The 72,089-nt window shown below is 40.9% G+C and overlaps 2 protein-coding genes across 2 annotated transcripts in view; both read right to left on the bottom strand.

Moving 5' to 3' along the window:
- Positions 1–15,935, bottom strand: part of Slc36a3 (solute carrier family 36 member 3) — an 18,585-nt gene extending 2,650 nt beyond the window's left edge. The window contains exons 1-7 of the mRNA XM_076855749.1: positions 15,895–15,935; positions 13,715–13,810; positions 11,057–11,141; positions 9,774–9,992; positions 7,084–7,182; positions 6,339–6,505; positions 3,445–3,550 (exon numbers count right to left, since the gene is read on the bottom strand). Of these exons, the coding sequence (XP_076711864.1) occupies positions 3,445–3,550; positions 6,339–6,505; positions 7,084–7,182; positions 9,774–9,992; positions 11,057–11,141; positions 13,715–13,810; positions 15,895–15,935 (813 nt within the window). The remainder of the gene's footprint in view (positions 1–3,444; positions 3,551–6,338; positions 6,506–7,083; positions 7,183–9,773; positions 9,993–11,056; positions 11,142–13,714; positions 13,811–15,894) is intronic.
- A 12,727-nt stretch (positions 15,936–28,662) lies between these two features.
- Positions 28,663–62,213, bottom strand: Slc36a2 (solute carrier family 36 member 2). Its single transcript, XM_076856419.2, has 10 exons — positions 61,904–62,213; positions 58,616–58,706; positions 57,972–58,060; positions 57,348–57,443; positions 54,819–54,903; positions 51,551–51,769; positions 50,015–50,113; positions 33,609–33,775; positions 31,400–31,569; positions 28,663–30,209 (listed from the first exon to the last, which is right to left on the bottom strand). Exons 1-10 carry the CDS (start codon positions 62,065–62,067, stop codon positions 29,938–29,940), a joined length of 1,452 nt encoding a protein of 483 aa, XP_076712534.2. The 5' UTR covers positions 62,068–62,213; the 3' UTR covers positions 28,663–29,937.
- Positions 62,214–72,089: the final 9,876 nt, after the last annotated feature.

The raw sequence follows: 72,089 nt of genomic DNA, 5'->3' as shown, positions 1-72,089 counted from the left end.
TCACCCTGCACAAAACTCAACTCACAATGGACCAAAGACCTAGGAATTAGACCAGAAACCCTGTACCTGCTGGGAGAAAATGCAGCCCAAATCCAACATGTCGGCTTAGGAACTGACTTCCTTAACAAGATTCCTAAAGGGCCAGAAACAAAATTAAAAGTCAATAAATGGGATGGTATCAAATTAAAAGCCTTCCTCACAGCGAAGGAAACAAGAGTGTGAAGAGAGAGCCTACAGAATGGGAGAAAAATCTTTGCTACCTGCCCCTCAGTAGGATATTAATAACCAGGATTCACAAAGAACTCAAAAAATAATAACATCAAAAAAATCCCCAAATAATTCAGTCAATAAATGGGCAAAGGAACTAAATGAACACTAGTCAAAAGAAGACATAAGAACATCACTAGCAATTAGAGAAATGCAAATTAAAACTATACTGAGATTTCATCTCATTCCAATCAGAATGGCACTTAACAAAAATATAAGCAACAAGCACCAGGGTGCAGAACCAATAAAAAACAAAACAAAAACACCACAATGAGATATCACCTCACACTGGTTAGGGTGGCTATTGTTGAAAAGACAACAGATAACCAGTGTTGGTGTGGAGGTGGAGGAAAGGGAATTTCTATGTACTGTTGCAAATTAGAATAGTCACTAGGGAACTCAATACCAAGTTTCTTTAAAAAAATTTAAAGTGTTTTATAATTATATGAATATAAAAGTATAATTTTTATAAATATAAACATATAATTATATAACCCCACAATGCCAATTCTTGGCATATATATGAGTAATTGAAATCAATATGTCAAAGGAATATCTGAACTATCATGTTCATTGCAATGTTTATCACAGTCATCATGCCATGAAATAAAGAAAATACTGCATATATACACAGCAAAATACTATTCAACCTTAAAAATAAAAAAGAAAATCCTGTCATTTGTAACAACATGGATGAACCCGGGAAACAGTATGTGAAATGAAATAAGCCAAGCACAGAAAGACACATCCCTATTCTGATTTATAGGTAGAATCTAGGAAATTAAGCTCATACAAAGACAGAGTGAGATGGTAGAGGGTAGGGGTGTGAGAACTGGGGAGGTGTTGACCAAAACACACAGGACAAATTGCAATTAGAAAGGAGGATCGAGTTCAAAAGATCTGTTGTATGATGTGGTGACTATAGCTAATCACAATGTCTTGTGTACTTGAAAATTGACCAAGATAGTACTGTTTAAATATTTTCACTAATATAATGATAAATATTTGATCTAATAGGTATGTTAATTACCTTAGTTCAATTATACCACAGTTTATGCATATATGAAAATATGTTGTATACCATAAACACACATAGTTTTTTAATCTATCAATTAAAAAATAAAAATCTACAAACAACAACAAAAAAATAAAGTTTATGCTGCCTACTTGGCACACAGTAGGGGCTCATAAGTGTTTGACTCTTATCCAAACACTGAAACAAATTGTACCATCTACATCATGCAACTTCTGTATAGAACCAAGGATGGATTAAAAAAGAAAGATAGTTCTATTGTATACTAATCTCAACCACTTATTTTCCCATTCATAAAAGAATTCTGGTAATTAAGCAGAATATAAAACATGAAGACAGCATTAGCTGCCCATTCTCATCCCTCTTCTTCTATAAACATTCTTAAATCTCCATCTCTTATACATATAATAGATGCATACCATGGAGTCCAATTTTGATAATATTTGGATGAGGGAATATGAAACTTATATGATTTAATTTCATATACCCATATAATTTATCTATGAACAAATTAGAGAAAAATTGTTTTGGAAAGCATCTAACCTTGCTATATATTTCTTTTTCCTGGTGCTGGGGATAGAACCCAGGGCTTTGCCATGTGGTAGGCAAGCACTCTACCATTGAGATGAACTTCTAGACTCAGCTTGCTGGACCTTTAAGAAAACCATCACCTCTTTCTGAAATTGCTCCAACATATTGAGCATAAGAGGGACTCAGGGTCTCAGAGTTGGAAGCCCATCCCCCCTTTATAGTGGGCTTCCTGTCCATAGCTTTCCTTCATCAGATGCTTGGTAAGCTCATTGCCAGTGGAGATACAGAGAAAAATCAGCATCTTTCCCCAAGAGAGCTCACCCTGAAGGGGACAGAGGAGATGTGTTCAAAGAGAGCTACACTGCAAGGTGGACAGGGGCTGTGCTTCAAGAGGCTCAGCTCTGGTCACAGCAACCCACTGCTCAGAGTCCTCCCAGGGCTCCCTGTTGCCCAAACTCCTCAGCACTGATTTAGCAGTTGAATTCAGGATTTGGGTCCTTCCCTATGTTTGGACCTACCCTCTGACTGTGCCCAACTGCTTTTAGTTCTCCAGTGGCAAGTACTGACCTTGGGTTTGTGCACAGCCTACTCCCTATACGTGATCTACCTCCGCTCTCCTAGGTCTTAGCAAGCATATCTCCACTGGAGAGGACTGATCCCCCGACCTGCCCAGGATGAGGTACAGGATTCTGTTAAGTATACAGGGTGTCTGCTACTTAGTTTTAACTGTCATGCGGGTGCTTCATCTTGTGCCATCTTAACATGCATCACAAAGTGCTGCCATTATTTCCTTGCAGATAGCTGCAGTTCATCTTGTAAACCCTATGAGAGCTGGAGCTATATCCTCAATATTCTTTATGATGGTTAGGAGGAGGAGGAGGAGGAGGAGGAGAAGGAGGAGTGGTACTGGGTATTGAACCCAGGACTTTGTATATGCTAAGCTAAATTCCTAGTCCCATTATTAGTGATTGAGTCCCTAGTGTCCAGCACAATGTCAGGCATATAGGAGGTGCTCAACAAACAATACTTGAATGAATGAATGACGGATGGATGAATAAAAAAGGAAAAAATGGCCATTTAGTGTATGCTAGAAGCAGAACAGGTCACCAGAAGACCATATCTCTACCTGTACTTTCCCTGATCCAGAGTTGCCTGAACTCCATCTTTCTCTTCAACTTACACTCCTGAGATTGGGAACAATCTCCGAACAACACATATCCAGGTTTCTGATTCTGGGTACAGACTGGGAACTCCAAACACCTCAAACCAAGCAAGTCAGTACCAGGGACATAGGAGAGCAAGTGAATGAATGATACTTCTTTCTCCATAAAATCAGCTTATATTTTCCATAGGTAGTCAGTAGAGATTATGGTAACATTTACTATGTGATAGTTCTTTTAAGCCCATTTTTTTTTTCAGGTGGAAAAGTTGAGACCCAGGGAGATTAAATATCTTGCCCTAGGTCACAAAGAAAGCAAGTGGCAGAGCCAGTGACGGTGAGGTAGGCACCCAAGTGGCTCCTTGCCCTAGTGCCTTTCATCCTACTCACAGGTGAGACAGACCAAGGCTGTGCGGACAGACAGGTCTACAAACAGTGCCCAGTTCTCTGGCACCTGAGAGACGGCAAACGGGATGATGATCTCAGCTGGGACGTGGAACTGGAGGGCGTAGGTGAAGAAGATGCCCACGGAGTACATCAGCTTGACTGACTGGTACAACCTGCAGACAATCATCAAGAGGATGTGAAGTGCAATTTGGCCCCCAGGAAGGGCTGTTTGGGATCCACTCACTGTTCAGAAACTGGTACCTGTCATTGAGTCACAAAATTGGCTACTATCCAATGACTTGGGTCAGACTGGCTGTCAGGACCCTCCTGGCAACTCATTAAAAGTACACATTCCTGGGCTGGGGTTGTGGCTCAGAGGTAGCGCGCTCACTAGCATGTGCGAGGCCTTGAGTTCAATCCTCAGCACCACATAAAATAAATAAAATAAAGATATTGTGTCCAACTACAACTAAAATAATAAATATTTTAAAAGTGCACATTCCTGGAGATGACGAGGCAACAAGCCCACGATGCAGGAACCCCCTCCTTTTAGTTGTTTAAAATGTAGTCTGCATAGAGTGAAATTCAAGTACAACAGTCCTACAGTGAAAAGCATCCCTGCCCTTGATTCCCAGTCTCCAGTTCCCCTTTCCTTAGGCAATCATTCAGAATTGTCTTGTGCTTCCCAGAAATACTCTGCGTATATATAACCTTCCACACCATGTGGGGCCTCACACCCACCCACAGAGAAACATGCTGCACACATTTCTCTACGTGCAGTGGATCTCCTTACTTTTTCATTACCAAATATTTCTTGGAGATTGCTCCCTGTCAATACACATAGATCTGGCCCTTCCATTTAACAAAATTTGGCATTCTGATTGCCGGATATAATACTTTTTAAAACTAGTCACTAATTAATAAATATTTGAATTATTGTTTTTGAGAATACTGGTCTTTTTGCCACAATGCTGCAAAAAATATCTTTGTTTGCTTTTCTACATGAACATAATATTTAAATCCACCAATAAGGATGATGGGTAAGAGTGCCCACTTGTCCTACTGTGTTGAAGTCCCAGCTTGTCAAAAGTGTGTGTGAGTACATGACAGTCTATGACATTGTGTGTGTGTGTGTGTGTGTGTGTGTGTGTGTGTGTCTCGTTTAACTGGCATTTCTATAATCTGCTTTGAGCATCATTTCAAATATAAAATGGTCATTTTTTTATTTGCTTGTGAACTGTTTGTTCATACCCTCTGCCCATTTTTTTCTTGAGTTGTTGGTGTTTCTCCTATTGGAAATGGAAATTTGTTTAAGGCTCCCTGGAGAACATGAAGATCAGCCAGGATCACACTACAGGCACTAAGCCTTGGTGGAGGTCAAAGCCCATGTTTAGCTGTGGTCCTCGGAAGGAAAGGGTCCTGCCTACATGGTTATTAGAATTTCTTCTCCCTCACATTATTGGGGATTGAACCCAGGGCCTCACACATGCTTGATAAAGGCTCTATCACTTAGCTACAAACCTGGTCTTTAAAAAAAATTTTTTTTTTAATTTTTAGCCATGGTATCACTAAGTTCCAGGCTGACCCCAAACTTTTGATCCTTCTGTCTCAGTCTCCCAAGTACAGGATATCTTACTTACATAACATAAAGCACAATGTCAAGTAAATCACATGTTGATTATCTCATCTAGTCATTATCACAACACAAGGAAGTCTGTGGGGCTGGTGACCTTTTCCTCAGTTTACAACCCTGGCTTTGTGGGAACCCGATTCCCATCACCCTAACTTATCTCAGGGAGACCAAAGCTGTGGCGCACAGCAATGATAAGACTTAACTCTCCACAAGGACTTACTATGTGCTAAGCATTTTCTATATCAAACCAATTAATGCTCAGACTCTCCCTGTGAGAGAGTGTCGTGGTCATTTATGGTGCTCACCAAAGACTTTCAGATATGTCCCTGCCTCCTTGGAGTACCCAGAGTGGGGCGGTGTGAGCAGGAGAAATACCTGCCATTCCAGGTGAAGCTTTGCCAGTCTGGTGCACAGTGTGTGATTCCCCGTGCTCTCTGCCATGGCCACCAGCCACACTTTGTAGAGTGGCTGTTCCAGCAGCAAGAGCCTTAGCCATCCCATAATGTACATGCAGCATGAGCATGCAATTAAGCATTGGTGTGTTCAGCCACTGAGATTATTATTGGAGCAAAATTTACTCTATCCTGACTGATATTAACAGGCATAAGTATGATCCTCAGTTTACTGAGCACAGGAATTGGGAGTCAAAGATCAGGTGTCTTGCCCAAGGTCAATTAGACACCTTTAGAACATGTGCTCTTAAACACTGGCTGTCTTGACGGCTTGGCCACTATGTATCCAATACTGCCACTATAACAGCTAAGGTGGAATGTTTGCATACCATGTGCCAGCCTCCAGAATATTTTCTGGATGAATGAATGATTGAATACAAGAACTCCAGACCAAGTTCCAATTGGGACACAGCAATAGTGGTGTTCTCTGTATCTGAAACTTGGGATCTGAGTAGCAACCCCTCTGTGGGACTTCAATCTTTACTTTGAGTTACACTTTTTGTTGTTCTGTTTTGGTTTCTTTAACATTCCCAGATCATTTCTGTTCTAGAGCCTTTGCACTTTAGGGTCAGACAGATTAGATTCAAGCTTCAGCTTCTCACAATGCGAGCTAGGAAAATTACTTAGAGTCTCTCCAGATATCAAATTCCTTATCTATTAAATGGAGTTAATAATAATAATGCTAACTCATGGGGTATAAGAAATTAAATGAGATAGTGCATGGTGCCTAGATCATCAAACTTACCAATTATTACAATTAATAGTAATATTAACAGTAAATATTTGTTGCTAAAGAAAACCCAAGTGAATGCCCATCTCTTGCTAAGGCCCAGATCCCATGCTTCTCCCTATACCTGAGGCCAGCAGGGGACGTACCAGCAGTTGGGCAAGTTGAGGGTGATGCTGGCCTGGGTGTCTGACCCAAACTTCATGTAGCCCAGGATTCCCAGGCAGGAATAGAGAAAGATGACAAGGGACATCCCCACGTACAGAACAAGGGGGAAATGCTGTGGATTCTTCATCTGGTTTTTGAGAGGCAGAACCTGGAGGTGAAAAGAGTTTAGGAAAACAAAGGGTAGAAAGAGATGTGGCACTTGGTGTAGGTTCAGGCTCCCCCGCTGGCATGGCTGTCCTTCTCTGGGTGGGCCCAGAGTCAGAAGGGGTCTCTCCACATGGCCACACCACTTTTATTTTTCTCTCATTTTCTATTGCCAGGAATGCTCAATTCCATCTTTTCTCTTTTGGGGAGATACGGAGAGTCCTGGAGATTGAACTCAGGGGGAATTGACCACTGAGCCACATCCCCAGCCCTATTTTGTATTTTATTTAGAGACAGGGTCGCACTGAGTTGCTTAGTGCTTTGCTTTTGCTGAGGCTGGCTTTGAACTTGTGATCCTCCAGCCTCAGCCTCCCAAGCCACTGGGATATCAGGTCAATTCTGTCTTTTCTGATTAGGAAATTCTCAGTCTTCAAGACGTAGTGTGGTGTATGGAGCAGTTGGCACCCTGAATGCTTCACTATTCTGCACTTTTTTAAAATGCTATTCATTTAGATACACGGAATTGCAACTGGCCACCCTAAAAAACATTAGGGACCATTCATTCAAACCCAGCAGTCTTACCATACCAACGCCTTCAAATGTGAAGATGGCAGTACCAAAGAACAGCAAGAAGGTCTTCCAGTTTGCCATCAGGGGCAGGTTGCTTGGATCTGGAATGTCCTGCAAGGAAGTAGAAGAAAGACATTGGATTTGCCATGGTATCAAAGTCATCCCAAACCATCACCTGGTAGAAGCTGGGTCATGCCTGACCACAACAGAGATAATCAGTGTTAGGAGCACTCATGAGATATCTAGAGCCTGGTCCATCTTCTTATCTTTTAATGCTTGAATCACATACTTAGTGGCCCACCTTGTAATATTTGCAATCATAAAAATGTCTACTCTGATACTTTCTAACTTGAATAAAATATCTTTGTCACAGAGTACCACAGACAAAGCAAAAAAAAAAAAAGATGATTCATTCATTCATTCATTTAATTTCTATTGTGGTGAATTCACATAGCAGAATTTACCATTTTAACCATTAAGTGTCTAACTCAGTGGCATTAAGTGCATTTGCGTTGTTATATATTCCTCACTACTCCCCACCTCATACCTTTTTCATCAGCCCAAACTGAACACATGAATCTATTAAAATAGCAATTCCCCATTAACCCCTCTCCTTGTAACCCACATTCTACTCTCTGTCTCTATCAATTTGATTATTATGGCTACTTCATATAAGTGGAATCACATAGTATTTGTCTTTTGGTAGTCTGGTTTATTTCACTTAGCTCAATGTCTTTGAGGTCCATCCATGTTGTAGCATCTTTCAGAATCTCACTCCTTTTTAGGGCTAACTAATATTCTATCATGTATATTTATATAGCACATTTTCTTTGTTCATTCATCATTCAATGAACACTTGAGTTTTTCCCAACTTTTGGCTGCAAGGAGCCATTTTATCTTTACCTGTGGAAAAGGCAGGACATGCAAATCTTCTCTGCAAGTTACTGACAGCTCAGATAAGGACTCAGTCTCCTGTGTCCCAGCCCTCTATCGCCTCTCCTCATCCCTTCTCAGTGCTGTGTGGTCCACAGGCTAGCAGGGCAGCTATGGAGGGTCTAGGGGGAATGATTATTTTAATGGACTTCTGTGGTGAGCTGAACAATCACTCCCCAAAGATATTCAGGAACCTGTGGCTATGTGATGGCACATGGCAAGGGAGAATTAAGTTTTCAGATTGAATGAAGGCTGTTCATTATCTAATCTTTTATTTTAAGTATATATATATATATATATATATATATATATATACACTTAATATATATATGGTGTAGATGGACACAACACAATGCCTTTATTTTTATGTGGTGCTGAGGATAGAACCTGGGTCCCACCCATGCTAGGCGAGTGCTCCACCACTGAGCCACAATCCCAGCCCTCATCATCTAATCTTAAAATAAGATTACTCTGCCCCTTATATTTTCCCTCCTTGGGGCAGAAATGAATTACAGTAGAGGGGGTAGAGAGAGAAGAGGGGAGGGGACGGGGGAGGGGGGATAGTAGAGGATAGGAAAGGCACAGAATACAACAGACTCCAGAATGGCAATATGTAAATCAATGGTTGTGCAACTGAAGTGATTCTGCAATCTGTATATGGGGTAAAAATGGGAGCTCATATCCCACTTGAATCAAAGTGTGAAATATGATATATCAAGAACTATGTAATGTTTTGAACAACCTACAATAAAAATTAATTAAAAAAAAAAAAAAAGATTACTCTGGACTATCCGGATGAGACAAGGGTCTTAGAAAGTGGAAGAGGGAATCAAAGGAGACAGATTGCAGCATGAGAAAGACTCGGTCTGATTTTCCGGCTTTGAATTTTCTTGCTTACCAAAGCATGCAGGCAAGAAAACCAGAAAAAAAGCAAGAAATGGATTCTCCCCTACCCTCCAGCAAAGGTGCAGACTCATGGACATCTTGATTTTAGCTCAGGAGACCTCCAGAGCTGAAAAAATAAATTTGTGATATTTTAAGCCCCTGGACTTGTGGTCATTTGTTATAGCATCAATAGGAAAAGGAGACAACGCCAAAGACTCTAGACTCCAAGAAATGAGTGCAATGGTGGAGTTTCAGGACCTATGATGAGGATAGAGCACAAGAGCTCCAGAGGCAAACTGATTGGAGGTAGTGGAAAAACTACTTTCTGGATGCCAGTTTCCTCGTCTGGAAATGGAATAAAGACAGTACTTCCAAAACCGTAGTATTGTGAAATCCAGTAAGTTAGATAGGTAAAGTGGGGTACTAAGTAGATCAAATTCCTTTATCACCCATGCATCCTTTGTCACCTACCACGTTTACGGTTTTTGTTGGTTATTAATCAATGTTAATCTCCCCAAATGAATGTGACTTCCATGAGAGGAGACACCCTATCTGCCTATTTTTACTTACCCCTGAGTCCCCAGCTCCTTGCACAATGCCTGGGATCACAGAAGGTAGTAAGGACCTATGAATGGTTGAATGACTCATTGTTATTCAATGTTATCCATGCTGGTACTGAGGAGGACAGGATGCTGCTAACAGAGATAATCAGCTTTTAGAGTTTGTGGGGCAGAAATGTTCCTGGATATCACTTTGGCAGGGGATGCTCAGAGCAGAGGATGGAACTTTCTCACCTCCACCTGCCCACCCTGACAATAACCCATCCCAGGTGTCTCAGAGGCCCTGGACCCTGACACCTTTCTTCCATGATTTCAGGCACAGACCTGGATGATATACTCAAAGATCAGGATCATGCTCCCCAGGGTGGTGATGTTGGCCATTGTTGAGAAGACAGACAGCACCTTGAGGTTCCGGATAAACACCAACATGATCAGGAAGGGCAGGATTGTCAGCATGTAGATACGAATGTCCAGGATGGGGGTCAGCACCAGGAACTTCCTGGGCTGGCAGGTGTTGGAGGTGACATGGACTTCTTCTACTATCTGAAAGAGAACACAGTGGAAGGTATGGCAGTTGAAGACGAAGTGCAGGATGTCCAGCTCCAGTGGAATTTCAGAAAATCACAAATAATGTTTTAGTATAAATACATTCCAAATATCGCATAAGACATATATATATATATATATATATATATATATATATATATATAGTAAAATATCTACATGAAAAAAATACATAACACTCAGTTAAACTGGAATTTCAGATAAGTAGTTAGATATATATTTATATATAAATTATTTATATATTATAATTATTTGCATATATGTTCATATATAAATGTAAATAAAATGTACATATCCCTACTTATCCAAAATTCTAGTTTAACTGGATGTCATGTATTTTTTCATGTATGTGTGTGTGTGTGTGTGTAAAATGCATTCTAGTTTTACTGGGTGTCATGTATTTTTATTTACCAAATCCATCAACATGAACCAGTAACCCTTAGAGTCATGAAACCTCAAGGTTGAAGGGTACTTTGTCAGCTAGCCCAACCTCTTCTTCCCCACCAAATGACTTTCTTTCATGCAGCCAGAGAAAGAGAATTTATCACACAAGCACATCCTCCTCAACCTTAGAGAGCCCTACAAGTCAGGAAGCTCTGGATATTGAGCAAAGCCTATCTGCTTGCAGAGTCCGTCTATAGGACTTGCCACAGTTCTTTCGGGCTGTTAGGTACGCTTCCTCTATTCCACAAGAGGCTGAGATTGACTTGCAATGTGTCTTAGGTAGGCAATAACAGGAAGTTAGCCACTGGTTTTCCTTATTTTCAGGTAGTCATTTTCTACATGACAACCTGAGATGGTACCTAATGTAAATTTTACCCATACTTTTCAGGCTAAAAATGTTTTCAAGTTGCTTTGGCTTCTTTATGATCCTTTTAGAATATGATTCTCAAGACTGAAAGAATTCCCATTTGTGATCTAATCCAGGAGTGGAAATGAAGCTGTCTCCTCCTCCCATACTTAAATACTATGCTTTTGCTAACGTAGCCCTAGCAGCAGAAGGTCTGCTTTTCTCTCCCTTTGCCCAAAAGAGGCTTCTTCACCTGTTGTAAATTGTCTGCCATAAACATAAAATAAACACTGCAGAAGCCCAGCTGGGTGATGATCAGTAAGAAGCTGACAGTGTACCTGGGAAAGAAAAAGAGGGAGATAGAGTGAGAAAACAAACATTCAAGTTATTGTTTATTTATTTTGGTATTGGTGGTTGAACCCAGGGATGTTCTACCACTAAGCCACATCCCCAGCCACACACCCCCCCTTTTTTTTAAAACAGTGTCTCACTAAGTTGTTTAGGGCCTCACTAAGTTGCTGAGGCTGGTTTTGAATTTGCAATCCTCTTGCCTCGGCCTTCTGAGCCACTGGGATTACAGGCATGCACCACTGTGCTTGGCCTAAAATTGTTTTTAAAGTGTTTATTTGGTGAAACAATTATTTTGGTGATTTAGATTTTTTTCCCCAATTTTTCTTGTTTTGAAAAATTTCAAGCCCTCAGGAAAAGTTCATATAATTAGCATCCATATATTTGTTAGCTAAATATATCAATTGTTAAGTTTTGGCCCCAAATCTTTTCATATGTGTATATATTCATCTGCATGCAGGTATGTGCATGCACACATGCGCATGTGCATGTGCGTGCGTGTGCGCACGCACACACACAGATTTTTTTTCAGAATCATTTGAAAGTCATATGCAGATGTCATAACATTTTGACCCTACATACCTCAGCATATTTTCTTTAAGACTGATATCCTGAAAATGAATTTTAATATCTTCAAATACATAGTCCCTATTTTTGATATCACAATTCTCTCCAAAATATCTTTTATGGCTGTTTTATTTTTATTTATTTATTTTTTTTCATAGTGCTGGGGATCAAACCCAGTGTCTCACACATCCTAGGCAATTGCTCTACCACTGAACTACATCCCTGGCCTCATACATTGCATTTTATTAAAACTCTTCTGAAGTTTGTAAAATTGCTCTATTCTTCCTATCCTGCTTTTCCTCTCTCCTGCAGCTGTTTATTTTTTGGTTGTTTGATGTCAGATCCTGTGTCCTGTAGTAGATCTGTCTTCTAGACTCGGCTGAGGACTTCCTCGTGACATTTATCTGGATTCTCTATCCCCTGCACTTCCTATAAACTGATACCAGATCCGGTGACTCAATCAGATGAAGCTCCTTAATTTATTTTTCTGGCAAGAATATACACAGCAGTGCCCCGTAGGCCTCACTGTGCCCCATGATGAGACACCCTGTCTGACTGTCCCACATCCACACAGGAGCTGAGTGGATCTATGCTCATACTTGGGGTAGGTGGCATCTGTGCCTTCTTCTTGTATAAAATTCCTCACTGATTTTTTACCTGAATGGCTTGAGCATCCATTAATGATTGTCTACGCAGTATGGGCAGTTTTTACTCAAGTTCCCTAGGTATCTCCTAGTACACTAAAAATTATGAATCATTGGTTGAACTAATATTTTCCCAAATGTTTCCAACTCCTTCTGGATCACTGGATTTCCAAAGAAATAGTACATGGAAACTAGATGAGTGCGAGCTAGATATTCTGGATTCTAGTCCTTGCTCTGCCTCTAATTTCCCGTGTGATCCTGAGCAACTTTATTGTCCCTCTCTGAGCTCCTTTATGCTCTATCTTTACAGGTGTGAATCTAGTGATCTCTAAGGGCCATTCCTACCCTGACTATCATTGAGGGTGTCATCAAAAAATGATCATGACCTCACCTTTCTGAAAATCAGAGTGACTATTTTGGGGGAGGTCAGTGACCTCCTGGGATGGTGGCAGCCACAATATTGACCCCACTACCTCCCAAAGGACTTTTCTGGAAAAGGTTGCAGTGTGAGGTTTTCAAGTCCCTACTCCACCATTATCCATGGTTGTGCCTTTGAATATGCTATTTTATCTCTATGAGCCTTGGTCACCTCATTTTTCTGGGACCCTGTCTACCTCACCAAGGTTGTTGGGATGATCAGAAAACCATTCTAACTTTTTATCAAGCAAGGGGACAACCTAAAAATTCACCATTAGGGGAATGATCAAATGAAACTGTGGTATACATCCACATTTGGGAGCCCTAAAAATTTATGAGGTGGGTCTATATGTTCCAATGAGAAATAAATACAGACATACTATTAGATGAAAAAGCAAATTTCCAGAAAAGATTCTAAGTAATGTGCAAAAAAAATATTAAATTAATATGCCCATTCACATACACATATTGATGTAAACCTAGAGAAAGAAAAAGTCAAAGGGAATGTTGACTAACTAGACCTCAGGGACCACCTCTTGAGTAAAGAAACGGGTAGGGAATGGAGCTATTGAAGATATTTTCTATTGGTAGTTTCCCAAAAGAACATGTTAATTTATTTTATTTTATTTTGTTTTTGTACCAGGGATTGAACCCAGGGGTGCTTAACCACTGAGTCACATCCTTAGCTCTTTTTATGTTTATTTTAAGTGAGGGTCTCACTAAGTTGCTTAGGGCTTTGCTTAGTTGCTGAGGCTGGCCTTGAACTTGTGATCCTCCTGCCTCAGCCTCCCAAGCCACTGGTTATACAGGTGTGTGCCACCATGCCCGGCTAAGGACATATTCACTTAAAACTTTAAGAGAGAAATTAAAGAATAAAGAGATGATGCTTGTGATGATTGTCATCTCACAGTTACTTCTACATCCACGACTACTACCTTCCCCACACCGAATGGGACCTCAGCCAGGGGCTGGGGCAGGTTTCCAGGCTGTACATTGTGGCCTCCCCATAGTTCACAAAGGTCGTCTGCAATCTAGGAGGAAAGGACAATGTGTAACTTAGAATGTTTCTGCTGGAGTTATGATTTGCTCCTCCAGTGCGTAATTATGATCTATTCGTATGTCAGCATAGAGCGCTCTTAATTTTCTGATAGTCATATTTTACACAAAATTTCAGGAGTTTGCTTTTTATTCTGGTTTATTTATTTATTTTTTTTGCAATTATCTTTTTAAGAACAGATCCTTAAGTGGATCTTAATGGATTTCTTTTTTTTTTTTTTTTTTAAATAAACAGTAGTTGATTTGGGTCTGCCATGCAGGAGAGGGAGGGGACATTGTCAGGGGAGGAGATGGGGAAGGAGGCAGAGCAGGTGTGGCCTGTCAGGGACGCTGTCCTTTCTCGACTATTCTGGTCCTTCTCATTGCCCAGTTATCGGACATTTGAGACGCCTACATGGACCGAGTCCCACGCACACACCACCCTCAGGTTCCTGCCCAGCAGGAGGATGTGATGGCCAGGTTCCAGCCTGTCCCTTTTCCCTGTCTCTCTCCCTTTCTCAGGGTGGGACAGGCCCTGCTGTAGGACTGTCCTGGTCCTGGAGAGGAGCAGGTGGGAGCAGCAGCAGGTTGCTGAGATCCTGGATACGCAGCAGCATTCATTTCAGGACTGCTAGGACAGAGTCAGGGCTCTAGGCTTGACAGGAAACGGGGTAAATGCCATTCCCTCATGAGCTGGAGACCTTGAGCAAGTCTAGTCTCTTCCGACTTCTGGGGCTCAGCTTTTCCACATGCAGACTAGGCTTTGAGCAGGAGACCGTGAGAGATGGCTATCAGGATGTGTTGGAAACACACTTTTATTATTTATTGTTATGATCAGATATTGTTATTTTTGATATTTAGTGAGATTGGCATTCATGCACAAATGGGGTCAGTTTGCAGAGGACTGGTAAATACGAGTCTGAAGGTTGGGGATCAGACAGGGATTAGTGATTCGGTAGGTGACACGGGACATAAAAATAGGGAGTAGTGAGGTCAGTGGCTAAACAGCAAGTGTGTGTCCAGTTCTCAACAGGGTCAACTGGGACTCCACTCCAGAAGGACAAGGAAGGAATGAAGTCCTGGAAGTACCAGGTCATCTGACTAATGAGAAGAAGGCAGAGGAGTTTCTTGTTTTATATTTTTTCTTAAATATGAAATTTCTAAATTTTTAAACATTGGCTTAGAAAAGAAAAACGGTGAAAATCCCCCAAAATACATATCTGAAGTTTACAGCTAGCACTTAGGCCACCCTCTCCTGGGGGCCTCTGCATTAGAGAAAAATGTAAGAGAGATCATCAAGGAAAAGTCAGAAGCCTGGGGACATAATGACCCAGCCAGCTCAAGACCACATGGTTAAGAATGGAGTCAGGCCTTCCATCACTGGCTCTGCTACCCCCTGGTTGTGTGGCCCTGGGCAAGGCCCTGGGCAAGCCTCAATTTACTTATCTATAAAATGAAAATAAAAATAAGACCTACTATAGAGATTTACTGTAAGAAGTGAAGCTTTGGATTTGAACACTCTGCAGATCTCAGCATTATTATTTTTTTTTTCCTGTGGCTATTGTCTTTTCTTTCTGAAGTTGTTTTTGCATTCATTTCAAACCCATACACCTTGACACACTATGTGCTTTCAATAACTGAAGTTGTACCCTATGCATTCCGTGGCTAATTAGGTCTTGGCATCTACTGGCTTGTCTTTACAGGGGTTCTCCTGGAACAAATTACCCTGATGAGTAATTTAGTATTGGGGTGAGGGGATTAAAAGGAACAGAGGGACGACTGCCTGTCTTGCCTCACATGGTCGTTGTGGAGTGCTCTACCATCTTTTATCACTTTTGATGTTCCCAGGTGAGGGGATTTGGGCTCAGAGGGGTGCAAGAAACTGACCAAGCCTTCCAGCTGGCCGGCAGCAGAGTTGGGTCTCTTCTTGGGATTCTTTCCCACCCTCCACCACTTCTGTTGGATCCAGAGCAGCTTGGTGGCCTGGAGAAGTGGCCTAATTATTGGTCAGTGGTCAAAGGAAACTCAACACCCCAATGGATGGGGTCTGGTGCTGGGGTGAGAGAGGAGCAGCACCCACCTCTGAGAGAGGTGGTGAGCGCAGTTCAGCAAGATGACCATGCAGTGCACTGTGAGGATCCCGATGGCCAGCAGGCTGATGGGCCCAACCTGAAGGGAGAGGAGAGGCCCCGGGTGGTGATTGATGGGCAAACTGGCCACCCCCACACCCTGTCCCTCTCTCAGTTTGGGCACTAGGGCTCCTTGCCAGGGTGGGAGACAGTGCATGGATGTCCTTGTCCCCTGGATGCTGTGCTTTGAATGTCCCTCCTGGCACCGCTACAAAGTGGCTGCTAGGATTCTACCTGTGACCCAGATCTCACCACTCTCCATACAACCCAGGCCTTTCTCATCTGCCTCCAGTTTCACCCTGCTGTAGTCTCTTAGGATGATTTCAACCTTTTACACAGCCTAGCCCTCACAAGTTCCTTTTGTGACTTAATTCTTTTCCTCTAGTAGAGAGGTTATCAACATGGGCCCTATTGACATTTGGGGGCAAATGACTGTTTTAAGGATCTGTCCAGTGCATTGTAGGATATTGACCTGCACGCTGAGCCTCTACCCATTAGGTGTCAGTAACAGTTACAGGTTGTAACAACCAAAAATGTCTAGGTGACAAATATGAGGGTGGGGTTCATAAAATATCCCCAATTTGAGAATTGTTGCTCTACTGTGTCTATTCCAGATGGAAGATCATAATCTTCCAGATATGATCAGAAGGGCATAAGTAATGAAGGACTCTCTCTCACCTCCTTTATTCTGGATACTCCTGCCTTTATTGATGAGATAACATTATCTGTCACAAAGAAACAAGTGAGGGGTAAAGAGCATCACTAGTCTACAGCAGAATGTAGCCTGAATGTGGCAGAAACTTTCTTGACTTGTTCATTTTTGTATTCCTGGGGCCTAAGAATACACATAGTAGGCTCTCAATAAATATTTCTCAACTGGATCCTGGTCAGGAGTTCTGGGCAGGGAGACAGAGAATAAAGAAATTATCTAACTCCTCTTAGTAGGCAAAACTCAACTATATAAAAGAGCCATCTTAAAAAGCATATACCACACTGGCTAGAACAGTTTTGCTGAAGGTTCTGTGGTCCTGCTACTCTTCTGCAGATGACTGAGAAGCCAGAGGATCCCAAGGGGGAGAGCTCCAGCTCTGGGTTGGAACCCCTACATGTCAGAAGTTATATGAGGAAGTAAGGGTCTCGCTGTGCCTTCTTTAGCCATGAGGCCACTTACCAGTCCTAGAGAGAAGGAAAATCTCCCTGAAACTAAATGGATATGACATATTTGGTATCAATTCAATTCAATAGGCATTAATTGGGGCTTCCTGTTTGACAGTCTCTACAGTGGGGACTGAGAGAAGGTCTAAAGGGAAATCAGACAGTTCTTGCCCTCAGAGCCTTCCGTTAGGTGCAGGAGATCGGTCTATTAAAAAATAAATATGTCTCACCTCCGTAAGTGGTTTAAAAATTCCAGGTGAGGCAGATACAAGTGTAGCAGAAAAGGAGGTAAGGCAGCATTGATATTCAGGAGGGCATCATTAATATTCATGATGACAGTATTAATATTCATGAGGACAGTATTAATATTCATGTAAACAGGACAGTTTTAGAAAGAAGGCAAATTTCCAAAGACAGAAACAAGAGGTCAAGGAGGGCAAGGTAGTGTGGGCAGTGGGAGACATCCTTGCCCTCATGGCCAAGCCACTTTCTCCTATACCATTCAAATGGTTTGAAACAGAAGTCACACACTCAGATGCCTACAGGACCCTGGCTGCTGGTGAGATATACTCCTGAGGACTGGGAAGACAGGGGCAATGTGGGGTCTGACTGAGTGTGGCAGCACCTTATGAGGAGCGTCCCTTCCCCTTCAGGGATGCTCAGTTTGGCTCCAGGAGATTGATAGGTGCATTTCCTATCATAGAGCACACCCCCAGATCACTCACTGATGAACTGTGCAATAGCCCCCAAGGACCAACCAGTTCACAACCCAAAGTTGTCTCTTACCAGTAAGCCGGCATTTTTTATGGCCAGGGGAAGCCCCAGGAGCCCAGTGCCAACGTTGCATTTCAACAGGTGGACCAAGGTTTGCAACAGCCTGTAGGGGGAAAGGAGGGAGAAAAGAGAGAATGTCAGGGGAAGGGAAGGGTGGCCCAGCTCAGCCTCTTCCCAGCATTCCCGGGGTGCTGGTTGAGAAGAGGATAAGAGAGATTATGGTCTCTGGTGCAACCCACAGCTCAGTGGCATCTCAGATCCAGAGCTGGTGCTAGTTCAGGTGGCTCAACACACACTAGGCTTTAAAGAAAAAAAATGACCCCAAATTGCTGTCATTCTGGAGAACATTCTATTATTGAGATCTACTACACATCTAGCACTAGACAGACAAGAATTCGTAAAAACGGCCCCTATTTACAGAATATTTATTGCACCAGGTAATTTTTAACTCACTTACCAGAAAAAAAGCACAATAATTCTCTAGCACATATGGAGTGCTTACTGATTCTAGTTTGTTCATTCCTTGATCCATTGAGTCAACCAATATTCACTGTTAAAATTAATTGAAATTTATATATCCACAGATTGCTACATAATACATCCATGCTACGTATTGGATATGGATAATTTTGGTTTTGTGGTGCTAGGAATCAAACCCAGGGCCTTGCAGTTGGTAGGCGAGCTCTTAACCACTGAGCTCCCAGTACAGATGTGGATACATTTTAATATCAATTACTACTGTGCTTACAGAGTATTTACCAGGTGCCAGCAAGGCGCCAAGGTTGTAAATGTTCTTTACATCTGAGCTCAGGGCTCCTGCCCAGGCAGCTCCAATCCTAATATGGATCAGGGTAGAGGGGTGGGAAGAGGAACATGAGAACGGAATCAAAACCAAACTTAAGTAGGACGTGAGTGCCAGGTATGATGGCACATTCTTGTAATCCCAGAGACTGGGGAGGCTGAGGCAGAAGGATCAGAAGTTTGAGACCAGCTTTAGCAACTTAGCAAGGCCCCAGGCAACTCAGGGAAACCCTGTCTCAAAATAAAACATAAAAAGGGCTGTGTATGTGTCTCAATGATGAAGAGCCTCAGAGTTTAATCCTTGATGCCCCCCCCCAAAAAAAAAAAAGTGGGAAATGAGTTCAAGAGCATTGAATTGAGAGGCAGGAGCCCTGGGCTCTGAGTTCTGCTGTGACGTCCACCTACTGTGTTTAGTTACTAGTTTGGAAGCCCCTTAGCTGCAGAAATCCCCGGTTTCCTTATCTGCCTATGTGCCAGGAGCGCTGTAAGAACCAGAAGAGTGACCTGATGGATCTTGGAATCCTGAAGCGCTTTACAGGGGTGACCGCCACCGCCCTGGACAGTGCTTACTTGTCAGCAAGGGCCTCCTTCAAGAGGAAGCAGAGCTGGGCTAATAGGAAAAAGAAAACAGGCCTGTTTTAAGCAGAGGTGTCCCTTCGACCTGGTATGAGAGGGCACCTGGAGGAGGCCATCAGAAGAGCAGAGAGGAACCACCCAAGGTCACACAGTGCTCATGACGCCTGGATTCTGTCCCGTCTATTAGGGAGCCCAGGCAAAGGGCTACGAGGTCTCTGTACAGGTTTGGGATACCAACCTGGGAGGGGGTGGGGTGAGAACAGAGCCTCTCTGACTTCCTGCATTTTTTGTTAATCAGATTGTGTCCCTAAGAACAGGGTCATCTCTCATCCCTTCACTCCAAGAGGTAACTTTTATTTCTCCATAGCAGTGATTATTGGAAAATATGTCAAAGCTGTATACAGTTTTTTCTCTTTTGTCAATTCCGTTGTAATTTTTCCAAAATATGTGCACTTTCTCCCAGTTCCTGCCCTTCTCCCTCCATCTCTTCCCTGTTCCGGTGACAGATGGCATCTTGCCCCACTTAAACCTGGGAAAGGTGAGTCATTTTGGAGAAACCATTGCACCTTAGCCAACAGCAGTACACATCAAGACCTTGGAGAGTAAACATGGGTTGGGTTGGAAGCTTCCCTGGAACATTTTTTTAAAAATACACTTTGTTTTCTTGAAAAATAATGTCTTGCCATTATAAAAGGAACTTCCCAAATCCCACCAATTGAAAATAACCATACATAATGATGAGCCTTCCTCTAGGCACCCCTACTTGCTTCAAAGTACACAGATTTTTACAAGGAGAACTTACTGGATACTAAAATACTTTTCTCTGTGAATATTACATGCTACACATTTTTTCATGTCTGGAGATCTCCTCCATAACTTGTAATGACTGTATTATATTCTACTATATGTTTACACCATACTTCAATCATTTATTTTTTTTGATACCGGGGTTTTAACTCGGGGGCACTCTAACACTGAGCCCCCCTCCCCAGTCCTATTTTTGTACTTTTTATTTAGAGACAGGGTCTCACTGAGTTGCTTAGTACCTCGCTGTTGCTGAGGCTGGATTTGAACTCATGATTCTCCTGCCCCTGCCTCCCAAGGCGCTGGGATTTTAGGCATGCACCACCTTGCCTGGCATTTTAACCATTCTTATTTTTTCTGGGTTTTCAATATTGTAATCATTGCTTCAATAAAAATGGTCATAAATACTGTCTGTGATTTCATTAGAAAAAATTCTAGAAATGATATTGTTGACTAATTATATTTATGAAAAAGCTAGGTAGTAACCCAAAAAGTAATTCAAAAGCTAAAACAAAATAAATTACAATAAAAACCTGTATAATAAATATGAAGCTCTCTCTTATCTCTGTCTCTCAGTCTCCCGATTTTCTTCCCCAGAGATAGCTACTGCTGCCAGTTATGTGTGTACAAGTGTGTAGTCACATGTGTGCACTTTCAAAGACAGGATAAGTCAAGAAAGTCTTGAGTATTTTATACAAATAGCATTTTAAAATCTAACATAAAACATTTTCATCTAAAAAAGCACCAATTTAATTCTCCCTAAAAGACATGGTATTCTACTCAATGCTGGTTCTTATCACTTAACAGTATCATTATTGCTCATGGTTATTATCTGATCTGGTTACAAGATAATAGTCTGATTAGCAATAAAAGTCTTAGAGAAAAATTCCCTGTGTCTGAGTTTGAGGTAATAAAAGTAGGACATATTTACTGTGAGATCTAGGGGGCAGGGGAGAGAGAGAGAGAGAGAGAGAGAGAGAGAGAGAGAGAGAGAGAGTAGGGATTTTGAGGAGAGGAAAGCAACCTTGAACTGTAAAAGAAAAAAGAGCCTCCAGCCCAAGACAGGAATTTGTTCCTGGAATACAGCAGTTCACCTCGGGGATAGCTCTTCTATCTGGATTCTTTTGCAAAGACTGGGAAGTTGGCGTGATCCCCAGAACCAGGGGGTCAGCTTTCTTAGGTTCTACAGGTTTCCTCTTTCCCCTAGACACCCCTGTCCCAGGAGCATGGGTGCGTAAAGGAGAGAAAAGTAGGAGAATTTGGTCCAGAGCTGCCAAAGCAGCACTTGCCCTAAGGTCTGGAAGGGGATGTGGCCACTTACGAGAGAGCGTTGTCTTCCTCAGCAGGAGGGGCGTTTTCTGGGGTCGAGCTGCTGCTGTGGCTGCTGCTGCTGCTGCTCTTCGAGGGGGACTTAGACCCATTGTCCAAGTTCAGCTCATTGTTGTAGTCCTTTCCAAGCAGTGACTTCTTCAACATGGTGGCTAGGTGGCAGAGCCTCAGGGGGTCTAGTCCTAGAACAGTCTTGAATAGGCCTCTGATGGGTTTTTCTCTGGAGAAGCCATAGCTACAGACCTGAGATGCTGGCTCCCAATTCCCGAGGGAGCCTGGCCCTGGCTGAAGACTGAGCGTGGGAGTCAGGGAAGCAGTGGCGGAGAAGCCCCACCTGGCTCTGGGGAGATTTATAAGAGCCCCATCTCGGGATGATGCTCAGTCCTCTTGCAGTTGCTTGGATACCTGCCAGGAATCTTGCCTGGGCTTTTGGCCTCTCCCAGTTTAGCCCTCACGGCTGTCGGGGAAAGTGAACAAGGTGACAAAGAGGAAGAAGGTACCATTTGACTGGAGGTTCTGGTGCCTGGATGTGGACCCAGACTCAGTGCATAGCTCTCTGGCTAGGAAAAAAAAACAGAGTTACCTCACAATGGAGGCTGTCTGGCCAATAAGCTGCTGCAGAATCCCAGGATGCAGGATGGCCCTGTATAGCATCATCTAGGACCACCTTCTCCTGGTAAAAATGAAGAGTGGCTTATAAGGTTCAGTCAAATGACAGTTGCTCGGAATTTCTATACAGGAGAAGTGCATGGACTTCCACCTATCTGGAAGGAAGAGTGAATCAACTTTTTAAAAAATCATTTATTCCAAAAATATTTATTGAGCACCTAATATATACTAGGAACTGGGTAGAAAACCTACAACAGTCTTTTCACATGGAACTCCCCATCTTCTGAGACTAGGGGAGACAGTCAATAAACAGAAAAGCATGTCGAGAATATGTTAGCTGCTAAAAGAAAAATTATGCAGAAAAGATGAATGAGGAGTAGAGGGAGGGTTTCAAATTTAGACTGGGTAGTGGTATGGTTCAAATCTTAAATGTCCCCCAAAGCCTGGTCCCCAGCTGATGGTTCCATTAGGAGCTAGTGGAGCCTTTAAAAGATTGGGCCTGGTAAAAGAAACTGAGGTCACAGGGGCACCTTTGAAAGGGAAGGTGTGCCCTCCCCCTCTCTTTCTGCCCCAAGGAGAGCAGCTTTGCTGTACCATGTGCTCCTATCACAGGCCCCCAAATCGTGCCTTACCTCAGGCCCAAAATGACAGAGCCAACTAACCATGGCGCTCTGAAACGGTGAGCTAAAATAAAATCTTTCCTCTTTTTAGGTTGATTATCTCAGGTATTTTTGTCACAGCAATGAAATGCTAACACAGAAAAAATGCGTACTGAGCGGCAGGGTTGTTGCTGTGACTATACCTGACAGTGAGCTTCAGAAACCTTTGGAAATGGTTTGGAGAAGTCTGGAATAGTTTGGAGAAGCAGACTAGAGAAAGCCTAGACTGTTGTAAGTGGACACTAATGGGCGATTCTGGTGGAAGCTCAGAAGACATACTGTGTTGACATAAAATAATGACTCTATGTTAACAGGAATAAGAAAATAGTATGTTCCAAACCACACATGAGTGGCCATGTCCCTCAAAACATAGATTCAAGTTAATCTGAATGACATGTCCCACTGTGGAACAAGTTACATGAGCTTTCATAGTCACAGAATGAAAGTAAGTCATAAATCAATACATTTACCAGTTACATTGATGAGAAAATCAGGTCGGTGGGTTATAGCAAGGCGGGGAAGCCTCTTCTATAGGTTTCAGATGTTACAGCATTCTAACTTTAGGGTAGGTGGAGGCTAGAGGTCTCCCAGGCCATTCTGAGAAGCTATTGTGACCTATTAGTCACAAGAATGTTAGGTCAGATACAGAGTTAATGTAATTGACTATAAAGGGCCTGAGATAGCCCCAGATAATTTTGGCTCTTGACTTCCAACTTTCCAGTTCTCCACAATCATGATGATCTTGTCATCCAAGGTCAGGCAGTGGTAAAATAAACAAAATTTATCATCCTAACCATTTTGAAAAATTTTAAAAAATCTTATTTTTATTGTATTATTATCATTATTATTTGCAGCACTGGGTATTAAATCCAGGAGAGTTCTACCACTGACCTACATTGCCAGCTCTTTTATTATATTTTGAGATAAGGTCTTGCTAAGTTGTTGAGGCTGGCCCTGAACTTGTGATCCTTCTGCCTCAGCCTCCCAAGTTCCAGGCATGCGCTAACACACTTTTGCATTGTAAGCAGTTTTAAGTATGCCGTTCAGTAGTGTGCAGTATACACTCACAATTCTGGGCAACCAGTCTCCAGATTTCTTTTCATCCTGCAAAGCTGAAACCTATACTCAGACAAATTCCCCATTCTCCTCTCTTCCTATGCCTGGAAGATTATAAATCCTATGTCTCTAGGTACCTCAGTAAGGGGAATTATATAGTGTATTTCCATTTGTGACTGGCTTCTTTCATACTATAATGTCCTTAAGGTTTATCCATGAGGCACCCTTTGTCAGAATTTCCATGATTTTTAAGACTGAATAATATTCTATTGTGTATGTATATACCCATTTTGTTTTTGTATTTATCTGTTCATAGACATCTGGGTTTTTATCCACTTATAGGCTACTATGAATCATGCTGCTATAAATATAAAGGATCAATATTTCTTCAACATTACATAACTGTCCCACTTAAAATATACTACAAAAATCTTCATGTCACTAAATTAAGAAATAATTTTTAATGGTTGGAGAATGTTTTGTTCATAAAGTTGGATTGATTGAGGTATAATCTTTATCCAGAAAAACTCACTTTATTTAAAGTGTGCAGTTCAATAAGATCTGACTAAGTGCACAGTCTTGTAACTAACACCACAATCTACAGAACACTCCTAAAATCTTTCTTTTATTTCCAGTGCTCCTACAACATCTGGCCCCTGGCAACCATCACTGTGTTCCATCCTGACAGTTTATTTTTTTATGTTTTTTATTATTTTTTTAACACATGACAGTGGGATACATTACAATTCTTATTACACATATAAAGCACAATTTTTCATTTCTCTGTTTGTACATAAAATATGTTCACAACAATTCATGTCTTCATACATGTACTTTGGATAGTGATGTCCCTCACATTCCACCATCCTTGCTAACCTACCCTGTCCCCTCCCACCCCTCTGCCCTATCCAGAGTTCGTCTATTCCTCCCATGCTCTCCCTCCCTACCCCATTATCAGTCACCTTATATCAGAGAAAACATTCAGCATTTGTTTTGGGGGGATTGGATAACTTCACTTACCATTATTTTCTCCAACTGCATCCATTTACCTGCAAATGCCGTGATTTTATTCTCTTTTATTGCTGAGTAATATTCCATTGTGTATATATGCCACATTTTTAAAATTCATTCATCTACTGAGGGGCATCTAGGTTGGTCCCACAGTTTAGCTATTGTGAATTGTGCTGCTATAAACATTGATGTGGCTGTGTCCCTATAGTATTCTGTTTTTAAGGCCTTTGGATATGGACCTAGGAGAGGGAGAGCTGGGTCAATGGTGGTTCCGATCCCAGTTTTCCAAGGAATCTCTATACTGCTTTCCATATTGGCTGCACCAATTTGCAGTCTGACAGTTTAAACTTTTCCAGAATTTTCTGTAAATGAAATCATATAATATGTAAGCTTTTAAGTGTGGCATCTTTCATTTGGCCTAATGCTTTTGAGATTTATCCATGTTGCTGAGAACATCAATATTTTTATTGCTTCTTATAGCTGAGTAATATCCCATTGTATGGATGTGCCACCATGTGCTTATTTGTTCACTTATTGGACATTTGGAGTATTTGTAGATTTGAGTGATTATGAATAAAGCTTCTAAAACATTCACATATAGGACTTTGTGTGGTCAAAACCTCTCTTATCTGGTGAAGATTTAGGAGTGGTCATGCTTGGTCATATATATGCATTTTAAGTTTTTTACAAACTGCCAAAGTGGCTATACCATTCTGCATTGCTATTATCAGTTTTTAAGAGTTCCAGTTGTTCCTTCCATAGTCTTTTCTTTTTAATAAATCCCTTACTATTGAATATGTAAGACATTTCCAGTTTTTTGATTGTAGAGAAATGTATGATGCCTTATAAATATGCCTTTGAGCATGTATCTGATTATTGCTTCGGGTGAAATATTAGTAGTTAAGTCCAATAATATTCTCATTTTCAATCCTGATTCATATTTCCCTCCATAAAAGCTTGGTGCCAAATATACTATTATCAAAGGAAAAGAGTGTCAATTTTTCCACATCCTTGAAAATAATAGTTTTTATTAATGTTTTAAATATTTAGAAATAGGATAAGTAAAAATGGCTCATTGTTGCTGTAATTTTTAATTCTATGGTTACTACTGAAGGTACATCCTTATGTAACCTGGACATCTCTATGTTTTCTCTTATAAATTGCCTGCTTGTGTTTTTTGTCCCTTTTTCTATTTTTAAAGAGGGAGGTTATGAAGGGGTGTGTGTGTGTGTGTGTGTGTGTGTGTGTTTGCATTTGGATATTTGTCTTCATATAGTCTGAAACTATTTATTTATTTATATTAGAAATAATCATTTATCATTGTCTATGCTTTTTCTTAAAATTTTAAATGTGTTGAGTCTAATTTCTTAATCTTTTTCACTTTGGTTTCATATTGAAAGGATTTACTACATCAAAATTGTAAAATGTTTTCAGTTTTGTCATTTAAAATTATTATTAAAAATTTTATTTTAAATAAGCATTGCCTGCTTATCCACAGTTTCAGTTACTCGTGGTCAACTGTGATCTGAAAATATGAATAGAAAATTCCAGAAATAATTCATAAGTTTTAAATTGCCAATCTGAGTAATTGGATGAAATCTTGAGCCATCCTGCCCAGGACATTAATCATCCCTTTGTTAAGTATAGCCACATTCTATTGGTACCTGCTCCATGTCAGTTGAGGAAGACAGAGAAAGAGAGTGCTTGTAACCGTAAGAGCAAACACATTTACATGACTTCTATTGCAATATATTATAATCATTCTATTTTATTGTTAGCTATTATTGTTAACCTCTTACTGTGTCTAATTCATAAATTGAACTTTATCATAGATATGTATGGGGTAATCCAGTATATATAGGGTTCAGTACTATTTGAGGTTTCAGGCATAACTGGGGGTCTTGGAACATCTTCCCCACAAGTAAGGGAAGAGTATTATATTTAACTTTTAACTATTATTAGAATTCTGGTTCTGACACTTATGGTTTGTCCAAATCTCTTAATCTCTTGGTGTCTTTCCTCATCTATGAAATGACTATAACAGTAAAACCAATATCAGATAATTTTTTGGAAGACTGAATGAGTTAATAATACACATATAGCATTTCAATAGAACTTAGCTTTCAATAAGTGTTATTATTATCGCCGTTAATCCATTTTCCAGATGGCTAACTAGTTTTCCCCCATGCCATTTATTGAATTATCTATATTTCCTATTTTATTGAAAGCTTTTACTTGTGATTTCTTGCTAGTTGGTCTTGAGGGGTCTCTGCTGAGTGGTTGAAATCCAAGATGGCTACCATTCCCTAGGTGAGCCCTGATGCAGGACAGGTAGGTTCAGGTGTGTCTGTCAGGTGAAACACAGATTCATCAGTATGTCCCCTTTAGTAAACATCACTTATCACAGGAGACAGCAAAACGAAACAGAAACAGTTTTTAATTTGCCTACAAATTCCAAAGAGAAGAAGACAGCATGCCTCACCGAGCCAATGGGAATGGAGGAGCCATTTGGAACACGCACACTTGACCTGTGAGTGGAGAGCAGGAATGAGAGAGAAACAGAGGGCTGGGAAGTTCTAATTGGTGGGTTTAAAGCAAGCAGACAGGAGCTCTAGGATGATGGCTAGTATGTGGGAAAGAGAATGATTTGCTTTGTTCTCACCCTTCATGGATTCCTTTTGTATCTAACACCTTTGCAGGGAGAAAAAAATCTCTGTGACCCTTGTCCCAACAGCATGCTTCAAAAGTTAAATAATCTGAGGTAAAATGAGGTGAGGGGAAAGTCATGCAGGAAGTCACACAAACATTACCAAAAAACTTTAATACAATGCTCCCACTTAAATACAATGCCCCCATTGTTTGGTGTTACTGACAATTACTAAGGAGTCTCCCTAGCTTGCTTTTATAAGTTATATTAATGTAGCTCAGTTCATTTTTGTTTTTCAAGGTTTAACTGTAGTCGGTTTGGTCTAAATACCAACAGTGACCTGATCTTCTTACTAAGTAGGGGCTGGTCCTGGGCAGAACAAAGGTGAACTTGAGAGGTGGGGTAATAGTGAAGCAGGGTGGGAGAAAAAATGTTTAAGGAGAGGAAAACCATGTTGCTGAGACTCTGAACTAAGTCGTGGAAGTCCTTTGGGTTTGCTAATGAGATTGAGAGCCCAGAGTGGAAATGATGACCCCAGACTGAAAAAGTGGAGTGTGGACCACTGTGCAGCCTATGAGTATCCCATCTCCCAGCAAGGACCCTGCAGATTCTGCATATGGATGGCCACAGCCTTTCCTTCTTCTGAGTGGGACTTGTGTTTCTGAAGTACCTTCTAGAAGTCCAGCAGGTAGAAAGTAACACACAAAAACAGCAGACCAGGTCTTGGGAATTGGGGTAACCCCTCTTTTCCTCCCCTTCACATCTTCCCTGTGCTGCATAGAGATGATGGAAGGAAATAAGGGGGAAGGGTTCTTCAAATGTTATTTTAATACCAAGGCTGAAAAAAGCATGGATCACCCCACAAACCAAAGAGTATGCCGAGAATCCCCAGGACTGCCTTCCACATCTGCTCAGCTACCTAAGAGCATTTCCCCAAGTTCAGTAATGGGAGTGGGGAGCAGTCACCACCAGGAAGGTTGAGTGGTATCTCAGGTTGACTAGTCTCTGCCAGCCAAGGACAGACTGGAGAACAGACTCTGTTATGGCAAGTGACAAGTGACAAGGGTATCAGACCCATGTTCTACTCAAAACCCAACTTCCAATGGGTAATACCTGGGCAAAGTCCTTCCTGGTTCCCCAGAGCAGTGAGTGTCCTTTGACCTATGATGGTGCTACTCTTCCCCAGTAGATAGTAGATTGGTTCCAAGAGAGGAGGGATTCTTTTTGGGTTCATCAGTGTGTCCCCTTTAGTAAACATCACTTATCAGTCAACTTTCGCTGCATAAAACCCCCACACCTTACGAATTCAAACCACAAACATTTATTATTTCTTACAATGCCATTGATCACCTGTACAATTTATTTTCTGTTTTTGTTTTGTTTCGTTTTGTGCTGGGATGGAACCCAGGGCCTTGTTCATGCTTAAACCTGTGCTATACCACTGAGCTACACCTCTAGCCCCTATCGACACAATTCCGATTGTCTTATGACTGGAGCTGGATGTGGTCCAGGTTGGCCTCCCTCATGTGTGTAGAAGTTGACAGGCTGGTTGATCTGGGGGAAAGAGCTCAGCTGGGGTGATTGTTTTCTCTTCCACAGCATCTCTTCTCCTCCAGTCAGCTGCCCCAGGTGTTTTCACTTGATGGTCTCAGCTCAGTACAGCAATAAGAATGCAAGTCTCTGAGCATAAGTTATCACCAAATCTCTGCTTGCATCACATTTACTGATGTCCCACTTGCCAAAGCAAGTTAAAAGGTCAAGATCATATATAAGACATGGAGGTATAGACTCGCCTCTTGATAGGGGGCTGCAAGTCCATTTGGTCAAGAGAAACTTATGGCCACTTTTCCAAATCACTATAAGAATCTTGCATTATGCTTGGCACACAGTAGGTCATCAAGAATGTTAATTGCAAGAATTAAGAGGTAAAGTCTATTCAAATACTTCTCATGTCTACCACTCCATCTCTTAGCACATCTAGACCGGTGCATTCTTTTCACTGTTGGGATCTTTGAACTGGGCTAAAACTGAATCTAGTGGTTTGGAAATTAATATGGATGGTGCTTTTCTGAGAGATATTGGTTATCTTGGACCCAACCATTTCTGATGCTGGAGTTCTTCATACCTTGCTGAATTGTGCATTATGTCCCCACTCAGTCTACTGTTTCAACTGATCAGGAAAAGGGAAAACCTTTTGTCTACCACAGTATGGTCAGCCTTAGCTAGTGGCACCTCCTTCTGCAAGTTGCTGCCATCTGGAGCCCCCTCATAGCTTCTTCCTGCCTAGCTCCACTCAAGGTGGGAACCTCATCAAAAAATTCTGGTAGAATCCAGAACCTTCCATGGGAGAGTTCTAAACATAGTGGAAAGCTAGAGGAGGAAGGGGGAGGAATAAACAACAAAACAATAATTTTTTAAAATTACCGTTTAGATCTCATAGCTGCTGAGTTCTTGCTTGCTTTACTGTGACTTTGCCCAGAGAAAAGGCAAAACAGCAACATAAAGATTGTCCATATAAAAAAGATCCATATCATTATGAGGCACGTGCTGGTGAGTGAGGAGCAGCGGCAATCTCACTGAATAAAAATGGTGGAATTGGAAAAGGGGAGAGAGTCTTCGGGCTTGATCAGTTCATCAAGGGCCTGGTAAGTCCCCGCCACAAAGCCCACAAAGCCCAGGATGCTGATGAGGGCGTCCTTGGCGATGGTGAGGGGGTTCATGCCCTCTGAGTAGTAGGTGGTGATCTCCAGCAACGGGGGGATGATGAGGGCCAGGGCGCTGCTGCTCACGGAGCCCACCAGGGAGAGGACCAGGTCCAGGCGGGGGACAAGGACGGCCAAGATGCCTATGGGAGATGATAGGGATGGAGATGGAGAAGCTCAGGCTTAGCCAAGCTTTTAGAGTTTATTCTTAAAATTCTCTTCTAAACAAACCAGATGTTTCTCAGAAAGTAAGTTATAGAAGGTAAAATTTGAAAGTCTTCTTAGCACCTCTAATAACGCTCGTTAGAGGCTATACATTAAAAAATTTCATATGTCTCCTCCCAGTTTTTCAAATATATGCACTCATATTGTTGGAAGAAAAAAATGTTTTCTCTACTAACTTAGATTCAGAGGTAGGTGGTCTACAAATTTAACTGATGACAAAGAGATTAGCAAGAGAAAAAAAAAAACAGCTTATTTATGACCCCAGAAACTTCATATGCATTAGCTTTCAGACCAGCCAAAGACATGGATTTAGGTAACCATTTAATAAGAACTGGAAAGTTTGACAGTTCCTGAGAGGTTTTTTTAAGCAGTTTTATCTATTCCAGTGACAATGGTTAGTCTCTGGTATAAAACTCCTAGAGAGAGACTTATGAAAGTTGTATTTTTCAGGTTGTCCCACTGAAGTCAGCAAAAGAAGTTGAGATAATGCTATTTTCTGCAGCTTCTGTTTGTACAAATGTTTTTAGCTTAAAATAATCCATATGCCACTGAAGTGCACATTTTTAATGTTAGCCCAAATTTATGCATCCTTAGGCAGGTCAAAGCTGTGGTCAGATTGGACCCAATGGCTGCCCAGTTTCAATGTCTGCCTTGGAGGTGAAGGGTGCTGGCTCTGGGCTTAGAAGACTTGGGTTCAGATCCCACTTCTGACATTTATTGTATAACTATTGATTACCTGCTGCCCCAGTTTCCTCTTTTGTAAAGTGGGGCTTAGCACAGACTTTTTTATGAGAGTTCTCATGAGGACTGAATACAATATCATGACATATGAACTAGAAGATGCTTACTTAGCACAGTGCCTGGCACACAGTGTTCAATCAATATCTTCTGATTATTTGACAAGCTGCTGTCATTTCCTTTGGCTTGTTAGTGGGGTTGTTCTTGAGGCTTCAAGGAGTTAATACAGGTAAAGCTTAAGTATAGCCCCAGAAATACAGTAAGAGATTAATAAGTGCTGGTTTTCATGACTATGCTCTAACATTTGACTGATTCCTGATAAATCTCAAGCAAAGGTTGACAGGAACATTGTGCTCTGTTTTCTACTCACATGTCAGGCAGACCAGGGCAAAGCGCATGGACAGGTCCACAAGCAGTGACCAGCGCTTTGACACCCGGGAGACGGTAAAGGGGATGATGATTTCTGCAGGGACATAGAACTGCAAGGCGTAGGTGCACAGGATTCCAATGATGTAGAGGAGCTTGACCGACTGGTATAGCCTGCAAGACAAGCCAGAGTCATGGTCTCCACGGCCACTTCACTTGGACACCTGGGCTCCTACAAATATTAGCCTCTGATCTTGGGACAGTCCCTTGAGCTCCTATTGCCCTATCTGAAAATGATGGAGAGGAACCTTCTAAGAATCCAGAGGAAATTACACCAGATCCTGCAGTAAAACTAGAGTGAAGCATAATGGATTCAGGTGGAAGGGTCGTCTCTAGATGAAATGTAAAGAAACTTGAGTATGTTTATATGAACAGTACCTTTACCAACCACTTGATGCTCAGTTTCAGATTTTAGGAAAGAGAGGCTCAGGCCAGATACCTTTCCCAGGGAGAAAATCGATACGTGGCTAAGACCAAAAAGTTCTGGTCTTTAGACTCTCGTGGTTTGTGATCTGTCAGCCCTCAGGAATTCGCTGCATCCCTCAAAGTTCTTGGAACATAACAGGCCCTCAACAAACACTTCTGGTTGGTTGAGGGAACTACAGAATGCCAAATACTTGGGGGAAGATACAGTTTACAAGTGGAGTTCTACAAAGTCTAGGGGTGGGTGGGGAGGTCAATTAAAGGAAAAATGAGGTCATCTGCAGACTTTGAGCTAGGGGCAGAGAGAGGCCTCAGGAAAGGTTGAGTTCCATCAAAGTTTTGTTTGACCTGTGGAAATTTGAGTACGTCCCTTTCATCCACTAATGCTGTAGATCCATCGCACGTGTTTAAGAAGTGTGTGTGTGTGTGTGTGTGTGTGTGTGTGTACACGTGTACCCGCACAAGCATGCAGATGCTCACATTTGTGTGTGTGTGTGTGTGTGTGTGTGTGTTTAGGCCACTCCTTTAAAAGGCTAACTTCCACGTTTCTGTGTTTCTTACACTAGTCCTGCTCCCAAGAACACCCTGTTTACTCCATTTTCAGTGGTTCAAACCCCACTGATATTTTGAAATTCCTTTCTTTTAAGCAGGTACCACGAGCCGGATGCTTTTAGATACACCATCCAATGCGTATTAATCCCCATGGCAATCTGCCTTATAGATGAGAACGTTGAGAGAAGTTAAGTTAATCATCCGTGAGGGCTAGCAAGTAGGAAGTCCTACTGGGACTTGGCCCCAGGGACACCAGTGTGGTCTCACTGGACAACTGCCTTCCCTGTTGTCTCATTCTGGTGTGCCTTCTTTCCTCAGAAGTCCCCAGGCCTGTCTGCTGCTCTGGAAATCTTCCCTTCCTGGTGTATGGAATAGTTTGCAAAAGTATACTGCCTACCATTGCCACTGGATCGATCATAAGCTACTGAAGCTAGTGAAGCTCCAAGATCATGTCCACACTTGTTTACAACCCCATGCATCTAGACTGGCATCTGTGTATAATTAGCACACAGTAACAGGTTGATGAATAACATTTATCACCTTGGGAAAAGGAGCCCCAGTTTAAGCAAATTAACTATCTGCTTAAAAAAAAAAAAGACACCCTATTATTAATGTCATTATCCTTTTGGGTACAAAATGCTGCAAAATGTGGCTTCATGTGGCTATTGAAACATGGCACTATTGAAGTCCGCAGCATCTAACTCCATGAATTGGGGCACATTTAGACAGAAAACTTTCACAGATTACAATGGTCCCGCCAAGTTGGTTCTTGTTCTGCACTTTTTCTTATCCTAGCCACCCTGACTTGTGATGTGTACCATCGGCTGAGGCAAGCAAGACTTGGCTCCACATCCTAGTGAACAGCATCGGAAGAGTTGCCACCTCCTGACTGTTCTCGCCTCTCACCTTCCTCCAGTACTCCTCCCTTAGGTGACCCAAGACTCTTACTTCCATTCTCTCTTCTTAAAGCATGTCCTCCTTCACACTGAAATAGCAAGGCCTAACAATGTGGGAAGCTCTTGTTGAAGAAGGAACACTGAGCCCAAGTTTCCAGTAACAACTCCACTTCTCCATGAGGGAGTTTCTCTAGATGTTGGTGTGTTCCAGCCGTAGAAGGGAAGTGGAAGAGATCTACACGCTCCCATCCATCCCTCAATCCCCGCCACCTATGAAGGTACCAGCAATTGGGCAGGTTAAGGGTTATGCTGGCCTTGATGTCATCCCCAAAACGCAGGTATCCCAGAGTTCCAATGCTGGTGTACAGGGCAGTGACGATGGACAATCCCAAAGACAGGATGGCTGGGAAGCGGCTGGCATCCTTCATCTTGTTTTCCAGAGGCAGGACCTACAAAAATATCACAGTGTAAAGAGGAAGGAGGAAGGGAAAAAAAAACATGAACATAAAGAAGTAAGCACCATGCCACTTTGGGGTTTATGTCCAAAAGAATTTAGAAGCAGCACATTAAAGGATAAGTCATCAGCACTATTTTACAGCTCAGGAAACAGAGGCTAAGATAGATGCAATAATCTGCCCAAGAACCCTTGGACAGTAAAAGACAAGAGACTGGATTTAAGTTATATCTTACTATGGAAGTGACTGTCTAGTTTTGAATTTTAGCATCAGAAGTGATATGCAATAAGACTTTACTGCATTGCATCCTGTTTTTAGGGATGGTGACCTACAGGTCAAGTCCTCAGCTTAAATTCTCGGTTGCTGACTCATGAGAACTTAACCAAGCCACTCAGACTCTGTACCTCAATTTCCTTAATTGCAAAATGGGATAAAAATATATCTGACTTAAAAAACAAAGAATTTGGAAGCAGGGAGTTCAAGAGATATCTGTACTCTTGTTCATGGCAGTATTATTCATTATAGGCAAAGGACAGAAACAACCTAATTGTCCATCAAGAGAAAAAATGTATAAATAAAATGTTCTAGATCCATGCAATGAAATATTACTCAGCCTTTAAAATATAGGAAATTCTTTTTTTCTTCCTTTTTTGGTACTGGGAATTGAACCTAGGGACGCTCAAACACTGAGCCACACCTCTGGTCCTTTCATATATTTTATTTAGAGACAGAGTCTCTCTGAATTTCTTGGGGCCTCACTAAGTTGCTGAGGCTGGCTTTGAACTGGTGATCCTCCTCCCTCAGCCTCCAGAGCCACTGGGATTACAGGGGTGTGCCACCATGCCTGGCCAAAATGTAGGAAATTCTGACATATGCCACAACATGGATGAGCTTTGAAGACATTAGGCTAAGTGAAATAAACCGCAAAATGAGATACCATGTGGTTCCATGTTATGAGGTACCTGTAGTGGTCAGTAACATAGAGAGAGAAAATAGAATGGGGGTTTCCAGGGGCTGGAAGGAGGAGGGAATGGGAGTTATTATTTTGTGAGTTCCAAGATTCAGTTTTACAAGACGACAGATTTCTGGAGATGGATGGTGGTCATGGTTACCTAACAATGTGATTGTAGTTACTACCACTGAACTGTACACCTAAAGGTGGTTAAGATGGTAAGTTTTGTGTTAGGAATGTTTAACCACAATTAAAGGGAAAGGTGAAATATAGAGGAGGGGGAGGGGAGGAGAACGAGGGAATAGAGAAAAAGGAATATCGAGGGTGAGGAAAGAAGGAGAAGAGTGGGAAAAAGAAAAAAGAGAGAGGCCTAAGTCAAGTCACAAGATAATGGGGACCACTATGAGCTGGAAGGACCCCTCAGGTTATCCAGATAAAGGATCTCAGCAACCTGTGACAACTAGATCTGGCCGGCAGGTGCATCTTATTTAGACAGCTTAGTCCTTTATTTAGTTTTGATAACATGTATTTATTGTACGTATTAATGGAGTTCAGTGTGATATTTCCATACATACTTACAATGTGCACTGGTCAAACCCACACCTCCCTTTTCCCACCCCTCCCCTTCCAATCTCTAGTAATCACTCTTATATTTTCAGATTGACTTTTTTTTTTAACGTACATATATGAGAACATAGAGTACTTGTCTTTCTCTGCCTGGCTTATTTCATTTAATATAATTACTTCAAGTTCCACCACCTATTTTGCTGCAAATGACAGGATTTCATTCTTCTTTATGGCTGAATGATTCTTCATTGTGTGTGTGTGTGGGGGGGGTGTGGGGGTGTGTTTTCTTTATCCATTCATTGGTTGAAGGGCATCTAGGTTGATTCCACTATTTTAGCTATTGTGAATAGTGACACAGTAAAACACAGGGTGTACAGGTGTCTCCTTTGTATGCTGATTTCATTTTCTTTGGGTATGTACCCAAAAGTGGGATAGCTGGATCATATGATAGATCTATTTTTTTTTAATTTTTTGAAGAAACTTCATACTGTTTTCTATAGTGGCTATACTAATTTACATTCTCAGCAAGGGTGTGTAAGAGTTTGCTGTTATCCCCATCCCCCAGCATTTGTTATTATTATTTCTTATAATAACAATTCTGAGATGATACTTCTTAGTTGGTTTTGGTTTGCATCTCCCTGATGGTTAAGGATGTTTTTTCACACATTTATTTGCCACACATCTATTTCACACATTTTTCTGTACTATTTCTTTTGAGAAGTATCTGTTCAACTTATTTATCTGTTCTCATTTTTGCATTGGTTTACTTGTTCTTTTTTTAAAAAAAAAGTTTTTGTAGTTATTGATGGACAGAATACCTTTATTTTACTTTTTTCTATTTTTATATGGTGCTAAGGATAAAGCTCAGTGCTTCACACATGACAGGCAAGTGCTCTGCCACTGAGCTATATTCCAAGCCCTTTCTTGTTCTTTTGATGTTAAGTATTTTGAGCTCTTTATATATTCTGGATATTAATCCTCCATGTGATGAATAGCTGGCAAATATTTTTCTCCCATTCTATAGGTTCTCTCTTTGCTCTGTTTCCTTTGTGATGCAGAATCTTTGTAATCCTATTTTTCAGTATTAGCTTTTGTTTCCCATGCTTTGGAAGTCCTATTTGGAAAATCATTGTTGTGTGTCTTCTAGAAGTTTTGAAGTTTCAGGTCTTATGCATTTGACCCACTTTAAGTTGATTCTTGTACAGGGTGATAGATAGAGGTCATGTTTCAATTTTCTCCATGCAGATATTCAGTTTTTTCCAGCACTATTTATCAAAGAGATGGTCCCTTTTCCAATGAATGTTCTTAGTGCCTTTATTGATAATTATTTGGCTGCAGATATAAAGGTTTGATTCTGGGATTTCGATTCTGTTCTACTGGATGATGTGTCTATTTTTATGCTAATAAAGTTTTATTTTTAGTTCTATGAATAAATAAAGCCACTGGTATTTGGACAGAGATTGAATTGACTCTGTATATAACTATGGGTATTATGGATATTTTACTGATATTAATTATGCTAGTCAATGAACATGAGAGGTTTTTCAACTTTTTTGTGTGGTCTTCTCCAATTTCTTTCATTCATATTTTGTAATTTTCATTGTAGAGGGCTTTCATTTCCTTAGTTAAATTTATATTTTTTATTTTTGTAGCTATTCACAATGGGGTGGCTTTCATGATTTGTTCCTAAGAAAATTCATTATTGGTGTACAAAAAAGCTACTGATTTTTGTGCCTTGGTTTTGTATCCTGCTATCTTATGGAGTGTGTGTATCAGTTCTAATGGGTTTTTGGTGGAAATATTAAGTGTATCTACTTATAGAATAATGTCATTTGTAAAAAGGAATAATCTGACTTCCTCTCTTCTTATCTGTACATTTTTTATTCATTTTTCTCACCTAATTTCTCTATCTAAAACTCTTAGTCCCATATTAAATAAGAGCAGTTAGAGTGGACGTCTTGTCTTCTTCCTGATCTTAGAGAAAATGCTTTAGCTTTCCCCCTTCAGTGTCATGCTGGCTGTGGGTTGTCATATACCTCCTTTATATTCTTCTATAATTTGTTCATGGCTTTTTATTCTGAAGGGTGGTCAAATTTTATCTGATTATTTTTCTGTATCTATTTAGATGATCATATGATTTTTATTCTGCTTTTTGTTGATGTATATTGAACCATCCTTGCATCCCTAGGATGAAACCAACATTATCATAGTGGATGATCTTTTTGATGTGCTGCTGAATTCTGCTAGTATCATATTGAGAGTTTTGCATCTGTATTCATCAGGGATATTGGTCTAGAGGGTTTTTTTTTTTTGTGTGTGTGTGTGTGTGTATGTGTGTGTGTGTGTGTTTTCTTGTCTGACTTTGATAACCTGGCCTACGCTGGACTTCCAGGACTTCCAGAATAAATTTGAAAAGGTTCCCTCCTTTCAATTCTACAGAATTGTTTGAGAAGTATTGGTGTTAGTTTTTTCTTTAAAAGTTTGGTAAAATTTAGCAGCCAAGTTATCCAGTCCCGGGCTTTTCTTTGTTGGAAAATTTTATTACTGTTTCAATCTCATTGCATGTTATTAGTTTATTCACGTTTGTATGTCCCTTTGGTTCAATTTGGATAGGTTATATATGTCTAGAAATCTGTCTATTCCTTCTAAATTTTCAATATATTAGCATATAGTTTTTCATGATAATCCCTAATGATTCCTTGTACCTTTGAAGTATTGATTGTAATGCATCCTTTTTCATCTCTTATTTATATTTTCTCCCTTTTTCTTGGTTAGTCTAGATGAAGGTTTGTCAATTCTGTTTATCTTTTCAAAAAACCAACTCTTTTTTTCATTGATTATTTTGTGTTTTTTTTAGTCTCTATTTCTGTCCTGATCTGTTATTTAGATTAAGTTGGGGTTTGGTTTGCTCTTCCATTCCCAAATCCCTAATAAGCATTAGGTTGCTTATTTGAAACCTTTCATTTTTAAATCTAATATAATAATAATATAATACTCTATATTATTAAAATGTAGGCACTCAATACTATGAACTCCCCTCTTAGGACTGCTGCAAGTTTCAGTATATTGTGTGACCATTTTCATTTGGTTTGTAGAAATTTAAGTCTTCCTTCTGACTTCCCCAATGGCCCACTGTTCACTCAAAGTGTGTTGTTCAGTCTCCATGTATCTGTATAATTTCTAAAATGCCTTTTGTTGTTAACTTCTAGTTTTATTCTATATTATTAAAAAAATAAAAGACATGACTTCAATTTTTTTTAAATTTGTGATGATTGCCTTATGACCTCATGTAAAGGTCATTCTAGAGGAAGTTCCACGTGCTGATGAAAAGATGATACGCATGTGTATTCTGTAGCTGTTGGATGGAACGTTCTGGAAATGTCCGTAAAGTTCATTTGATCTATAGCATAGTTTAACTCTTTTGTTTCTTTGTTGATTTTTTTATCTGGATGATCTGTCCACTGGTGAAAGTGGGGCATTGAAATCCCCAATTATTCTACTGAAGCCTCTCTCTCTTTTTAGGTCTAATACTCTTTGTTTTTTAAAACTGGCACATGTAGATTTATAAATATTATATATTGTTGAATTGATTCCTCAATCACTCTATAAGACCTTATTTGTCTCTTTTTATAGTTTTTGTCTTAAATTTTATTTTAAATTCCATTTCATTTGATATAACTGCTGCTCATTTTAGACTTCCATTTTCTTGGAATATCATTGACCTTCCTTTTACTTTCAGTCTATGTCTTGTGAAGAGATTTTCTTGTAGGCAGCTTATTGTTGTGTCCTGTTTTGTTTTTTGTTTTTTAATCCAATCAGCTAGTCTGTGTCTTTTAGTTGAAGAATTTAGCCCATTTACAGTTGAGGTTATTAAGTACAGGTAAGGACTTTTTCCTGCCTTTTTGCTGATTTTATTCTAGTTGTTTTGAATATTCTTTGTTCTTTCCTTCCTCTCTAGTTCATCTTTATGGATTGATGGTTTATTGTATAGATAACGTTTATCCATTTCCATTTCTCTTCTGTGTATCCACTCTTCTAGTGGGACTTATTCCTGCACAGGCTTTTGTGACGTGTTCTTTCTTCCACTCTGGGATGTAGGACTTCCTAACATGTCTTTTGTCAGGCTTTTCTGGTGGTCATGAAGCTGACCATGCTCTGCTCTCAGGACTGAATGTGAACATCATCACAGAGGGGTGCTCCAGTTTCTGCCACAACCTCTCCCCATGCAGCATCTGTGCCCACAACATTGACTGGTAGGAGGACAAGTGCTTCAGACCCCTTGCCATTGCTGGTGCCACCAGTGCCAAAGGCTCTTGCTGGTTACAGAGCTAGCATCAACAATGCCTAAGGAGACTTCTGTCACTGGATAGGGGCCACCATTCCCACGGTGAGCACTCCACACCTACTTCTGTCTTCACCACACCTACCTCAATTACTAGATTGCCTCCACTTATCCATTGCCTGCAGAGACAGTGAGTCTATTTGTCTCCAATATGGTATGTACTGTGCTCAAACTCACTAATCACAGCCAAAGAAGCTATAAGGAGATTACAGTCCAGTGTTAAGAGAGAATCAAGACCAACATTACATAATAAAATGACATTCCACATCACATGTTTAAGAGAAAGCTGCTTATTAAGACTACTATAAAAGTAATTGAGATATCTGCCTGATCTACCAGATGTGCAAATATCAATATAGAGCATAAGATATATGGGGGAAAAAAGTAATATGAAACTCTAAGAGAACATAACTCTCAAGCACGGATTCCAAAAAATTGAAGTGGATTAAATGTTTCATAGAGAATTTACAAGAATTATTTTAGAAAAGCCCAATAACATCCAAGAAAATATAGATAAACAGTTAATAAAATTAGGAAGAAAATTTTAAACATGATGAAAAATTCACCAAAAAATATTGGAAATGAAGGAATCAATAAGTCAAATAAAAATATAACTGAAAACCTCACAACAGGGTAGATCAAGCAGAAGATAAAATATCTAAACCTAAATACAGGTCTTTGGAAATATCCCATCCAGACACCATTAACTCCAACTCCTTAAATGAAGAGAACACTCAAGACTTTAAGACACCATTAAGTGAATAAATATCTAAATCTGTGGAAAATCTATTCAATGAAATAATAATGGAAAACTTCCCCAAAATGGAGAAAGATATGGACATTCATGTACAGAAGGCTTTTATAGACCCCAAAATAGACATGACCAGAAAAGATTTTCACCATATCATATTAACAGTCAAACTGTCAAAAGACAAGACAGGCATTTTAGAATCTATAGAGAAAAGCACCAAGTCACATTTCAGGACATTCCCTTACTCAGCAGATTTCTTAGCAGAAACTTTGTAGGCGAGGAGGAAATGGAATGATGTATTCCAAGTCCTGAAAGAAAATAACTGCCAACCAAGATTACTATACCCAACAAGGCTATCTCTCCTTCAGCAATGAAGGAGAAATAAAAACCTTCTAAGATAAGCAAAAACAGGGAATTCATGACCAGCAACACAGCCTTAAAAAATTGAACAGGAATGCCTTTAGGCACAGCAGGCTTTTCCCACTCACCAGGTCTCCCTCTCACCTTCCATGACTGAACACCTGGCCTCTTCTCTGGCAGTATTTTCCAAAGACATTTGAGTTGAAGGCTCCTAATTCTGATAGAGGTTGTCCCTTTTCACTGTATAGATGGGGAGACTGAGGTGCCAGGTACACAAGGGGCTGCTGACAGCTGAAGAGCTTCCTGATTATCCTAAAAGTTCATTTCTTCATACCCGAGATTCTCAATCTTTTGTCCTCAGAATGCCTCTTTCCTATCACTACAAAAATCCAAGTTGAGGCTAGACTGCTGTTTTGAAGGACACTTCTGTCTTTGGGCTTCTCATCCCCTAATTTCCATTTCAGGCTCCCAGTAGCTAGAGACCACCTCCACCTTCCCCTGCTTTTTGTTCGGGCTGTGTGCTAAACCATTTAGCTCATCTGTGCCTTAGTCCTTTGTAAGAAAATAGGCAAACAAGTAAAATTTGTCTTTTGGAATTCTTTTGAGAAATACATACATGTCATAATGACCCATAATTAGGGCTTAGTCAATGGTGGATACTATTTTTTAATACTATGAAGACTACAACTCTAGGAAGTTGGTACTTGTATAATTCTTATTTTACAGAAGAGGAATACAATGCTTTTAAAAAAGTGATTTTGTCCAAAATTATACAACTTGGAAGTGCTTCAGACATGGATTGTAGACCAGGGGTGCCCTCCACAGTCCCGGTACTTGCTTCTACCCAAACTTGCCTGTATTCCCATAGCATTGGGCATGTTGAGTATTAAATAGGAATTTAGCATTTTTCCCCTCATTAGTCTTTTTTTTTTTTTTTGGTCTTTTATGCACACTTGCCAGCAACTCATGCAAATGAAAGACATTTGAGTGCAATGCCATGTAGGGTTCTTGCTTTAACTTTCTATTTCCTTCTGGGTTAAGTCTAGTTGCAGTAGGTACTCAGGAAAATGTCCAAGGATTACATGGAGGGCAGACAATCCAACCTGAGCTCTCCCACCCCCATGACATACTTGCTGCAAAAATGAATTTTTATAAGGCCATAACATGCTAAGTAGCTGGCTTCCTCCTCTCTCTGGCCCATCAATCAATGAAAGAGATAAATGTCAATTGATATAATATGAAATGGTCCCTTTGCGAGTGTCAGACATATTGGAGATTAAATCGGAGCTGTTTCCTAGTTCCTTTCCCATTTCTTGGGTTCCCTTTCTGTGAAATTGGAAACAGGACTAGAAGTTAGATAATTTCAACTCTGATAGAAATAAACATTAACACATAGTTGGCATTCAGTACATACTTATTGAACAAATGTTATCAGCATTTTATAGTTGGGGAATTATGGTTCAGAGAGTAGCCATGGCCACGGCACTATTCCAGCACATTCTGTCTCCAAAATCATTAATCCTTCACTCCACTCCTGAACTCTGCTTTTTCCATGACTGTCTTTGTGTGTGTGTGTGTGTAACAGATAATAAAAATAATTGTATTTGTGTTTTGAATGTTTCATACATAATGAAATGTGGCTCATACTGCCTAATACTCTGAAATTATAAATGTCAAATAAAAATTCAGAACACAAAGTAGTCCCAGTTCCATCTAAATATCTAGATGGAATAAGCACTCCTTCTCTCTCTCTCTCTCTCTCTCTCTCTCTCTCTCTCTCTCTCTTTCTCTCTCTCTCTCTCTCTCTCTCTCTCTCTCTCTCTCTCATTATATACTAAAAACCTTGGACAGAATACATAAAGCAATTATGCATCAATTGTGAAGAGGAAATAGTAACAGGTGGATTGGGGAGGAAAGTTATAACTAGAAAAAATGAACACTCTGGTGGTGAATTTTCTGATTTTTTTTTTCCTTCCTGTATCTCCCAGCTTAAACTCAAGGGAAGCCCAAATTCTAGGACTATGCAGTGGATGAAGACAGAAAAATTTCAAGAAACATTTTCTTCTTTCAGACAGAGACCTAGAATAAGGATCCCTATGGGACAAAGAGTATGAGAAGAATCCACATTTTCTGTTCCTTTGATTTCTCTCCAATCTGTGTCCCCAAGGCAAGTCTCGGTCACAAAGCTGCATTTCGGTGGATCAGTGCCTAGGAGGGTCACCCAGACACCTACAAATCCTTCTCTCTGAATAATAGAGGAACTGAGAAAGTGGGCTTTGGCGGGGGTGGGGGTCTGAAGAGGATGAGAAATCAGGAACTGGCCACATAATTCATGAGTCCTTTGGCAAAATGAAAATGCAGTGTCCCTTTGTCAAAAATCAAGAATCTCAGGATGGTGGAAGCAGAGCATTAAACCAGGTTGAGTCCGTGAGGCTGCACAGTTTGTATGGCCATGAAGCTGGCCCTGGAAAGAGTCTCTGCTATTTCATCCCTATTTTCTCTCCATGTTTAACTCTAGAGGCAGACCCAGTCACAGCAAGGGCACAAACATGTAGGAGGGCCAAGGCCCTGGCATTCCAGCCAGGGGACAAGTAAAAAGAGGCCGTGAGAGCTGGTGAGGGTACAGGAAAACTCAGGAAGGAACTGGAGAAAGAGGTCCTCTAAAGCTGAGAATGAAGCCGTGGGCTCCTCCCTGAGCTGTACCTATGTGGGACTGACGTGAAGCATCAAGTGAAGGTTTAAGAACTGAATCACTATGTAGGCTACCATCTACAGGCAGGTCCTTGGAGGGCACAGAGGCAGCGTGGGGACAAATACCACTTCAAGAGCTTTGAAACTAATCTGATATTAGTACCGTAGCCCAGAGAAAGTGGGTCAGTCCTTCTGACTGGAATCTAACCAGGTTGACTGTTTGATAAAACTCAGAATCAACATTCTCAAGAGGATTTCAATGGGTTCCAGAGTTTCATTAAATAATATTCAAAATGTAAAGGACGAACTCAAAAACTACTCAACATAAAAATAACCACAAAAATCTCAGCAACTCCCCAGGGAAAAGACAAAAGATGCCAATCCTAAGATAACTCAAATGTTGGAAATATCAGACAAAAATTATAAAGCTATGTTCCACAAAGTGAGGGATAAGACTATTAAAGCAAATGGACAGGTATAAAGGTCTCATCAAAGAAGTAGAAGCAATAGAAAAGAACCAATAGGAATGATCAAATCTGAACAACACAGAGAAAAGGGTTTTTTTTTTTAAGAGAGTCTCAGAAACCTATGAATATATATCAAATGGTAAAATGATCAGGTCAATGAAATCTCAGAAGAAGAAGAGAAAGAGATTGGTGCAGAAAAAAAATTTGAAAAAATAATGAAAACTTCTCAAATTTGGTAAAAGACATTTAAAGATTCAAGAAATTAAGGGAGTACCAAACTGGACAAATCCAGAGAAAGCTATACCAGCTACAATACATGTGCTGAAAATCAAAGATAAAAAACAATTATGAAGCAACCAGAAAAAAACTATATTACACAGGGAAACAATGACTCAGCAACTGCAGACTTCTCACCTGAAACTATTGAGGGCAAAAGGCAGGAAAACTTTATTTTCATATATATGAAAAAAAAAAGGCCTAGAATCATATATTGTGAAAAAGTATCCTTCAGGAATAAAAGCAACATAAAAACAATCTCAAACAACAGAAAGAGAAAGGAAATTGATTGCTAATAGAGCTGCTCTAAAAGAAATGCTAATGGGAATTCTGCATGGCACAGGGAAACTTGGAATTTCAGTAATAAAGAGCAATAGAAATGGTAAATATCTGGAAAGACATCCCATGTTCATGTTTTCTTCTGATACATTTAAGGACTATATATGACTATTGAAAGCAAACATGATAACATTGTCCGATAGTGTTTTAGTGTATTTAGATGTAATATACATGGCAATACAACATGGAGGAAAGTAAAGAAATGTATATCATTGTAAGATTTCTACAGTTTATAAGCAGTGATAAAATATTAAAGAAAATTTACAGATTTGGGTTATAATTGCTGGAACAACTACTAAAAGCATTTTGGAAAGAGATATAGTCAAAAAGTCAGTAGATAAATTAAAGTGGAATACACAAAATTATTCAAGTAACCCAAAAGGAGGTAAGAAAGAGAAAAGAGAAGGAAAACAAAAGAAAGGGTGAAACAGAAAACTCACAGTAAAATACAAACTTAAATTCAACCATAATTACCTTAATTGAAAATGATCCAACCATTCTAATAAAAGATAAAGATGATCAAAGTGAATTAAAAAACAAGAACTATATTCAGTCTCTAAAAAATCCACTTTAAATACAAGAAAAAAAGGACTGGACTTATAAGAAAAGAAACCTATAGACCAATATTCCTTATGAATACAGATATAAAGTTCCTCAATAAAATACTAGTAAACCAGGAAGGAAAGGTAAAATACTGAGGAATGATATTGACCAAATTATATTGTTATATTGTATGCATGTACAAATAGGTAACAACAAATCCTACCATTATGTCAATCATAATGCACCAATAAAAATATGGAAAATAAAATACTAGTAAACTACATGGAGCAGCATACTACAAATATTATGTACCATGACCAAGTGAAATGTATCCCAGGAATGTAAGGGCAGTTCAATATATTAAATTAATTAAAGTAATATGTCATAGTAATAGAATGAAGAGGAGAAAAGCCATGATCACCTGAAAGGATGCAAGAAAGAACTTGAAAGAAAATCAGCATTGTTTCAGAATAAAAACACTCATCAAACAAGGAATAGAAGGGACATCCTCAACTCCATAGAAAGCATCCAAGAGAAACCTACAGTTAACATCATATTGGATAAAAAACGAAGTGTTCCACCTAAGATCAGGAACAAGAAGGGGATGTTTGCTGTCATCACTTCTATGTGGCATTGTACTAGAAACTCTAGCCCAGGCAATTAGAAAAGAAAAAAAAATCCAAATTCAGACACACACAAACACACACAACTATTGTGTACTAAACAAGTTGCATGATACAAAAGTCATACAAAAGTCAGTTGTATTTTTGCACCCTAAATACTATGAACAATCTGAAAAGGAAATTAAAAAGACAAAGCCACTTACAATAGCATTAAAAAAAAGTGCTTAGGGACATATTAAATTAAGAAGATGGAAAGAATTTTTATGCTAAAAACAATAAAATTTGTCTGAAGAAATTAAAGGAGACCTAAAAAAATGTAAAGACATCCCATGTTCATCACTGCAAGACTTAATGCTGCTAAGATGGCATAAAGACTCAATAAAATCCCTGCTAAAATTCCAACTGCCTTTTGGCAGCAATGTACCTTAAAGTTGGAGGAATTTCAAAATTACTATAAAATCTATAGCAATCAAAATTGTGTGGTTTCAGTATAAGGACAGATATATAGGTCAATGGAATAGAGTCGAGAACCCAGAAATAAACCCATATGATCAATGATTTTTAAAAAGATTACCAAAACTCTTCAATGAGGAAAGAATGCTATTTTCAACAAATTGTGATGAGACAACTGGATAACCATATATAAAGAACAAAGTCACCACATACCTTATGAAAAATGAACTCCAAATAAATAAGAGAACTAAATACAAGCAGTAAAATTATAAGACTCTTAGGAAAAAACATTAGGGTGACTCTTCATGATCTTGGATTTGGCAATGTAATCTTGGATATGTCACCAAAAGCAAAAGCAAGAAAAAAAAAAACAGATAAATCAGACGTCATCAAAATTAAAAACTTTTTTGTGTTAAAGGTACTATTTTCAAAAGTGAAAAGATAACCCACAGAATAAGAAAAAAAAATTGCCAACCATTTATGTGATAAGGATCCACAATTCAGAATATATTAAAGAACTCTTAAAAACTCAATGACAAAAAGACAATTTGAAGCATCATAAGGAACCCCATAAATAGGTACAAATTTATTTTCCTATATGTTAAAAATGAATTTAAATTTAACAAGATAACCCAACTAAAAATGGGCAAAGGAACTGAATAGACATATCTTCAAACAATATAAAGAAATATCCAGAAAGCACATGAAAAGATATTCAATGTCATTAATCATTAGGGAAATGCAAAGCAAACCCACAATGAGCTACTGCTTCATACCTTCTAGAATGTACATAAAAAAATAAATAAACAAAAAACTCCAAACCAAATCAATACAACAACAACAAAAAAAAAAAAAAAAGAAAAATTAGAAGTGTTAGCAAAGATATGGAGAAACTGGAACCCTTAATGCTTATTGGTTGAATGAAAGTAAATGGTGCAGCCACTCTGGAAAATGGCTCCTTGAACAGAATTGCCATATGACCCAGCTTTCTCACTCTGGGTGTTTACCCAAAAGAACTGAAAACAGTTGCTCAGACAAAAATATATGCATGAATTCTCCTAGTACTATTGCTTACAATAGCTAGAAAGTGGAATAAACCTCAAAGTCCATCAAAACAAATGGATAAACAAAATGCTTTAGATGCATACAATGGAAAATTATTAACCCATATAAAAGTCTTAATTGCTGACACCAATACTAACATGTATGAACCTTGAAAACATTGCTAAGTGGGAAACTGTGGGGAGCCACATTGAGGTACACTGCCTTCCAGTCCTGATGCACCATTGGGATCTGAAAGATCACTGTAGTCTGGACCGGGTCTTTTCCCCTGCTTGAATAGCAAGGCCAGTCTTCTGAGTAGGCATACCCCTGGGGTTGAGCTACACTCATCTATTCCTTTGTAATCCTACCCCTTTTGCCCTGTTTGGGATAGAATATTCCATGGAAGCTCCCTTTGTGTGTCCCTTTCTCTTGCTCTGCCTTTGGGTGTGGCCTTGCTAGATGTCAGTCAACCTGCTGACAGCAGACATCATGAAGCTAGACTCAACCCCCTGAAACCTGACCCCTTGCCTCATTTGAATGGCTTCTCCCCAATAAAAGGGTTCAGTAAGTATGCTCTCTGGGGTCAGAGGAGCCATCACAGAACCCAAAGAAAAAGGTATCTCTGTCTCTTGTGTGATTATTTCGTGCAGGCAAGTTCACCTGGAGTGACCCTGAGTGTTTTAGTCGTGGAATGCGGCAGGGAACCTACACACAAAAGGAAGCACACTCTATGATTCTATTTACATGAAATATCTGAACCGAGCAAAGGCACAGGGATAGAAAGCCGGCTTGCATCGGAAGAATGGAGAGAGTGAGTGCATAATGGATCTCTCTCTTTTTTTTTTTTTTCAGGTGATCAAAATGTTCTGGAATTAGTGGTTATGATTGTGTAATATTGTGAAAGCTATCAGACTGCATTAAAATGATGAAATTTATGTTATGTAAGCTATCTCAATAAAAAAATTAAAAGGATGGAAAAAATATATAGCGCATACACACTAATCAAAAGAAAGTTGAGGCATTCACACCACTAGTTTAAAAATGAAGCATCTGTTATCAGTACAGCTTGTTATAGACACAACAGTGAATCAGTATAGGAAGTTCAGAAACTGACCCATACACATGAACCAATCAACATCATATAGTATGCAAAGCAACTCAAGTCAGAGTCTCTTCCACAAATGATACAGAAACAAGGGGCAGCCTATTTTAAAAAATAAACTTCAACCTATTAACAACTTGAAAATTAACTCAAGAGCAGATCATACATCTGTAAAGCATTTAGAAGAAAATATCTGTGAGCTTGGGTTAGGAAAAATATTTTTAGAGACAGCACCCAAGATCCATAAAAGCAAAATTTTTATATATTTGACTTTATCAAAATTAAAAACTTTTGTTCCATAAAAGAGACTGAAAGGACAAGCTGCAGACTAGAAATGATATTTTAAAATTACATAATCAATTAAGGATTTGTATTTGGAATGCCTGGAGAACTCTTAATAATAAGTAAACAACAGCTCAGTATAAAAATTTTTTACAAAATATTTGAACAGATATTTTACCAAAAAGGGTATACAGATGCCAAATAAACACATAAAATGATGCTCAGAATCACTAGTAATTAGTAAATGCAAATTAAATCATAATCAGATACCACTACACAACTATGAGAATGGCAGAAATAAAAAATACAGCAGGGCTGGGAATAGTGGTAGTGTGTGTGCATGAGGCCCTGTGTTCAATCCCCAGCCCTGAAAAACAAAAAACAAAAAACCGAAAAAAAAAAAAAAAAATACTGACAATAATACAAGTGCTAGCACAGATACAGAACAACTAGAAAGTTCCTTTACTGTGTTGGAAACGAAAAATGGAACAGCCATTCTAACAACAGTTGGGCAACTTCTCAAGTTAAAGATATATTAATATGTGACCTAGAAAACCTACTCCTGGAGAAATAAAAACTTATATTCACACAAAAGCTTATCAGAGCATTATTCACAATTGCCATAAACTAGAAACAACGGAAACACTCTTCAACTGGTAAGTAGATAAAAGGTGGTACTGCCCACACAGTGGCTGCTCTGCACTGACAGTCAGGAGTATGGATGGATATGTGCATCACCATGGATGGGACATTAGGCTGGGTGGAAGAAACCAGTCTCAAGAGGTTACATACTGCATGATCCCATTTATATGACATTCTGCGAAAGGTAAAATAATCAAGGCATAGAATGGAAGGTGGTATAAGAGTTAGTGGTATGGGGTGGGAGTTGATAAAAAGGGACAGTGAAGGGAGTTTTGTGTGCCAGAGAATTGTTCTGTGTTCTGATGTCAGACATCTATGACTCTATGCATTTTTTAAAACTTGCTGGAATCTTGTACCTCTCAAGAGTGAATTTTGCTGTATGCAAATGAAAAAGTAAATTAAAAAATACGTGAACAGCACTACCCTTCCTCAGATGTGGAAGTAGAGACTATATAATAAGTCACTATAAATACACAGTTCTTTTCAGGAAACTCCTTTAAATTTAATCAAATCCTTTAAATTGTTTGCCACTATTAGTCTTGATTTTTGAAATATTAGGAAACTTCTGTTGATAGGAAGAGAAATGTTTAGTAGACTTACTGAGACAAAAATAAGACTGTCACCTAACTGCCTGAGTGTTGTAATCTGATTTTTTTCTGTTGGTCACAAGTCACCCAGATGAGGCCAGAGGTTATGTTCTCCCATGTGTATTTTCTATCAGGCCCCACACAATGGTCAACAGGGCACCAAAACCCAGAGCTCACAGAGCCAGGGAAAGATCACCCCATTCAAACCTTACCACACCGATGCTTTCAAACGAAAAAATGGCTGTTCCAAAGAAGAGAGGGTAGGTCTTCCAACTTGCCACCAGCGGCAGCCGGCTGGGGTCTGGAATTCCCTGTAGAAGAGAAATGCAATGAGATGGTTACGCCTCAAGGCACATCTGAGCATTTTAAGAGAGAGAGGTACTCTGAGAGGAGACCTGAATTTTAAAACATTGAATGTCAGGAAGTTTAGAAAACTTCAAAAGGAAGTAGGGCATGATCAAAACTGATTTTAATATTGCACAGTACAAGAGAGCCAGAGGACAGAAACACGGACAGAAACACGGACAGAAACACGGAGGTGTCATTCAAGTCCTGAAGATTGTCAAAGTAGCTCACGGAGTTTGGGTCATCAGAAACCTCCCAGAGAAAATCCGACACATCACAGATTAGTGCCAACCTAAAGTTCTCAAGAACACCTTTGAATAGACAGTGGTCAAAGGTGTTGGATATTACTGTTTCTATAGTTATAGCATATTCACAGAACCTCCAATTATTAGTTAAATATGAGCAACAAATTACAGAGTAGGAGAGTATTTGGAGTAAATGTTTTATATATCCTGTGACCCAAAATATGGAAATAACAGAACAATATTCGTAATTGGACGATTTTGGAGACTGGAAATGTGGTTCAGTGGTTAAGCACCTTTGAGTTTAATCCTTTGGTACCAAAAAAAAAAAAAAATTGGACAAACACGGGAATTGTCCAAAGGTAAATCAGAAGTGGTTATCTCATTAGAAAATTTAATTTTTTAGACTTCATCAATAACTCCTAAGGAATATGAGACTGATGTATAGTCATTCTACAATATTTGAGTAATTTATTATTTTTACTAAATTCTATAGACAATATCATTTTTATTTTCTCTTACAGCTTCCCAGAAAAACCATCTGAAAATTACTGGGTCTGCCAAAGGATTCCTGGGACTTAAATTTCAATGTAGTGTTTTCAACTATAAAAAACAAATAGGATAGGAAGTAAGGAAATTGATGGGAAAAATAATATCCATAATTCAACAAGTATCAAAGACAGTCATTAACATCATAATAGATTTGCTTATTTTTTGAACACATTTATAGCTCTGTGACTAAATATTAAACTTTTTTCTCCAGTGTTCCCTAGGGAGTAATTTTAGGTGCCTGGAATTTTAGCCCAGAGGCTATAAAACTATGGTAGAAGCACCTGTTTTTCATCTGCCTTTTGCTACCCAATCATAGGAATGGTCTGTAGTTTAGCAATCAAGATGTTTTCCTTACAAAGCAAGCATAATTTTTTTTTTAAAGCCAGAAGTTGACATAAAAACAGTAGTTTGGAGAAACATGAATGAGAAGATTTGGGATAGCACAGAGACATGGTTGTGGAAAGAATGTTACAACAAGGCGGGTCCCAGGTTGAAGGGTGAGAAACACACTTACCCCACCCCCGGGGTAGGCTCTAGATCTCCAGAGCTTAGTCTATCATTGATACAAAGGCCCTAAGTCACAGGCATTGGCACATGGCACACACTAACCTGGGCTATGTACTGGGCAATGATAATCAAGCTGGCCAGCATGCTAATGTTGGCCAACATGGAGAAGATGGTCAGGATCCGGAGGTTCCTGATGAAGACCAGCAGCACCAGGAAGGGCAGGAAGGAGAGCATGTAGAGTCGCGAATCCATGGTGGGCATCGGGATCACCGTCTCGTTGTTATAGCAGTTGTTGGTTGTGCTGTTAACAGCTTCCACTACCTGAGGAACGAATGGGGAAAAGAGGAGAAAATAAATCTCTGGACCACACAATTATTTCAGTGCTTTGACCACAATGAAACTCCCTCACAAAGAGTCGGAGTGTCTCCGAGAGTTGGGTTGAATTTAAAGCTTCTAAATTCTCTGTATCATACTTCCTTCAAGGAGGCTATACAAGTAACTTAAAAAATTTTTTGATAACAAATAACTGGATTTATAGAGGTATTTCTTGGCTCTTGGCAACCCAGCACCCATTCCTCCTGTTATCAACTTATTTGTGGTGAGTTCTCTCCTTTGAGGACCATAAATCACAGTAGAGCTAGGGGACTGGCCTTTGACTCAAGCTAGGGCGTTCAGATTCTCTCCCAGGAATCCAAAGCTAAATCTTAATCCAGTTACCTAAGAACAGAATGGGTAAAAATTAACTCTGATAGTGGATCCCTGTGGAGACTGCTTATTAGTTCTGCTATCTACTCTCTCCTAGCTGCTCTGCTTTCTGTTCTTTTCTGAGATCTGTGTTTTAGCCTTCTTTGTAATTTCATAAATTAGCTAATATCCTTCCACTAAACTAATTTCTGCTTAAATTTCCCCAGAATTTCCCCAGAATCTCTTTTTGGCTTATAACCAAAAAGACTCATCACTTACTATTTTTTTTAACTAACCCATAAACTTACTGTCTCCTAATTGGACCAATACTTACAACTGGACTAATATTGGAGACTGAACCCAGGGGTACTCTACCATTGAGCTATATCCTCAGCCCTTTTTTAAATTTTTAATTTTGAGATAGGGTCTCACTAAGTTGCTGAAGCTGGTCTTGAAATTGTGATCCTTCTGCCTCAGCCTCCTGAATCACTGGGATTACAGGCATGTGCCAACACACCCAGCCAACACTAGCATTTTGAATGTGAGAACTCTTCCTTGTGTGGATGAACTATTAATTGTAGAACATTTAACATTCCTGAACCCCACCTAATGAAAGCTATTATTATCCTCCAACCATTGTAACAAACAAGAAACACATCCCCCACAGTATATGTGTGTAGTTTATATACCTTCCTAGTAAAGTCAGGGATTAGAATTAGGTTTAGAATTAACATGACCTACGTGAAGCAAACGATATAATACAATTGTGCAAACAGTAGAATTCACTGTGGAACCCTTGGAAATCAGAGTTAAACAAGAAAAAAAAATTAAGTTCAGTACTCATGGAGAGTCATGATAACACCTTGCAATACATTCCTCTATATGTTTTATAGGAAATCTCATAAATTATTTGTGTGATACACATCTTTTTATTTTATAAGATGTCAATCACAATAAACTCTTTTACTTGGAGATTCTCATTGCACTGAAGTACACACTGTGGATTCATAAATGTGAATCATTAAATCTTGTTTGTTTGCTTTGAAAAAATGGTTCCTCACTACAGTAGGAAAAACACCTGGAAGATTACCCTGGCATTCAAGGCCCTTCATTAATGGGTCAACCTTCAAGACTCTTCCTCTCCCATACTGACACTTTCTTTTAAAAACAATTTTACTGCTTCTTCTGAGCAAGCCCCCTATATCCTGCCTCTAGGTTTTTACTCATCCCTTCTCCCACCTTGGCTGTCCCCACTTGTGCTCCCTGCTGCCCTTGAATGCTCAGCTCTGATGCACCCCCATGGAGCTAGCCTTCCCTGATCCTATGATCCCTGCATACAGCTCACAATGAAGCTTCTTGACCTCAGGATATTGTTAGTAGCACGCTGACCTGGCACTAAAATATCATACTGACATTTGTTTTATATTTTAGAACACACCACACTTTGCCTGTAAATTTGAGACAGTTCTTGCCTTCCTAATAAAGCATCTGATTAATAAATGCAGATAATAAAGGTCTGCAGAAATCATATTTCTTTCTGAAAAGCCATCTGGAAATGTGTTTTAGGAGATTTCAAAACAACTCTTAGACTAAGTAATATATTTATTTATTTTTTCGGTACTGAGGATTGAACCCAGGACCTTGTACATGTTAGGCAAGCACTCTACCACTGAGCTACATCCTCAGCCCTTTCTATTTTACTATAAGGCAGGGTGTCACTAAGTTGCTCAGGATGGCCTTGAACATGAGATCCTCCTTCCTTAGCATCCTAAGTAGCTGGGATTACAGGAGTGTGCCACCATGCTCAGTACCATAACTATAATGAAATAAGCGAGATAATTAACTTTTATTATAGTGATGGAAAGGTTTATTTTGCCACACCGTTTTGGAGGTTCCAGTCCATAGTAAATTAACCCCATTGCTTGGGCCTATATCAAGACAATCACTGGAGCACATGGCAGAGAAACAATCTTAGTGTTTACTCTGATAAGGTCAAGGAAAGAAAGAAATGATGGAAATCCTGTAAAAATTCCAGCAATGTATCTAATGCTTAATAAAAGCTAACTAAATGCTTACTGGGTTTTTTCTCCCTTCTAACTTTTTCATATTTCTAAGTTTCTGGTGTTACTATAATAAATAGAAAAAGAGCTCTAAAGAACAGTTTTTTTTTTTAAGTGCATTGATTAACTTATGTTACCTATTTTGCTATTATACTATTTTGCTCCAATTTTTGCAAGATAACATCTGGGTTAGATCAGAAGGACTTCTTGGGAAAAATAACCATTAACCATAGATCAAGTAGCTAACAGTATATAAAGATGTCCCAAGCAAGATCAGGTATCCCACCAGACATGATCCAAATCAACTTGAGAAGCATTCAGAATGATTAAACTCCAAGGTAGAAGAATTGACAAATTTCAAGGGTTTTTCCAGCTCAGCATCTTAGAAACTAACCTTGAGGACAGGTCCAAGGTATGGGGCAAAGGGTATTGTGGCAAAGGTCATCACACAGAAATCTGCAGATTTGTGAACCGGGGGAGGCCAGGTTCTTGGATAATACCTAGATTCACTTCCTGTGTTGTATTGATAGGACACTGGGACTCAGAGGAACGCATTTGTTAAACAACTAGCAGAAAAGCCTCCTCTTCCACATCTCTCCTCTTCCACCTTCCCTAGAAGTTTGTACCTGTTTTAAATTCTCAGCCAGAAACACGATGTAAACGCAGCAGAAGCCCAGCTGGGTGATAATAAGGAAGAAGCTCACTATATGCCTAGAAGAGAGGAGAGGAGACAGGGGCTTGTTATCATAAAACTTTGCAGTTCCATTTCTTGCCATTCTGTCCCCTGTCCCCAGGGGTTGGTGGTCTTATAACAGCACTCTTGGTCCTTCTACCACAATCAACAATGAGGCAGTAAAAAGTGATGGAACAATAGTTCTTTGTGAAAAGTGGTTTTCTAACACCCTCACACTCTCAGCACAGGGAGCAGTAAAATTCTTCCTGGTTATGAGCCTCTCCACCCTGCCACCCTGGTCAGGCTCTGCAACATTCCTCACCCCACTGTTATTATTGATGTGGGACAACAGTAAACACAATGTTTTTTATTAGCTACCATTAACATTTAACATATTTTTTCCTACCATGGGCTAGACTCAATGGAAGGTACTAAAGATGTGCAGAAAATTAACATAGGGTCCCTTCCTCGGGTGGTACATAGGCTTAAGGATGCTATGGACACAAGTTAATATCATAATACAAGACTAAGGACCATGGTAAAAAGGACATTTTATCCAAATTTTGGGCAGCCAGAAAACCTTCTTAGAAAAAAAACAATATATGAGCAAGAGTCCCTTGGTAAGGTGGAAAAAAAGAGAGAGGGGGCAAAGAAGGAGAGAAGAAAGAGAACAGCAACCGGAAGTAGAGGGAGATGAGGAGGGAGAGGTAGAGCAGGAGGAAGACAAGAAATGAGGAGAGGGCATTTCAGTAGGGGGAGCAGGCAGATTCACTAGCTTCCTTGTGCAAAGGGCCCTGAAGGGCAGGATTTTTTTTTTTTATGGGTGAAGAGACTGGGTAGGAAATTCTTCCATAGGTGGAGGTGAAAGGAGGCAACAGCCTGAACAAAGACATGTCCACTAGCATTAGAGAATTAGAGCATTTGAAAAGATACCAGGAAGCCAGAGCTTCTAGAACTTGGTGATCACCAACTTCTGGGGATGAGGGAGAAAATGACATTAGGGTGCTCTGCAGACTTTTGACTTGGATGGCAAAATGAATGCGGAAACTCAGAACAAGTTTTAGGATAAAGGGAAGAAACTTATTAATGACACAGTCAGTCTCTGAATTGTTGCACTTGAGGTTCTGGAACTGTTCAGTTGTAGATAATGGATAAGACCTTAGGGAGGCAGACCCCTGTCGGAAAGTTCACAGGGTGAGAAGAGGAGAAGGCACACGTCTGCAAACAAAGATGAAGGAATAGATTTAGTCCCAAGTACCAGAGGTCAAAGGGTGTCGACTCATGTGTGTCACTCCTGAGAGCTAAAAGGTGGACTTACAGAGAAGAGTTAGCTCAACAAGGATCCCTAGCGCCTTGGTCTTTTTCTCTCTCTTCATTTCATATCCTCTCCCTAAGAGACCTCTTCTGCCCTCAGCTTCATGGCTGATGACTTTAATTTTGTCTCTCCTGCATGAAGATCAGATCAGATCTGTATAGACCCATGGGACAGCTCTACCTGACTGTCTCTCAGGCACCTCAAACCCAGCTTGTCCAAAATAGAAGTCATCAGAAATCTCCCTTTTCTCTCAATCCTAGGAGGCGATTCATGATCAACTTTCTTCATCACCATTGCCATCAGCTTGGTGCAGCCACATTGCCACTCGCTGGGACTTTATCAACATCCTCTTTGGGAGTCTGTCTACTCTTGCTCCCTTCGACCTGCCTTCCTCACAGAAGCCAGACGGTACTTCAAACAGTGCAAATATGACCACTTCCCTGGTTCAGCCCCTTTGCCTTTACAAAAAGAGCAAAACTGCAAAAAGGGTCTGAAATGTGCAACTTGATTGAGCACCTGGCTCCTTCTTCTGTTTGACCTCCCTGATTCTCTCACCTCAAGCTACCTGGTCTTTTGGGACCTTAAAACTGATGCCTACACCCTCCTGCTTCTGAGTCTTCACACCTGCTCTTCCTTCTTTCTGGAAGGTCATCAGGCCTCTGCCTACTTCCCCTGAGAAATTCCTTATCTTTCAGGACTGCCTTCATCAGGACTCCACTCAACTGTCCAGCCTAGGAAGCCCCCCACCTGATCTACACACACCCCCTTATTTGCTAGCTAGTACTTGTTTCCATTATCATATTTATCCCAGTAGATAGGCTCTCTAGTCTCTGCCTTTTCCACTGGACTCTGAGTTCTGCAGGGAAAAGCCTTCTTGTTTGCCTTGTTCCTCATGGTATTTCTTTCCAGGGTCCGCGAAGTAGGAACAACAGGATAATATGTAGCTTAATAAAAGAGTGAATAATATTAGACTTGCATAAAAAAAAGGAATGAGTACCCTATCACTGGAGGTATGCAAGGAGTGAGATCTGCGATCTGATCAATGAACTCCTTCCCTGTGACATTCTGTCCCACATGAACCACCTTTCCAGGGAAGAAGGTACCCCTAAGACAGCATCTTCTCCTCCTGTATCCTACACTACAGAAGACGAAGCAAAAGCAAGATACCTTCCCCAGTGGGCGTGAGTTTGGAGCCAGGTGCTGGGGCTGGCTTCTAGTCCATGCATCACGGTATCCCCATAGTCCATAAAGGGCTTGTTGAGCCTGAGGAGAGAACACAAGAACAGCTGCGAGAGATGGTTTAACCTAAGATCACATACTCACCAATCAGGAGATGTGGAACAAGACAGAATACATCAAGAGGGTAGAGAGAATACTGGGGCGGGGATCTAAGTTCTAATTCATGCTTTGACACCTGGCAGTAATTCTGTGGTGGATTGTTTTCCTTTCCTGTCAGATAAGGCTGTTACTATATAGCAAGCATAATAATAAAGACTTTGTGTGGGTTCGATTAGTTTCCATGCCCATGTATCCCATTGGATCCTCATGACAATTCTCCAAGGCAAGGTTAGGCAAGGATTGTTTATATCCAGTTTGCAGGTGAGCCAACCACATAAACACAACGGCCTGACTGAGACCATCTAACTGACTCTATGGCAGAATCTCATTCAGGTCCCTGCCCCTAAATGCTCCTCTTTTTTTTGGGGGGGGGCCACATTGGGAAAAAAAAAATTAAGAAGTAAACTCTTACTTTTTATGTGTAGGATGTTTCTGGGATGCTGTTTTTCTCACCTGTGACAGAAGCGCCGGGCACACCTGACCAAGATGTGCATACAGTGGCAGGCAACGAAGCCCATCACCAGTAAACTGAGCGGACCCATCTGGAGGAAGGGGCGACAAAGAGCAGAGCAAGAGAGAGAATTTATGAAGGACACTGTGAGCAGCAATTGGGGAGTTTAAGAACCACGAAGAACTTCCTAGCAAACTGGTTTGCAAGACTTTTTAGCACTAACAGCCGTTCTTTCAAATACAGTCTCAAGTGGTCTCCCGATAAATACATAAAGCCTTTCCACTGGGATATTGCAGGAAGTAGGGAAACCAGAATCACGACCACATGTCCCCTTGGTGGCCTCTGAGGCATCTCCAAGGAGACCTAGGCTCCACAGAGCACAGCTGAAAAACTAGTCCATAGTTCAACCTTTGTGTTCTACGAGGGAGGAAACTGAGGCCCAGGGAATGGACAAATGACTTGCCAAGGACACTAAAGTCTGTGGTAGTGCCAGAGCTCAGGCCTGAACTAGAAGTCTGGATGCTAAGTCTGAACCAAGCCACCTCCCAGAAGGCTGCTCACCTGAGGCTGTTGTTAATGGTAAGTGCCTCTCTCCTCCCATCCTACAACCTGGCCACATGGTCCCACCTGTGACTTTCTCTCTTACCAGGATGCCAGCATTCTTCACAGCCAGGGGTAGTCCCAGGATCCCTGTGCCCATGTTGCCTTTCAACACATGAACCAAGGTCTGGAACCCTCTAAAGGAGAGGAAGGAGATGTGAGGATGGGTATGGAGGGGAGGAAGCCAGCAGTCACTCCCTCATGGCACGCCAACCGACACCTGAGTTAAGCTGGGCTGGTGGCCTCCCGGCCATCTCTCAGGTCATGGATCCTTGCCTGGCATGTCTGAGTCTCCTGTAAGGTAACCACCTACCCCAGTTTTTCCACAACTGTTGCAATTTTAGCAGCTCACTGTATGCCATTACAACACATGTTATAAGAGACACTCTATGAGAAGTACTTTATCTGTATTTATCTCGTTTAATCATCTTGTCAAGACTATAAAATAGGGACTGCTATTATCTTGTTCTTTTTTTAATATTCATTTTTTAGTTTTCGGTGGACACAACATCTCTATTTAATTCGTATGTGGTGCTGAGAATCGAATCCAGCGCCCTGCACATGCCAGGAGAGCGCGGTACCACTGGAGCCACATCCCCAGCCCTGCAATTATCTTTAGTTTGCAGAGGGGGAAATTGAGGCAGAGACTTTTTAAAAATGTCTTTTCCAAGGATATATTGAAGAGCTAGTGTCAAAACCCAGGACTACCTCAGACTCCCTGTTCTTTACTCTCACTTTTGCTGAGCGGCCTCCCAGACAGAAAGCCAGACAGAGGGTAAAGAAGTGACAGCCACTTCCTCTCTGAGGAACTGAGGCCATAAACTAGTGGTAGAGACAGGTCTGAACTCCAAGAAAAGGGAAAAAGGCAGGCAGGAAAAAGAAATCATGGTGACATCTCAATAAATATGTCAAATGACTTGGGTCATTTGAGGATTGATCTCCGGAGGGTTTTTTTTTTTTTTTTTTTTTCTCTCTGCCCAGGGCATTAAGACTGGAAAATGTCATGCCCCCAACTCCCCTAAAAACAAAAACAAAGCAGCAAAAAACTCCCACTCTTTAAGACAGAGATCTAAAGGTCGGTCCAGAGGACAAGGTCTGAATCAGCAGGGAAAAAAACTCTAGGCAGGTGCCCTCTCTCCTAAAGAATCACGTAACAAACCTACTTCTACACCTCTTTACACTGGACCTGGTGAAACCAGGATGAGTACCGGGTTATATCGATAACCTTAGGAACCTTGGAAATTCCCCAGAAAAGCCTTCCAGCCAGGAGAAGCTCTTAAAAGCAGCAGAGGGATTCTGGAAGGAGCCTGGTCTCCGGAATTGGACAAACCAGGGATTAAAACTCAAGGCCACCACTTAACCTGCAACATCATCTTGAGCAACGTGTTCAACTTTGCTAAGCTTCTGCAAATGTTAGGAGTAATGGTATCTTGAAAGAAGTTCCCCAAACACCCCTGTCTCTACGTTAAACTCCTAAATCCTTTAGCTTCCCAAGAATCTGCCCTTGATTTGTCAAGGGTTAATGAGAACAATTGGAGGAGAAAGGGGGTGGAGAGTCTCCGCGTGCCTTTCCCTCTCCCTGTGGGTGTCCACATCGCTGACTGAGCACTATTCCCTGTGGCCCCCAGTGATGGGCTTGTTTTGCAACCGGGAAAGGGTCAACAGGTCACTTAGGAAATTTCTAACTAAAGGACTTAGGAAATCAGAATTTAGCTTTCAGCCATTTGGCCAACTTACAAACAGTGCAAAGCCCTAGACTGGGAGCCCAAACTCGAGCCTTGGGTCCTTTGATGACCTTGGACCACCATCATAGTCACAGAAGCTAACAAGCCTTTAGGACCTTACACCTGGGGGCTTTATGCTCATGTCATCTGTGTGGCAGGTACAGACTATCATTTCCCAGACGAGAGATGGGGCAGAGAAGTTCTGTCACTTGCTCAAGCTGGGAAGCAGCAAAGTGGGACTTCAAACCCAAGGGGCCAGCCCATAAATGTCACGCTTACTCAGCCTGTTAGATGGCTTCTCTCCCAGCCAAAAGGTCCCCTCTGGCTCTCACTTGCTTTATTCCTTTGATTCTTTTTTTCCCATATTTTTATTGGTATATTATAATTATGCATAGTAGTGGGATTTGTGTTACATATTCAAACATGCACACAATATAGCAATATAATTTGGTCAGTATTGTCTAGTATTTCCCCCTATGCACCCCTTCCTGCCTCCTCCTGGTCCCCTTCCTCTGTCCTTTGATTCTTAAGTCACTAAAACTGCCACCAGAGTTCAGGACACAGAGTCAGTTGGTTCCCCCAGGGCCCTTGATTGAGAAATATCCCTGCTCTGCAGTGGTAACCCCAGGGCTGAACATTTTATCCTTAGGATCATTAATACCAAGCAACCCCCCAGGACCGGCTCTAAAATAACTGAACCATGCCAGTCATAGTGTCCATTCCTGAACTGCCCTGCAGGGTAGCTGCGGAGAAAGGCTTTTTCTCTCCATTATAGTAACCTCTTCCTCTCTTTTGCACACCCCCATCCTCCTCATTCATAGTTTCCAGGGACATCGGTCCTTCAATTCAGACTGACACCTGTTCACTCCAGCTTTGCATGTAAAAAAGCCTAGAATGAACTCTGACTGTCCATCCACTGCTCCCCCTAGGACCCCAATGGTGTCCAGACTTTCTTCTTAAAGCAGCAGGAGCTCTCCACCACCTACCCCTGCACTTCCCTAAGTGAACTGGCTAGACTGATTTGTTGTGGGGTCAGGTGTGAAAAGGGGGAGCTGGAACCCCGTAGCATGGCTTCCCTCTGTGTCAAGTTCTGAAAGCCTGTGAATATTGCCCCCGCCCACCCTGAATCCTCACCCCTAGGGAAGAAAGGAGCATCTGCCACACATGTTGGGTTGGGTGTCCTCGCTGCAATTCCCAGCGGAAGAAGAGGCCAGGCTTACCACAGGAAGGAAGCAGTGCTTAGTTCTCCGTGGGGCCATTATGGTTTTAAGCTCAGGTTTCACCTTCTCTCCCCCAAGAAGTTAGTGATCTTGCCTCCCTCATTAACCAAAAATTGACAGTAAAACCAGCCCCAATCCTAATGACTTAATGACTTACTTCATGGGTGGCCTGGGCCACCTGGGCCTTCATTCCCCATGAATATCCCCAAGGGCTTTTCTGACTCCACTCCTTCCCCTTTAAGCTCTCATCTGACAAAGCCTCTAACAGTCTTGGTTCTCCCATCTGCACAATGGGTTGAAGGTCAGACACACCCACCTCCAGGTTTTTAACCAATGTTCAAGCTTCCAGGCTGGAGAGCAGAAATGGGGCTGACAGAGAACAGCACTCACGTTATGCCCTTGGTCTTGTCCAAGTCCGCGGATTCTGAAGAGCTTACGTCCAAGAAACCGGAGTCCTTGTTCTGCAGGTTCTTGGTACTTTGGGGAGATGACCTAAGGTCCAAATTGAGGGAAACAGCTCCCTGGAGGTCCCTGACATTCTTTGCCACAGCCATGACTGCTTCAGAAAGGGAGAGCTCAGGGTGACAAGGAGGTTTACGTTGGAAGGAATCAAACGGGAAGGTGTCCGGTGCAGGTGCAAGACCCTGCTCAGTGGCTGTGCCTTGGCGCGCTCTGCTGAGCTGGAGCGAGGCCCCGCCCACCTTCCCCAGAGAGCGGTGCCTCCTCCTCCCGCCTGAAGAAGCCGGTGGAGGAGGAGCCACGCCCCCGAGGAGTAAGAAAGCAGGGATTGGAAAGGGAGTAGGGTCAGGATCGCTGGCTGGTGTTACCCCATAGCTGTAATGGGAACAACCACTACAGTGATTTCCAAAACCTGCGCTTCACTAGGTATTAAACACTCTACCAAGGGAGAGACGCCCTTAGCTATTTTTTTCCCCCCATTTAATCCTGTAAGTTGAATGACTGAGGCTTCTTGAAGTAAAGGAATCTGGCTGAGGTCACATGCCAGAAAGTTGCAGAATGGGGACCAGAGCCCAATTGTCAGGGTTTTAGCCAATTGCCTATTTCTGCCTCCAAGAAAATACCTCCCATCCCTTTCTCTGCATCTCAGGGTAAGGTCTCCCCTTCTCCTAGCCTCCTCAGACCGCTGCTAAGATATTCCATCTAGGAGCTCCCACTTCTTAAAACGGAAAGAAAAGGAACACTCGCTGGCTCACCCAACTGCTTCATTGCTTTCGTGAGGCTCCACGGAGAGGGCCAGATACTTTTTGGAATGAGGAAAAAAGGTAGAGATGATACAACTCCCAGTGGCCTTTTAGCAGACAGTCTTGGGTCTCAGGAGAGGGTGTGATTTGCCCAAGGTCACACATAACCTTCAGGACAGAACTCTGCAGCTAAAGAAGGTCTTGGGAGTTTCTCTGGGATCCCCTTCTCTGTCATTATCTCTGCTCAGTGCAGATGAACCCACAAAATTATAGCATTTTACTCAAGCCGTACCACTCTCCTGCCCATCATCTCATTCTCCAAACCAACATTTATTGAGGGCTTAGTGTGTGCCAAGAGCTTTATTTAAATATCTCACTGCTAACTGGTAGACCCAACATAGATTTCTCAGGGTCCCTCCCTTACATGGGACTCTTTTCAAGATCCCATATGCAATTTTGAAGTTGCATTTTTTCCCCACCCCTTCCTGCCCCTCTCCCCATCCCAATAATATAAGCCTCAGGTTCCTCAAAACCTGACAACTTCTCTGGGTAGCATTGTTATTTTGTTTTTATTGATGTGGAAACTGAGGCTCAGAGAGGCAAAGAAGAGTGTGCCAAGGGTCACAGCTAGTACAGGGCAGAGTCTGAACTCCACAAGGTCCTTCTATGTCTGTAGTCTGCAGCTTTGACTACCACACTGGCCCCCTTGGTTTCACTTCTGACCCCACCCTTCAAGTTCCTTGCCCTGAATCAACTAAAACCCTTGCTGTGGTTTGTGAAAGGTCCCCTCTTCCCTTGTCTGGAACAATTATATAGCACTATTCCTGGTCTGTGGGGTAGCAGGCTGTGTTCTGTGACCTGCAATTGAGATTCCACAATTTGGTTCTAATCTTAGATCTCATCTCACTGATGGACCTCTGTGCCTGCTCAAGCATCAGGATCAGGGAAATAAGACCGCCTCAGAGCTGGAGATGTTTGAACATGGGTTAGTTTTTGCTTTCTTGTCCAGGTTGAGAAGAACCTTAAGTTAATCTTCAAACCTTTTGGAAAGGAGCTTATGGACCGAGGCATTTCCACATATCATGAGAACAAAGGAAACTTGTTGGAGGGCAAGGAGACTGTAGACCCCTCACCTTGTCGAACAAACCAGAGGTCAGGTGAAAGGTGAGAGGTGAGAGGGATTCTCCCAGGGTGGGAGATCCACATCAAGCCCTTCTAGCATTGACTCAGATACCCACACCTTGGGTTTCATTGTGACTTTATCATGAAGTTATCGTGGCCCTGGGAGGAGGAGCATTGTCCCTCTTTGAGCCTCATTTTCCCCTTTGTGAAGTGGGTACTAAACTGCAGAGGACTTCCAAGGGCCCAAGGACTGGAGGGATTTGGTCAGGGTGCTCTTTCATGCTGAGAGGCAGGCCTAGCTTCCCTGGGGTGAGGCATATGTGCAATTTCTGTAAGGGTAGCAGTTCCATTGGGCAGCTCCGTAGAGGAGGGAACAAGTGGAATTTAAATAATGATAATAATTATATGACTCCTTGAATTATCAGAGCCTTGTTTCATTCTTTCATGGTAGTTTTGAAATTTGGTGTGTATCAGATTGTCTGGGAAGATAATAAAGAACAAAGAGACTGAGACTTGAAGAGGCCGTAGAATCTAAGCCTTCACATGTTTCTCAATGCATCATGGAATATGATAGGGGATGAAATTTGAGTTCCACTCTTCTGTTGGGTAAGAGTAATTGCTCCCTGCCTTTTTTTTTAATTGACACATAATAATGGTACATCTTTATGAGGTGCAGTGTGATGTGTTGAGACATTTATATATCATGTGTTGACCAATTCAGGATATTTAATTTGATATTCATTATCTCCCATATTTATGGCTTTGTGATGAGAAATTCAAAATCCTCTCTCCCAGCTATTTTGAATTATACAATGTTGTTGACTACAATTACCCTTCTGTGTAGCAAAATACCAGAACGTATTTATCTTCTGTGGCTGTGGCTTGGTACCTGTTAACCAATGTCTGTCCATCACTCCTTCTCCCCTACCCTCTCCAGCTTCTGGTAACCACTATTCTACTATCTGCTTCTATGAGCTCAGTTTTTTTAGATTCCACATCCTTATGATATTGTGCAGTATTTGTGTTTCTGTGCCTGGCTTATTTCAGTTAACTTTATCATGTCCATATTACCACAGATTACAAGATTTCATTTTTTATGACTCAATAGTATTCCATGTGTGTGTACCACGTTTTCTTCATCCACTTATTCATTAATAGACACCTGGGTTGATTCTGTTTACCTATTGTGAATGCTGCTACATTTCATAGCTTTTTAGTGGAACCAAAGCAGAGAGCTGGGAAATGATTTGCCTGAGGTTGTACCAGCTGGTGGAAATGAACAGTAATGTTCCTTTGGACTAGAAGTTGGTGAATCCTAGCAAGATGGGAATTTGTCATGCCATCCCTTTTCCCTCAGGTATTTCTTCCTGCCTGTGGCTGATTGCTGTGGCTCGTCCTTCTACATAATCATTATGACAATAATCATGTGTATCAAGTCTACCCCAAGTTTGTCCCATGAGGTCGGCACCGTTACCCCCATTTTGCAGATAATGAGACTGAGGCCAGAGGGGTTACTTCACTTGCCTGAAGTAAAAGCTTTGATTTGAATCCAAGCTTCTGGAAATGTGCCTCTGAAGCTGCTCTTTGGTTATCTATGTTCTCCGACCATACCTAGGCAGAGCAACCCTGAACAATTAAATTCCTTCCCTGTGTAGAGTTCATGCAGTTCAAAGCTGGGATTTCAGGCGTCAATCAAATCGCTGAATAAATTTTAGGGGCTGAATGGATGGCCAAATCCTCATTTCTCTCTGTAAGGACATTATCAACATCATCATTTCTTAAAAGAGTATTTCAATAGCTGGACACACATAATTTGGGGATGAAGGAGAATATGTTTAATAGTGACAGTACTCCTCTGCTTTTGGAGGCCACTGCTCTACCATGGGGTTCCAGTTGTGACATGATGATGAATGTATCTGTAGGCAGGAGTGAGAAAGGGGAAAAGGACCGTTCCTGCGTCACAGTCAGTGCCCCAGAAAGTGCAGCCCTTTTTACTCTGATTTTATCACTAGAGGAAACTTGATAGGTCATCTGGTTGAGCTGTACTGTCTTACTGATTTGGGAAACCGAGTCCCAGAGAGAGGAAAGGACATAGTGAGTGGATACTGATATGACAACTGTGACCCCAGGTCTCTTGAGTTCCAAGCTCTGTTGCTTTGACCAGTTCTCAGCTGCCTTGAAGTGCACTAGGAATGGGAATATCTGCTCATTCATTCAAATTGTCCCTTAGAATCCCTGCCACAGTCCTAGTGCTATAGCAGGAGATGGGAAGAATGCAATGAACACACCGAACAATACCTGTGACTTAGTCAGCTAGAGCTGCGTAACAAAATACCACAGGCCATTGGCTTAAATGACAGACATTTATTTTCTCATAGTTATAGAGGTTGGACGTTCCAGATGAAGATCTGGCAGGGTGGATTTCTGGCAAGGGTTTCCCTTCCTGACATTGGACGTCCTCTATGACCTTTCCTAGGTGTGTGCACACGGTGGGGTGGGATACCTCTTATGAGGTATCTCTTCTCCTAAGGATACTAATTCTGTCAGACCAAGGCCTCATCTTTATATCTTTGTATAACTTTACTTTATTAGCGGCCCCATCTCTAACTACAGCCACATTGGACATTAGGGCTTCAACACATGAATTTTGGTGGGGTCAGGTGTAAAAATGGGGAGCTGGAGCCCTGTAGCATGCCTTCCCTCTGTGTCAAGTTCTAACTTTATTTTATAACAATCTCTCAGATGGATCACAGCCTAAGCGGGAGGCAGGGAGGGTCTAGACAGCCTAACGGGAGAAGTGGACAAGAAACAAATAGAGGTGGCTTGTGGCTCATGCCTGGAAGGAAATAAACCCAATGCAGTCATGGGCAATGATGGGGGTGGAGGCAGAGGGAAGAGATGAATTTGTCAGGAAAGAATTTTGAGAGGTGAGATCTGAGCCAAGGCCTGGAGGGAGAGAAGGAGAGAGCTTTCAAGAGAGTGAGGGGTGAGGGTGGGGGCCCTGGGCTGCTGAGGTGTTGGTGAAAACGGAGGCATGTGTGTGTGTGTGCTCACAGATGAGAGAAGGAGAGAGGTGAGGAAGCACCACAGGGTATCTTGAAGAGCTCTCATGTGAGTACCATATTAGACCTAATCTCCAAAGGTCTAGCCGGGTGCAGTGGTCCACACCTATAACCTCAGCCACTCAGGAGGCTGAGGCAGGAGGATCACAATTTCAAGGTCCACCTGGGCAACTTAGGGAGACCCTGTCTCAAAATAAAAAACCAAAAGGGCTGAGGGTGTAGCTCAGTGGTAGAGTGCCCCTGGGTTTCTATCCCCAGTACCAAACAAACAAACAAAATTATATCCAAAGGTTTATCTGACTCTCCAGGACATTGGTAAAATTTAAAGTTATCCCTCAGAACCGGTAAGTGTTGTCATCGGATGTTGACATGCGTAGGTATGGGGTCTGACACTTTCCTAGGTTTCTGAACTTGCTGCACCAGGTGGATGGAGGCGGGAAGGCCAGTGGTCCAGTAAGAAGCTTCTGGTGAAAGAGCATGAGTGACAGCTGCCACTCATTGCAGGTGTGAGCTCTGCTTCTATGACCCCACTGAGTTGCATCCAAAGTCTAATGTAGTAGCCTAAAACCGGTGTCTTCACAGAAACCAGCAATGAGACTGTGTTCCTGTCTAAACCCCCTCCCTTCTCCAAATTGCCCTGAAAACATGATTAGCCCATTAAGTCCCAAACTTTCAATTGTACGACTATATCAACAAAATTGGCACAGATGCAAGAAAATAGTTGGAAATTATAATGTAGAGCTTATACATTTATCATATATATTTATCAAATACATGGCCATATTTCTCAAATCCTCAAATCATTCACCTATTACTTTTCGCAAAATAATAGAATTCTAAAAACATAATATTTATTTCAATACTTGACATAACTAGCATATGTATTTTCAATTTAAGTTTTTATAGGTGTCCCACGTCTAGGATGATGAGACGTAATTGGATTAAGAGTCTTTGTCCTAACCCACAAGATCCTACAAGATCTGGCTTCTATTCTTCCAAACTCACCTTGCCCGCCTCTCTCTCTCTCTCTCTCTCTCTCTCTCTCTCTCTCTCTCTCTCTCTCTCGGACATTCTGTTCCACACTGATCTGCTTTTTTGTTCTCTGACGAAATTTGTTCTTATTTTTCTAGTTTCTTGAGGTGCAACGGTAGATTGAGATCTTTCTGCTGTGTGTGTGTGTGTGTGTGTGTGTGTCCAGAGATTGAACCCAGGGCCTTGCACCCTTTGCATGTGCTACCACTGAACTACACTCTTCTCTCTTTCTGCTCATTTGATGTAGGTTTTACTATAAACTTCCCTCTCTGTATTGATTTTTCTATATTTTACAGGTTTTTGAGATGTTTGTATTCCTGAAATCATTTATATCAAGAAATTTTTAAATTTCCTTCTTTCTCATGGACCCATTGGTTGTTCAGGAGTACACTCTTTAATTTCCATGCATTTGTGTGACTTTCCAAAGTTTTTCTTGGATTTCTGATTTTATTCCATTGTGGTTTAGAAAAGAAACTTGATTTAAAAAGAATTGCTTTCAGCTTTAAAAAAAATTATTGAGACTTATTTTGTGGCCTGCCATATGATCTTTCCTGGATAATGTCCCTTGTGTTATTTAGAAAAATTTATATTCTTTAGTTATTGAATAGATGTTCTGTAGATGTCTGTAAGAGCCATGTGGGCCAGGGTGAGTTTAACTCTGATGTTACTTTATTGATATTCTGTCTGCATGATCTTTCCACTGCTAAAGATGGGGTGTTAAAGTCACCTGCTATTGTCATATTGGAGTCTGTCTCTCTTTTTAGATCTATTAATATTTGCTTCACATATTTAGGTGCTCCAATACTGGGTGCATAAGTATTCAAGTTGTTAGTTCCTCTTGCTGACATGTTTCTTTCTATCAGTTATAGGTTCCCCACGTCAGCGAGAGGAGATAACAAAAGACCTTCATTGTTTCTTTTTACTGCTCTTGGTTTAAAATTTACTTAAAATCTGTTTTATCTAGTATAAAACACTAGATTAGATTCCATTTACATAAAATATCTTCTCATCTCTTCACTTTCTGTCTATGTGTGTCCCTTAGAGGTGAAGTGAGTTTCTTGTAATACCATATAGTTGTTTTATTCAGTTAGTCTTTGTCTTTTAATTGAAGCATTTAAGCTATTAACATTTAAGGTAATTATTGATAGGGAAGATTTTACTTCCACCATTTTGTTACTTGTTTTCTAGTTTTTTAATGTAATTGGCTTATTTTCTTTCTCCTTCTCCTACAGTCTTCCCTTCAGCATTAAGTAATTTTTTTTCCTAGTAGTGTCTTTTGATTCCTTGCTAATTATTTTTGTTATGTCTATAATAGGTTTTTGCTTTCTGATTACCATGAGTCTTACCAAAAAAAAAAAAAACCTTTGGATTATAACAAGCTATTTTAAATAAGAATTTGACATTGACTACAAAGATAGGAAAAGAAATGAAAACAAAAGCATTAATAAAAAAAAAACTATCTGTGCACTCTATTCCTCCCTATATTTCAACTTTTTTGGTGGGGTTGGTATCAGAGATTGAACCCAAGAGCATGTAACACTGAGTCACATCCCCAGTCCTTTTTTATTTTTTGTTTTAAGACTGTCAAGGCTGACCTCAAACTTGCAATCCTCCTGCCTCAGTCCCCCTGGCCATTGGACTTACAGGCATGCACCACCACACCCAGCTCTACTTTTCGATTTTTTATGTCCCATTTTATATCTTTTATATTGCCTATCTCCTTACATGTTAATCTAGTTACTATTTTTAATTATTTTGGATTTTAGTCTTGACCTTAAAGACATAAACCATTTGCACCCAATGTGTATGACAGAGCACTCTGAATTTGTCCAGTTTTATCATAAACTGTCTTGGGATAGATTGATTGAGATGAATCTGACTGCTCACCTTTTGACCTTCCTGTTACTGGATATTTGTATCTTTACCTAGATTTGGGAAGTTTTCTGTTATTACCTCATTTATTAATGTCTTCTTTCTTCATCATTCTTGAATTTTAATAACCTTAATATTTGTTCTTTTAAATCTGTTTCCTAGTTCCCATAAGCTTCATTCATTCCCCTTCATTTTTTCTCCTCTAAACAAATATGTATTTTCAAATAGCTTGTCTTTAAGCTCATGAGATATATCTCTTTTTCTGATTGATTGATTCTGCTGTTTTATCATTTTGTTTTGTGTGCTTTTCAGTTGCAGGATTTGTTTTTCATTTTGATCTCTGTTAAGTTACCCTGATAAAGCCGTGAATTGTTTTCTTGAAGTTTATTGAGTTTCCTTAAAATAGCTATTTTGAGTTCTGAGAGTTCACACACATCAATTCATTTATGGTTGATTAATGATGCTTCATTTTGTCTTTTAAGTGAGGTCAAAATTCTCTAAAAGTTCTTAATGCCTGTTGGCACATGATGATGACTGTGCACTGAAGGGTTAGGTATTTATGCTACTCTTCATAATATGGCTTGCTTTGTCCCATCTTTCCAGAAATTTTTCTATGTTTGGGGTCAGTTCTGCTATTTCAGAACCAGAAGATGTTATAAACTTGCTACAAATCCACAATTGGTGTGTGTTGCTTTTTCAGCACTAGAGGGTGCCCCAAGCCAAATTTTGTTGTAAATCTTCAGTTGGTTTATTGTTCAGGATAAGCATGGGGAGTGTCTAAAAAAGGCAGTTTAGATTCTGGTCCTGAAGCAGGCCCAGTTGCCTCATTCATGGTCACTAACCTGTGGTCATGTGCCATGGGATTTTGCCTGGCACTGGGCTTCCCCATTGAAGGTCTGGCCCTAGACTCCCAAGCAATAACTTGCACCTACTTCTCCCTTCTTTTTGCAAGAGGACAATGACTTTTTCTCAGTGTTGTTCTGCTCAGAGTAAGAGGAGGAGTAGGGTAGTCAATTCCCTGGCCACTGTGTCTGCCTCAATAGTAAGTCACATTTAGAGCTCACCTCCTGCCAAGACCAGCATAGCACAGGGAAAGGACCAAGCTTGTATTTCTGTGGCCTATATGGTATATTTATAGCATAAGCCTACTGTAGCTGGTCAGAAATAATGCCATAATATGTCTGCCTCACCAAGGTCACAGATCTCTGTTTGGCAATGGAATCTGTGGCCTTGAGGTGGGGCCAGTAAGTTCTGTCTGATGTTAGGTTTCACTATGGTAAGCCTGGCAGTGAGTTCCCATGCTAAGTCTTTCAATTACTTCTTTTCTTACCTGCCAGCAGATTCAGTCTTCTTCCATGTGTGCTGCCCAAGGTTGGAGGGAGAGATGGTGAGGAGTACCTTGATTGCCAGGACTGAAGCTGAGCCACACATGATGCTCATAGCTAGAGAGCTGCACAGTGTGGGGCATACCCCAGGCCCACACCATTACTGGTGGTGATGCAGGACAAAACACGAGTCTGTCCCACTGAGACACAGGTCTCTTCCTGGTGCTGGGTTGGTCCAGAGTCTCTGTGAACTGGCCTGGGTGCAGCGACCATGGGATTGTGGCAAGTATGAGTTTTACCATGGCAGTCCCTGCTCTGAGTTCCATGGCAAAGCTTTGTACCTATTTCCCTATCCTACACATCAAAAGATGGAGTCTGCCTCCAAGCTGTGCTGCCTGAGCTTGGGGAAGGGGTGGTGGAGGCATCCCTTGATTGCCAATGCTAATGCAGGTTCAGAAGCTCTGGGGACAGGGGCTGTGAGGCTCTGCCTAGTACTGGGTCTCACTGTATCTGGTACTGGGTTGCAAGTCTAAGGCCTGTACTTTATTCCCTCTCCCTCCCCCAAGCATGAGGTGTCTCTCTCACTGTTTGGAGTTGAGGGGCAGGTATGATACTGGACTTGTCGTCTTCTTTAGTGCAACTTTTCTTAATATTATGCCAAGACCAGGTACTGTGATCTCTCATCTGGTTTCCTTAGTTCTTGTGAAGGTAGTTTTGTGTGTGCGCGCCTGTTCTTTGGGAGGCAGAGCTGGAGAGTCTTACTCTGCTGCCATCCTTCTCTGCCTCCCCTTTGTGAATGCTTTGTGTTGACCTAAGTTTACAACTCATTTGGGTAAAAAGTGATGTCATCCAGGCTTGCAGAACAACCACTCCCAAGGAAATGTGCTCCTACCAAGATATTTGTACTTTAGACCAGTTCCTGGGCTTCTTGTTTCAAACATGCAAAACCAAATGAGTTGAT

This window comes from Callospermophilus lateralis, chromosome 5, assembly GCF_048772815.1.
Source record: "Callospermophilus lateralis isolate mCalLat2 chromosome 5, mCalLat2.hap1, whole genome shotgun sequence".
NCBI classification, from domain to species: Eukaryota; Metazoa; Chordata; class Mammalia; order Rodentia; family Sciuridae; genus Callospermophilus; species Callospermophilus lateralis.
This window is presented reverse-complemented; position numbering and strand designations above follow the sequence as displayed.

Bases quoted from the DNA above. Each gene is read 5' to 3' on its own strand.
- Slc36a2 (XM_076856419.2), bottom strand. From the start codon at position 62,067: ATGGCTGTGGCAAAGAATGTCAGGGACCTCCAGGGAGCTGTTTCCCTC. The intron at 31,570-33,608 runs GTACCTTCATAG...CTTGTCTTGCAG, and splicing joins CTTAACCTGCCCAATTGCTG to GCTATACCAGTCGGTCAAGC. The intron at 30,210-31,399 runs GTGAGTAGAAAA...CATCTCCCATAG, and splicing joins TGCCCTGGTCTGCCTGACAT to GCATCTTGGCCGTCCTTGTC.